At 38.6% G+C, this 71,237-nt stretch overlaps 5 protein-coding genes and 1 pseudogene across 5 annotated transcripts; 4 read left to right on the plus strand and 2 right to left on the minus strand.

Moving 5' to 3' along the window:
• The first annotated feature begins 11,671 nt into the window (after positions 1-11,671).
• On the plus strand, positions 11,672-16,018 carry LOC133721050 (squamosa promoter-binding-like protein 14). The gene is made up of 3 exons (XM_062147566.1): positions 11,672-12,497; positions 14,863-15,002; positions 15,110-16,018. The coding sequence occupies exons 1-3, from the start codon at positions 12,103-12,105 to the stop codon at positions 15,721-15,723; spliced, it is 1,149 nt and encodes a 382-aa protein (XP_062003550.1). The 5' UTR covers positions 11,672-12,102; the 3' UTR covers positions 15,724-16,018.
• A 376-nt stretch (positions 16,019-16,394) lies between these two features.
• On the minus strand, positions 16,395-18,579 carry LOC133721051 (uncharacterized). Its single transcript, XM_062147567.1, has 4 exons — positions 18,460-18,579; positions 17,846-18,376; positions 17,023-17,088; positions 16,395-16,880 (listed from the first exon to the last, which is right to left on the minus strand). The coding sequence occupies exons 1-4, from the start codon at positions 18,547-18,549 to the stop codon at positions 16,821-16,823; spliced, it is 747 nt and encodes a 248-aa protein (XP_062003551.1). The 5' UTR covers positions 18,550-18,579; the 3' UTR covers positions 16,395-16,820.
• Positions 18,580-18,821: 242 nt separating this feature from the next.
• Positions 18,822-24,530, plus strand: LOC133722155 (protein STRUBBELIG-RECEPTOR FAMILY 2). Its single transcript, XM_062148976.1, has 17 exons — positions 18,822-18,897; positions 19,174-19,293; positions 20,133-20,265; positions 20,358-20,429; positions 20,523-20,588; positions 20,676-20,747; positions 20,851-20,922; positions 21,175-21,246; positions 21,334-21,399; positions 21,485-21,550; positions 21,634-21,977; positions 22,410-22,678; positions 22,781-23,046; positions 23,148-23,295; positions 23,516-23,655; positions 23,746-23,902; positions 24,027-24,530. Exons 2-17 carry the CDS (start codon positions 19,197-19,199, stop codon positions 24,207-24,209), a joined length of 2,223 nt encoding a protein of 740 aa, XP_062004960.1. The 5' UTR covers positions 18,822-18,897; positions 19,174-19,196; the 3' UTR covers positions 24,210-24,530.
• Positions 24,531-29,142: 4,612 nt separating this feature from the next.
• On the minus strand, positions 29,143-32,753 carry LOC133720713 (CDK5RAP3-like protein). Its single transcript, XM_062147156.1, has 10 exons — positions 32,594-32,753; positions 32,349-32,483; positions 32,165-32,259; positions 31,974-32,068; positions 31,742-31,877; positions 31,495-31,644; positions 30,829-31,359; positions 30,503-30,711; positions 29,986-30,118; positions 29,143-29,675 (listed from the first exon to the last, which is right to left on the minus strand). The coding sequence occupies exons 1-10, from the start codon at positions 32,652-32,654 to the stop codon at positions 29,544-29,546; spliced, it is 1,677 nt and encodes a 558-aa protein (XP_062003140.1). The 5' UTR covers positions 32,655-32,753; the 3' UTR covers positions 29,143-29,543.
• Positions 32,754-40,728: 7,975 nt separating this feature from the next.
• On the plus strand, positions 40,729-44,012 carry LOC133721649 (outer envelope pore protein 16-3, chloroplastic/mitochondrial-like; annotated as a pseudogene).
• A 15,479-nt stretch (positions 44,013-59,491) lies between these two features.
• Positions 59,492-62,334, plus strand: LOC133722617 (outer envelope pore protein 16-3, chloroplastic/mitochondrial-like). Its single transcript, XM_062149489.1, has 3 exons — positions 59,492-59,603; positions 60,168-60,537; positions 61,919-62,334. Exons 2-3 carry the CDS (start codon positions 60,198-60,200, stop codon positions 62,065-62,067), a joined length of 489 nt encoding a protein of 162 aa, XP_062005473.1. The 5' UTR covers positions 59,492-59,603; positions 60,168-60,197; the 3' UTR covers positions 62,068-62,334.
• Positions 62,335-71,237: the final 8,903 nt, after the last annotated feature.

Below are 71,237 nucleotides of genomic sequence, written 5' to 3' on the forward strand. Positions count from 1 at the left end.
TGGAGAAACCCAACGTATAAAAAGTCAAACTTCGTATGCCCTCTAAATCTGTGAAATTCGAATAATTATTCGTCCGAAAATAAAACCACTTCACAAACAACATACTAATAAAGCATAACACTCATAATTTGTACAACTGGTCCATTATTATTTGCAAGAATTAAATGACGAAATTTCAGGTCATCACATGGTTAATCATTAATCATGACTTGGTTCTCCTCTGTTCGTTTTCAACTCCACTAATCAGGCTTGTTCTGGTGTTCTTTCTTCTTATCGCTTGGAGCACCAAACATGGATTAGATATTAGTATAGTATAAGTCAGGTTAGAGGAATACAGAACTATTATAAAAATTAAGGTGGAGTATGATAGTCATGTGAAACAAACATGCCTTCAGGGTCCAAGGGAAATCAAACAATTGGGCTGGCGAACCTTGATTTATATTTCGGAAACTTGGAAAGCTCATAGTTTTTGGGGCTCTAGGTGCCTACAGCCTACGTGACCTATGTTCAAGACTTCAAGGTCAGGCACTTGAAAGTTACTATGCACTGTGCTAGTTGGTCAGTTAATCATGATTTGACCAAGGAAGGGATCATGCTAGATGATAAGATAGAGTTAATTTTCATTTTAAGTAATCATTGGAAATATCAATTTTATTAATAGGTGTGCTCGAACATTTTGAAAGTGCACGTTTTTTTTTTTTTTTGGATGAAGGAAAAAATAACAATGAGCTAAATATTAGCTCCCCTAACACAACTTAGGAGAAATTTATACGTAGGACAGCCGTACCACCTAGTTTCTAAAATTTTGAAACTACCATTCGTTATTTCAGTTAGTAATCTAAAACACTTATATGCATGTGCACTGATTGGCCAATCCTACGGTCACGTGGTACAAGTACCTTACGTTAGAATCTCTCCACAACCTATACCAGAATTATCTAAAAAGCATGTGTAGCTGATAATGGTAATGACTTGTCCCAACTTGCATCCTGAGAGACATTGTGTCTCATATGAGCCAGTACATCCGTCAAGAAATTTGCTCCATGCCACATATGTTGGAATGAGATACTTTCAAATCTTCTACTACGGTTACATATGCCTTGAATAATAAATCGAATTCTCCAGGGAGGAGTTTACGATTATTGATTCTGTCTATTAACATGTTTGAGTCACCCTCTATTTGAAGTCGAGTAAAACCATGAATGTATTTTGTTGTTAGACCTGCATGAAGAGGTTGAGCAATGATCATTTAGAACTGAGCCATCAAATTTAATTCATTTTGATACAATTTTCAGAAGGTGGAATCCATCTAATAAGCTTTTCAAATTTTTTCTTTTTAGTAGTAGAAGGTTTGTTTTGTTGCTTATAATTTTGGAACATTGAAGCAGAAGTAAAACCAATTTTGGCAGGAAAATCTTTGATATCTCTGAAAACTAAATTATTTCTTGCAAACCAGATGTTATAATTAAGAAGCAATATCTGTTCCAAACATTTCTTTTATCTTGAGATTTTGAATCATGAATAGTGTTCAGCCAAGCAATATATGAGCCATTCCAGTTAATAGGTTGCAACTAATTGGTTGAAAATAAGTTCCAAACTTAACTACTAAAAGGGTAATGAATGAAGAGATGATCCATGGTTTCTAAATCATCTTGACAAAAAGTGCATTTTCGATCAAAAACATGGTTGGAATAAATTTGATCTTTGGTTTTTAGCCTTTTCCTAATCATTTGCCAACTAAAAGCTTTCATCTTTGGGGGAGGATTCAGTTCCACATAAAATTTAGTAACTTAGTTTTAGAGTGTTTAGAAATGTGCTGGTTTTGTAATTCAAAAGCTGATTTAATTACCATTCCGACCCCAAATGAATTCATCTTGGTAATCAAGAATAGGTATTGGGATAGAAGAATTATTTTCAACAATATGAGGATCTTCGTTTAAAAAATATTCTAAGTTTTATTAATTAAGTAATCACTAACTAGTTCTTAAATGTTTATAGAAGATCTCAAAGAATGATCAATAAGATTAATGAGTGGAAAAAAAAAAAAAAAAAGGTCTTGGAAAGGTATTTAACTTGAATCACTATAATCCACTAATTTTATTTTCCTATAAATAAGAATCTGTTGATATATAAAAGACGAACAAAGTCCATACGGCCAATCGGCCATACTTATATCGACGTACTAAACAATCCATTCACAATCTATGGGGAGCACCTACCCTGACTTGAAGGAAAATACGCCATTACATTTGCAAACCCACTGCTAGCCTAACCCCTCCCGAAATAAATGAAGACATGTGTATGTAATGTGTTTGTGCAAGGCTGTAAACATTATAGTCGAACTCATCAACCGGCGGCCACACAACACAGGAGGATTGGACAAGCTGCTTGTGTGTGAGGGAACAATAATTTTGGTAAGGAAGGCCCTTGAGAAGCCATGTCTGCCATGGATAACTTGTTGCAAGATCAACAGGCCATAGCTCCTTGAAGAAGCTAAAGTGTGTGGTTAATTATACTATGATTTTAAAGTACAAGCACACCCTCATTTTGACCAACGAAGACCAACGAATTCAATAATTCTGACATGTGAGGACTTGGAATACCATAATTCCATAATTAGAAATTTAACCAAATACAAGTACATTGCTCAAACTTCGGTTTTTGCTAGGCAAACATATATAGTATTAGTAAAGTCCTACTTTAAGTACAGCAAAGCTTTAGTCTAATCCATCTGCTGCGGCCCTTTTAAGAAAACAAGTGTGACTGTGACCCAATGAAACTAGTCGTATAAAAGTATAAAACTAATCACAAGCAGAAGATATCTATCTCATGGAAGTACAGACACACACCCATCTTCCTTTTTTAACTGACCAACTAACTTGGAACAGCCAATTAGCGATCCTCTTGTACTTGTAACTAGATTAACAATAAACAACTCTTCTTGGCCTGTGCTAGCTTAAACTTGTGCTTTATTATTATTGTTCTGACTGGGTAATAGGCGTTTTTCTGATAGAAAGAATTTGTACAAAATGTTGAGGTCGTGTGGCTAAATGTACAAAATATTAATAGAAAGAATTTGTTACTCATATTCTTTTTGTACAGTAAGTTTAAGCAGGAATAATATCGGCATATTGAATTCGTGTGTGTGAGACTTATTAACTCTTTTGCCTTTTTATTTTTATTCATTTTCTCACCAGCAAAATACAATAAAGATAAGCAATATTTTTTTGAACGGAAACGATAGTCAAGTAAAATTAAACATATTTAGTCATTTAATGTCAACTTGAAAAAAGTAGGTAAATTTACCTGTGAGTAAAAACTCCAGAGAGAGAGGGTATTCAGCTTCTTCCTCTCTCTCTCTCTCTCTAGAGTTTTCAGCTTCTTCCTCTCTTTAGAGTTTTCAGCCTTTCCCATCCCATTTAGAGAGTAGGCAAATTTACATGCGAGTAAAAACTCTAGAGAGGCAGAAGCTGCCTCTCTCTAGAGTTTTCAGCTTCTTCCTTTCTCTAGAGTTTTCAGTTTTTCCCATCCCATTTAGAGTTAACTGGCAGCATACCCTCCATCCTCACTCACCTCCATTTGCTTCACTCCTCATTTGCCTCCATCCCCAACCATAATCCTTTATACCCTTTGTGGTGATTTTACTGGCTTTGTCCATACCTAGATAAGCCTCTTTTACTCTGTTCTTCTTATATTTTCTTCTCAGTTATCTCTGTATTTCTTCAGATGTGAGATCAACCCCCATAACTCCTCCCACCCAATATCCTATACCAACTCCCCTCCCTCTACCACTGACTTCCATGGAGGTTCTCATGGCTGCTTCTATAAAGTGAAAAGCACTTACCTAGAGGAGTATAAGTGCTCATGCATGGGTGTTTCACCCCCCATTCAGCGTTATAATTTTTCTTTGCTGCTAACTTTTGTCCCCTTCTGGTGGTTGCGGCTCCTTCCCGGATCTTTGGGCTTTGGTGGAGACGAGAAGGTTAGTCTGAGGTGTTGGTTCTCCCTTCATATTAACGTGTATTTTGGGTATGATTGGATCTGCTTTTTGAGCTTCTGTTGGCATCAGTTTCACGGATTATATCCCTTGAATTTGGCTCTTCTGGCGACATCTTGGTTGATAATTGTGCGACACTTCATGGTTGTGCAATATTGTTAGGGTGGCGGCAGCAGTGGTTAAGATTTAGGATATTTTCTTTTGAGAAAAATGCACCATCAGTGCCTTAACTCTTGTGCACTGGCCAAGTTGATACCCAGACTCTCAGTGCTACCAATGTGATACCTGAACTCATATTTCGCTATCGATGAGGTACTTCCGTCAGATTTCGTTGACTGCTCCGTTAGACGTGTGACGTGGCAAGCACGTGGGCCCCAAAAATCCATGAAATAACTTAAATGACCCTAGATTTTATATATATATATATATATATATATATATTTACAATTTCCTCTTCTTCTTCTTCTTCTTCTTCTTCTTCTTCTTCTTCTTCTTCTTCCTTTGTTCTTGTTGCTGCGATCTCAATCTTCCCAGAAAGAAAATTCAGCCTACCCCCAAAATCAAGAAACAAGCAATAAACCTAGGGTTTCCAATTGCAATGTCTATGGGTATAGCGTTTCCATCTCCATCTCCTCGCGCCTCTCGCTCTCGTCCTCAGGGCACGAGCACAACGACCTGCACCGACTCTCCCTCGATTCGGACAAACCGAACCCGAATTCGAACCCGAACCCGAACCCGAACCCAATGTTCTCCTTCCACCGCAAGACGGCGCTGGCCAAAACAGCAGTCAAGATTCAGGAAATAGAGCAGAGAGCAGCGGCGGATCAGGCGGCGAGGGTGGGACGGAGCTCGAGCAGCCCTAGAATGAACTCGTTGAGGAAAATAGTGTTCCAAAGCTTAGAGCGTAGCTCGAGCAGTCCAAGCAGCTTCAATGGTGGGTATGGCGTTTCTCATGATTTCCGGAATCTCACTTCTCTCTTCATTCGTAGGCCAAACTATTGGTGAGGTTGGAATGCGGTGTTTTGATGGCAATGTTGATGATGCAGATGGTGGTGTTCATGTTGAGTTGTGCTGTGCAGAGTTGCTGGGCGAGAGAGTGAAGGATTGGAAGCCGAGAGAGAGGCCACGACGAAGAAGAGGAGTCGGCGGCTTGCTAAGCCCACGAATATGTCCAGTCCAGTTGGTGCAGTGAAAGCTTGTACCCTCAAATGTGCCTGGAAAGGGGAACTTGATTGATTCAATTTTTATCCCCAATTAATTATGTACCATTGCATTACGGTTTATTTAAAATGATTGTAATGTTTTATGTGTGCATCAGACTTTTTCCAGGCTATTCTTCCTCTAAAACCCATGTAATCAGTCTCGGGGTTGATGTAAACATTATATATACTGTAATTATGTTCTGGACTAATGAAAGTTGATTCTTGAACTAAAAAAAAAAAAGTAAAGCTTTCTGGGAAGATTGAGATCGCAGCAACAAGAACAAAGGAAGAAGAAGAATAAGAAGAAGAAGAGAGGAAATTGTAAAAAAATAAATAAATAAATCTAGGGTCATTTAAGTCATTTCATGGCATTTTTGGGGTCCATGTGCTTGCCACGTCACGCGTCTAACGGAGCCGTCAGCGAAATCTGACGGAAATATCTCATTGATAGCGAAATAGCTCTGAGAGTCTGGGTATCAACTTGGCCGGTGCACAATAGTTGAGGCACTGATGGTGCATTTTTCTCTTTTCTTTTTAATTTTTAGGGTTGCTCTATTTTGACTTGATCCATGTGGTATTAGGTTAGAGATGTAATTTTCGTGTTCTAGTTTATCTTGTATTTCTGTGCTTTTGAGCTCCCTCATTGGGTTTGTTTGGCTCCAATTTTCCTTGAGCTGGTCAACAGTATCTTTTCTTGCGCGGGCGTGCCAGCACCGTTCCGGTGCGGTCGTCGGGGGTGTCCCTTGACCTGACTTCTTTCAAGTGATTGTGGACGAGGAGAGCACCAACTCAAGGAGAACAAGGCAAATACTTGAACAAGGCGATCAAGAGGTTTTTATGATACTTGTTGTAGCCTCTATATATAGGCTACCAAGCAACACTATTTGGCCTTAAACAACTCATAATGGGTTAGGTTTTAGCACTTAAAACATTAATGGAATGTTAGGTTTGAATACTTAAACACCTAATGGAATTTGTTAGGTTTAAGTCATTTTCTGCTCCCTTATCCTTCAATTTTTATATCCACTAAGAACTCAGATTCAACCTTCAATTTCTTCATATGAAATTATACACCATGAATGTAGATTATTGTGGTAAAATTTCAAAATTTATTTTCATGTGGTTGGGCCGGAAATGCTGCTGGACCTCTTACAGGTCCAGTTTTTCAGTTTTGCTTCTGCAGAAAATTGGATTGATTGTTTGAAGGCCTTCCACTCAAAACTAGCTCTGGAACTTTTCATAAGAAATGATCCTTGGGCTGTCTAGAATGTATCTGAAGAGTTTCAGCTCATTTAGAGTTCATTTGGTCAGGCGGACGCTCCTTCTGTTTAGCTCGGTTTCTCCTAGCCGAAGTAGGAAAATGTGCTATAGTTGACTTTTCATGCTTCCATAGTAGGCTTTATTTAGCCTCTAAATATATATTTCGAACTTGTCGACAATATATAGCTTGAGCCACTGACATTGGCTCAATTTCTCCAAGACGTGCCTTGTCAGGCCAAAATGCTCATTTTGGGCCCAAACAGGGTTTATCCCTTTAGGCTGATTAATGAAGTAGTACTACTTTGACCAAAAAAAAAAAGAGTAGGCAAAATTTAAACGTGCATATTTTGTAGGTTGGTCTGGTCTATTACTCTATTGACATGCCTATTAGTGATAGAGGTTGGTTAAAGAGTACATGATAACTCACCAAACTTGGAAGTCAAATATAATTGTCGGTGAGTCGTGGCATGTTGCTTTGCTGGCCTAATTAACATTGTGGAGATCAAGAGTTCAAATCTCACTGACATGAGGGATAGAAACTATTAAAAAAAAAAAAGCAAAATAGTCAAATTTCCCCATAACTTTTCTCATGACTACCGATTTACCCCCTGACATTTTAATTTTGATTATTTACAATTTAACAGTGTTTGACAGTATTGCCCTCATACTCTCTCTCTCTCTCTCGACTCCCCTTCTCCTCCCAGACTCTATCTCTCTCTCTCTTACTGCTTCGTACTCATATCCCAAACTACAAACCCTAAATTGCCCAACCTCTCTCTACAATTCCTCTATTTCTGGTGGCCTCCAAGACCCCCGACGAGTCTTGCATCTCCAAGATCGAGGCGACTACTGCGTTCGGTTTTGGATCGCAGTGCAGAAGACGTAGAACGGCTGAGGTTAGTATATGCACAGGGCATTTCGTCGGAGCGGATCTGGACAGAGGCGACGCCGGTTTTGTTCGTCAGAGGTCCGAGAAGCTCCGAAGCTCCACGCGCCAAGTTCGGGTCTGGGCTTCGCCGGTTTTGTTTGTCAGAGGTCCGGGAATCTCCGAAGCTCCACGCTCCAAGTTCGGGTCTGGGCTACGCTGGCAGGGCTCGGACGACGTCACTCTGTTGGACGGCGTCGTTATTTTTTTTTTTTTTTTTTTTGGTAAATTTGGCAGAAGTCTTATAAGGAAAGAAGAAAGAATAATGAAAAAAAAAAGTTTTATTGAGTAGTTATACATGTCTATTGCGGGGCAAAAATATGAGTATTGGGGGCAATAATATGAGTATTGGGGGAAAATAATATGAGTATTGGGAGCAATAATATGATTACAGGGTATTATTAGGGCAATAAAATCAGATGTCGGAATCCGATCACTAGTCCGGTAGCCGGTCGCCGGATTCCGGTCACCGATCGCCGGAGTCCGATCACAGGAGTCCGCGGCCTGCTACTGGTCACCGAAGTCCGGCAAGGTCTCCGATGACTTATCTCTCTAAGTAACAAAGAAAGAGAGGGCAAAAATGTATCAAAAATAAATAAAAAAGAATAAAAAAAATACTTAATTGGGTATTAGGGAAATGATCTCTTAGAGTGTTTTGGTAAGTGGGCAATCTCTTAGAGTGTTTGAGTAAGTGAGGTTAATTAACTCTAAAATTGGGTAAATGATCATTTCCCCTTTCAATTAAGATAAGTTATGCAATTATAACGATTTGTTAAGCAATTATTTCTTCTACATGTTCGTTTTGGGAATCGAAGTACTCATTTATGTGAATAATTGCAAGCTGAAATTGGTTTAATAACTGGCAGGTTTATGATTTTCTTCAATATTGATGTCTCTTATATGTGGGGCTCAGCTTTGCGTGAATTATTGAAGACTGCATGGTCTTTAGCTCGACACCCTTTGCGCCTGGGTATTAGAACGGGACAGTTTACCTTATTGGTAAATAGCTCTATATAATTTTCTCAAGTAGAAATAAAAATAAGAATTGTCAAAAAAAAAAAAAAACCAAAGTAAGAACAAGAGAAAATTACCGATAGGTGAATCAATGACAAATTAACTCAATTTTTTTGTTTTCTGTTTTCTGTTTTTGTTTCTTCTTGCAAATTGTTTTTTGTCGAATGCCAAATTGGTTCTTGCAAATATAGTTCTTAACTTCTCACTAGTTCTTAACCACAAAAGAGGAATACAAAATAAGAAAGGAAAAACAGTGTGATTTTGGCTAATGAAAAAGTGAGAATGGACAACACATACTTGCAGGAAAGACATAAAAGATAAGAAAAAGAGTCTGGTGGGTTCCATTTCTTTGCATGTCAAAATGGAACATGATTTCTTTGCACATCAAAGTGAGATTGTCAATTTCAGCTTGTACTTCACAGTGAAGGCCAAAAAGTTAAAAATGAATTTTCTTTATGGTTTGAAGTGATAATTAATTGAAAAAAAGTAATCACTAATCATAGCTAATATTAATTTAAAAGATTTACAAATGTTCATTGAATTTTAATTTTTTTGATAGTTAACTTAATTTTTTCTTTGTTTCTAAATATCACTTTGTTTGCATTCAGTAGCATCTTGCACTTATGTATATTCATTATACTACTAATGCTTACACACCCGATGGATGTAAGAGTGGTGGAAACTAGAAAGTTGTGCTTGCGAGACTGGGGGAACTAAAGTAATTTTTTAATAATTTTTTATTTTATTTTATTGTTGACATTTTAATCCCTATATAAAATTTTATCTAATAACTAAAAAGATTTTTCTTAACCTAAAAGTATAAATCCAAAAAAGTAAGAAAAGCATTGCGAGCGCGTGTAGTAAGCTGATATAGTAGATTTTGTTTTCAAATTAAATTATATACAAAACATTAAATAGAATTAAATAATTACAACAATTCTTTCTAAAATTCATATATTTTTAGATATACTTGAGATAGACTATTGTTTTATAAAATTTCTTGATTTAACTGAGATTTTAACAATAAAATAGACTGGTGGTACCAAAGTGAACAATAGAGAGGTTGAGCGAGCAAGGAGGCTGGCGGCAAAGTCAAAGGTCATCTATTTGCAGTTTGGTGGCATGCTTAGCTAGTATTGATCGAGGCTAGAGGTCTTTGTCTTCTCCGCATTAATGGGTGCATAGTCATGTCTTCAGCGCGCGATATCCCCAACAAATCTGCTTTATGATTACTCGATCTTGTTCTCTAGCAAAGACTAGGCACCAAATCGACGAAGACATGTTTGGATCCTAGTTTCTTTTACTAAGAATCGATAGTTATTTTACTTTAGTTTTCTTACAAGTTTACGGGTAAGTTGAGATTGACATTTTTAATTATTTTCTAGCGAGTAGTATTGCGTTATATAATAATTTCATGCCTAGGAAATTTGGTCTTATATGTATTTATCTCATAAGAGATACAAGTATTTTCGTGTTGTAGACTTGTTGAAAAGCGAGTCTACTATCGACAGGTTGATGGAAGTGGTGCGATATACGGCTTGAGCTCGTTCAACATGGTCAGCCATAGCTATGCTACACATCTCTGTAATACTATCTCTATTGAAATATAGTTGTCATTTCTTTCTAAAAAAATCACAATGTTAGTTAACTTTTAAATATACAGGATCAAGGGACACAAAGTTTTACACATATTTTTACACTCTTTATTAGACATTAGATTTGACTATATCCAATGGTTCATATTGCTTCACTAAATGATGTGGCAATTTATATAAAATAAACCATATCATCTTTATTAAATATAAGAAATTTGAAAATAAATTCAACAAAAAAAGAAACAACAACCTACCCGCCACCACAATTGAGCCAGCCATACCACCATATGTGTTCCTCGACAGCGACAAACAGAGCCCCCTCCCCCTCCTCTCTCTCAAAATTCATGCAAAGCAGATAAGATGTTTGCTATTTGTCTATATATGGTGGTGCGCCATTAGTAAACCCCCAAAGGAGACCATATATAATTATCTCCCTGCACGATCCAAATATATTCATGAATGAACCAGATATCCCAAGTAGATCAAAGTGAAGAGAATTATTGAAGTGAGACAGCTTATTAAGAACCTGTCAAGCAGTATTGGAATACCATGCGATCGAATACCATGTACAGGGGCACATATCGATGGATCAATCTTAGATTGCACAAATATGAAATTACGGAATGGCAGTAGGTTTTCTCGATGTCATGAATTGAAAACTCATGTACGTTTCTAATTTTCAATGATAATCTAGTCAAAATTTCAATCCACAAATCCTCACATTAAGAATTTCTCATTACCACATCAATTATCAATTATGATGCTAGAAAGAAATTGCATAAAAATACAAGCTAGGTCTGATTCATCCATTTATGGCGACCGGCTAATCCTTGGCTAGATATTAGTGAGAGCATATTATGTACAAAGAGAGAGAAAGAAAAACAAAAGAAAGAGAGTCGCAGAAAAACTGATTTGTCATTGTTTGCCAAGAACATGGTGGCGCGATTGATTCAGTTACAAACGATGGTGGCGCTTGGTTGTTTCATTGAGCCATCTGCTTTATTTTTTCTCAATGTAGTATCCCTTTTTCCATTTTTGTATGTTTAATAAAGGAATGTATTTTATTCCTACACACTTGCCACATCATTTACTAAAGATATAAGAGCCGTTGGATGTAGTTTCATCTAAAGGCTAATAAATAGTGTAAATTTATGTGTTCCTTGAACCGGACCCATATCTTTTTGTACAAGATAAAATATTTTTAGATGTGTTGTAACTAGAAAATTCTTCAGTCCTTATTAGTTGATATGAGCTGAGCTATTGATATTTGTAGTCAATTTTATTTTTTTTTAATAACAAAAAAGTGAATTTGATAATATCCATTCCCTTTATCTATTTGTATTGTCGCATGTGATCATTGGTGTTCTCAATTCCACAAAAAATAACTCATTTTTGTTGAATGATTAAAAAGAAAAAGAAAAAGAAAAAAGAAAAAAGAAAAAAGAAAAAGAGAGGGGCAAATTAGACAATTGAAATCAGGTAATCCAAATGGTGGGTCCCATGCATGGAGATGCATGTGGGCACCATATCTCCTCCATAGGGCAGAGTAGCATAATAATATCCCCATCCCCAAGGCAAAAAAAAGAAAAGTTATAATCTTTGGGAGAATTGAGCAAGTGTAATTATCAAGCACTTAAAAGGAGCTTCTGGTAAAGCTACCCCCTTTGCCTGTGCCAGCAGTAGAGAGAGAGAGAGAGTATAGAAGCAGGAAGCTCAAAAAGTGCATACTCCTGTCCTACCCATCAATCAGTTCTCACCTTTTTTCTGTGTTTTGCTCCATTATTTTTGTACACAGTCACAGAGTGTCTCTCAGACAAGTGCATCACTCCAATTCAGAAACAAAACAAACTCTCTCTCTCTCTCTCTCTCTCTCTCTGAGACTGCGAGCGAGCTGGCATGGGCCACTGTCAGGTGGCTGCGTGCCCCTCTCCCTCCACACTGAGCCAGCAGCAACTTTATCATCCTCTGATCACTACCACTCCTTTAGACTAGACTATACTCTCTCTCTCTTTCTCTCTCTCCATTCATTTCTAATTTCTTCACACAATTATGATGATGATGAATGGGCTCTAGAGACGAGCAGAGGTCTCTTTTTCTCAATCTACTGTAATGGGCTCGACCTCTATGACCACTACTGACTCAGGAGGCAGCTCCTCCTCCCCACCCAACAACTCCTCCACCGAGGAGTCCCTCAACGGCCTCAAATTCGGCCGCAAAATCTACTTTGAGGACGCTGCTCTCGGACCCAACCCACCCAAATCCGGGTCAGGGTCTGCCGGCTCTTCCTCCTCCGGGGCCACGCCGCCCAAGAAGCAGAGGAGTGGTGGCGGTGGTGGGTTGGTCCATCAGGGCCAGCCTCCGAGGTGCCAGGTGGAGGGCTGCAACGTAGATCTGAGTGGTGTTAAAGCTTACTATTCCAGGCACAAAGTGTGTGCCATGCACTCCAAGACCCCTACTGTTATTGTTGCCGGCCTTGAACAGCGGTTTTGCCAGCAGTGTAGCAGGTCAGCAACCACTACTAACTAGCCCCCCCACCCCCTTTTTGCTCCTTTTTGGTTTAAATTTCAGTTGTGCTGTTTCACAGTTGAGCATAAACTTTTTCAAGTGTTATTTAGGTTGGACCTTGATGGGGCTTTTGGATTTGTTTGTTTTCTGATTGGGTGTGTGTTGTTTAGTCCTGTTTTTGTTGATTTACATGGAAAGCTGGTCTGGCTACTTGTATGCCTCCTGCATTGAATGTTCTAGCCTGATGGCTTGTTCTCCCAGATAGTTTTCTTAAGAGGCTATTCTCTAAGTTTGTTTGTACAAGGCTCTCTGCCTTTTTTTTTTTTTTTTTGGTTTATTGATTAAAAAAAAAAATTTATTTGGGTTCTTTCTGGCTGTGGAAGAGCATATTTTTCCCAAAACAAATTATGTATTATGATGAATTTAGACACCATGGCTTCCTCAATTAATGTTTGTCTTTTGGAGTCCTTCTACTTAAAGGTGGATTTCAATGGTTCGTATGACTGTCATGGAAATCAGCCCTCCTTTTACTAATCATGGAAATTTCTGGGGTCCTCTGAATTATAACCAATTTCTGGCATGCTATATCTGGCCAATCTTTACCTTGAGGTTTCCAAAAGCTATCAATTACTTTCTTTGTCTGTCTAACTTTGGTTTAGAAAAAAGCTCAAGTTTGGTAAATACAATTTTGACTTCATTACTACAGCACTGTTAATGTGTAGAAACATTTATCTTCTAAGATTAAACATCTAGGGTAGTTGGCATACTCCACTTGTGCTTGCTAGTGTTTGTAGGTGAACTGAACTTTTAGCTACCATTTACCAGCTCTGAGTTTGGAGAAAAATGTTAAAATTCATTTTCGTTGGACCATATTTACATAAAAATCCCCAATGTTATGTAATATTAAAAGAAACACAGAGTTCGTATTAGAATAGAAAAAGCCTATTGGAGAAGCTATGCCACAGGTAGAGCCTCTAACCTACCATCAGATGCTTAAGATAGTGGGTTAGCACAACTACCTAATCTATATTTAAATCCTGACATACTATTTGGGAGATACTATTCAGGAGACATCCTATTCTGAGGAAGAGAATGCTCAACTAACATACTATTTACGACTTCAAATCCTTAACAGACTATTTAAGACTTCAAATCCTCATGAATGAGGAAGAAAGGTATATCCTGGAAATCATAGGAAATAGAACCCGCAATGATGTCCAATACCAAATTCTGTCCCAATAATCTGATTATCAAATGTGCATTCCTTTTTGTTAAGATCCATTAGATGCTAGATTTGATTCCTGGCAAGCCTCATGTAAAGTTATGGTGGAGTTCAAATGTTGCATCGACGCCGCAGACCATCAAAAGCAGTTCTCATTCCTACTTGAGGAATGATGAGTCATCAATTGCTTGTAGCACTGTGCTGTCATACTTATTGAACTCACATTTCTATAAGTTATGGTTGTTCTTAATTGATTTGAACTCATATGTGGGAACCGTGCAATTCTTACATGCGCTAGATGGTTTTGAGGATAATCTAGGTTTATATATAACTGAATGTGTGATGGATTTAATATATGCCTTATTGTTAAATTTACTTCACAAATCACATAGAATAAACCTACAGTTATGATGTTTCTTTTTGGCATTCGAACTTTCTTATTGGATATATGTGATGGTAGGTCCACCATTAAAAATTTACTTGCCTAGTTATACTGCCGTACCAAGCATACAAGACTATCTAAATAATAAATCATAGGTGTAACTTGAGAGCTACGAGAATGAGACAACAAATTTAGATATGGCAAGTAATACTTCACTTATTCAGTGCTCTCGGTCTAGTGACAGAAAAGTGTACACATCAGTCTCGTGCATATGCCGTCAAAAAAAAAAAAGTCTTGCATAATTAAACCTAAGTCTGTCCTTTCAAACTAGCAGCATTTGATTATTAGGTTAATTAGATGCTTTTTATTTTGTAAATTCATAGCAGTGTATTGTGTTGGATTGTGGAGGATGACATCTGTTTTTGTTTCTGTTTGGCAGTTCAACTAGTGTGCTCTGAATTTATGTTTATTAGTATATTTGATTGCAAAGTAAGTCTAGCTATTTCTGCCATGGTTTGTGAAAGAACATTTCAGTGGTGTGATCTGGCGAATTCAATGTCTCATCAGTTGTGTCTTATGCCATTACAAAATAAATTCCAGACCCTCCGCGTAGCCAAACTACACAAACAATTGTCCCAAGTAGTCCAATATATATTTTGTTTAGTTTACAATGTGCTTCGTCTTTGGTCGAGAGCTAGTAAGATGAGAAATGATTTTCTTTAATTACAAATTTAACTAATAATATGATATCTCTGTCCAGATTTCATCAACTTCCTGAATTTGACCAAGGGAAACGTAGTTGCCGTAGACGTCTGGCTGGTCATAATGAGCGTAGGAGAAAGCCACAACCTGGATCCATGATGTCTACACGTTTTGGCCGTCTCTCTTCGTCTATTTATGGTTAGCCATTACCAAATCATCAGTCAAGTTGCACTCTATAACAGCTGTATATTGTGTATAATTTCATTTCTTTTTATCCTACTTGACAACTGTACGTGGAATGATAGAAAACACCAGCCGAGTTGGAAGCTTTCTGATGGACTTCACTGCATACCCAAGGGCTGGGAGAGATGAATGGCCAACTGCAAGAACTTCTGAGCGGCCACCTGGAAATCAAACTGTCACTGCCACCGGAAAGTTTCTTCAACATCCATGGCAGAGCAACCCTGAGAATACTCGATCTGATCTTTACCTGCAAGGGTCAGCCGGTGGTACCAGTTATCCTGGTCCTGGAATTCCTCCGGGAGAATGCGTCACAGGAGTCACTGACTCGAGCTGTGCTCTCTCTCTTCTGTCAAATCAACCATGGGACTCTAGAAACCGCGGTGTTGGGACAAATGCCTTCATAAACACCCAAGGGGCACCCGTGGCCCAATCAGCTAATGTTGGCACCATCAATCCATTTCCAACCACATCATGGGGTTTCAAGGGAAATGAGGCTGGTAGCAGTTCGCATCAGATGCTTCCTGATCTGGGTCTTGGTCAAATTTCGCAGCCTCATAACAGTCATTACTCTAGTGAGCTCGAGTTGTCTCAACAGGGTAGGAGGCAGCAAAATATGGAACTTGGAAACTCCAGGGGCTACGACTCCTCCAGTCAACACATGCATTGGTCTCTTTAAAAGTAGCCTTTCAGTGTCTATTTGTGATCCAAGCCTAAAACTTCGGTAACTTTTGCTGGTTAACTATGGCTTCTTGTTGGGTGAAACCCAAACTGACTCTCCTTTTATGTGTTAAGACTTGAGACTAAGAATCTGATTAAGGTTAGCCTTGGAAGGCTCGAACTGCCTAACTACCATTAAGCTACTGCTTGAATTGCAATCCTGTGATCGGTGGTATTTTAAGGGTTTACTTTGAAACACTGGTTCACTCAGGTGCTGTGCTTGCCATATGAAAGTAGCTTATTCTTAATTTTAATTCAACTGGTTTGAGGTAAAAACGAAAGTATCCAAAGGGAGCTGGTAAATAATCCATCATCTGTGCTCCAACGAACAGAGCTGAAATTGCATTATGGCCATAAACAAGTGTGAGTTCAAACCGATGACCCACACAGTCGAACCAATTCATTAATTGATGAACGACTTCACTGGGGAGACCTGATTCCTTGCAGATTGTAAAGCATCTAAGCTTTGGAACCTAAGATGAAGCACTGTATTATAAAGGGTCTCTGGAATCTATTTTCAATAATTAAAATCTTTACCAGTTGAAATCTTTTAGGGATTAATCAATGTTTCAAGAGGTTTGCAGTCCAATACTGCCAAAACAAAAAACAAAAAACAAAAAACAAGAAGAAGAAAGAAAGACAAGTATGCCATAGCCACAAACCAACATTAACTTGTAGTAGCATTCGGCTTCAGCCTTTCAATTAAGTACCCTAGTTGATAGGTGTAGTAGCATTTGGCCTCCGATGTATATGCATGACAAATTCTACATCTTATACACTATCCCCATATGGGAGAATACTCAACCAATGCTCAGAGGCGTTCCTAACGGCACCTCCCTCTGAGGTAAGGGGCTAGCTCCAGGCCTGCAGAAATTTACTTCCCTACTGGCTATTGACTCACAGAGTTGCATATCAAGGCACAGTAAGTCGGCTGCAAGCACGAAAAATCCTTCATTGCAAGCAAGTACACCCATCTCCAAATAGAGGTGTACCCCTCAGTATTCTCTGTCAAACATGGAATACATTCTGGGCATGTCCACACATCGGGAATTAAGTTCAGTGATCGTCTTCATTAGTTCCAGGGCAGCTGGATAATAGTTCCTCCATTGATTCATACTGAAATGAAAAGCAAAATTTGTAACAACACAATAAAAAAAAACTGGATTGGGGTTCTACCATTGCACACAAGCAATTACAGCTCAAATTCCTTCTTGGAAAGTAAACATCAAGTCTATGCACAGCCACGTACTATGCTTACCTGGCATCCACAGAAGAGGCAGTATCGATGTTCATCTCTCAGTTTCATCAATATCTCTTGTAAATCCTGCAACAAGAACAGAAAAATCATCAGGGCAGGTTCTTTCGACGAACAAATAATTTTTAGGTCTATTGAGTAATATCAAGCAATAATCAAAAGGTAATAAACAGAAGAGGAGTTAAGTAGGAACAGGAGGAAACACTGCACATGCTTAACAGACTTGACTGAACAAGCACACTCTTAAATCCATAAGCAAATGGAGAATGACCTAATCCTATTACACCAAGGAAAGAGAATGTGGAAAAGCCGAGCTGCAAAAACCAGGTTAAATTTCCTTGGCTTTCGCTCTTGGTTGTTACATGTACAAAGCTGAAACTTTCTTTTGACATTCTTAAAGTGATTCCCAAGCTCAATTTAAGTCATTATTCTATTCTTTTAACACCATCTCCCTATAGTTTATCCCAAGTCTAATTTAAGTCTCCACTTGATCACTAAACATACAAGGACAATGGAAATCCGAATATCAGTGGGTAGAGCAATGACATGCTGAACAAAACTTTATTTAAATTCTTCAAGCACACACAACATTACATAATAGCTATAGCTCAACCGCAAAAAGAGATCATTCTTTTCAACTTGCTAGATCAGTTCATGTAATGGAACTCAACTAAAACTTAACCCAATGTCAGTTTTCGATTTGAATGACAATGATCAGAATCATCCAACAGTCTCTGCTATTCCTACCAAACATGGTTTTAGACCCAATTTCCCTCACAATTAATCTCAAAACATGCTCAACCAGACCCATCTGAGAATACCATACCTCTTCTGTAATCTGTTCCTCTTCCTCTTCCGACTCTCCCCCCTCCTCTTCCTCATCCTCATTCGGCACAACCTCCTTATTCTCCAACTGATCCAAAACCGCCTTGGCCTTGTTAAAATTAACCACAACTCTCCGAATCCGCCACTGTGACTTCTTCCTCCACCCAAACTCCTCCATCAAGCTCTCCTCATTCCTCTTCTCCTCCTCACTCCTCACCTCCTCTCTCTTCCTCTTCTCCTTATGAGGATCCTCCCTCCCAATTCCAGCTCTCGACCGCCGGATATCAACCTTCACCGGTTCAGCCCGGCCCGACCCCTCCTTCCCAAGGGCAGACCCTGGGGTATACCCCATTTGCTTCAAAAGCTTGAACCCTATGTTGGATTGCGGAATAGGCGCCTCTATATTCGCCAACGTTTTCTCATCCTCCTCTCGTTGCTTTCTCTCCCTATCAATCTTACGCTGCTCTTGCCAATTCACTGCTTTGGGTTTTTTCTTAGCGGCTTGAACACCGGAGGCTTTGCTATTCGATACCTGACAGAGATAGACACCATTACAGTCCCCGATTTTGCTCACCAACAAATCAAAACTAGACTAGAGTTCCGGAGAAACCTTACCTTTTTCGAGAGAGGAACGGAAGCTTCTGGAGAGACAAATCGAGAGAGGTCCCCCATGTAGTCATCTTCTTCCCCTCCTCCTTCCGCCATAGCAGAGAGAGCTTCTTTGATTCACAGAGCTTGAATTTTTTTTATTTTTTTTTATTTCCCAATTTTAAACTCCAAGGAGCATGGGCCGGGTCGGGTTTTATTAAGGCCCACAGCCCGTCTGCGTTTACCCATTTCTCTTCTAACAAACTTGGAGAAGCGGCACGTGCGTATGGGGAAACGAGAAAACGGTTTCGTGCTGACGTGTCATCCAGCGATTCTCACGCTCGTTTAGACACAGTACCAGTCTCTGGCTTTCTTCAACCTTCACAGCACACAATTCCAAACCCTCTCTCGCTTCTTTACAATCTCTCTCTCTCTCTCTTCTGCGTCTATTGCTTTTCCCAAAAGGTACAATCTCAAACCCTAGAGCTTCCGCAGTCGTAAATTCGAACTGGTTTTCTTCATACTAGCTCCGATTTCTTGATTGCGATTCGGTCTGTTTTTACAGTCTTCTCCACCGATCTCCGTTCTGCAATTGGTTTCGGAGAAAATGGAGCGGTTTCGATTTTTTGATCTTTGCTTTTAGTAGTTACTACTCCAATTCTTCGGAACCAAAAGCAGAGCTTTCGTTTTTGGCTTAATTCTCTGTTTCTCTGACGATTTAATTATTTTCTTTCTCGACAGAGATTTAGCCTGATTTTCAAGAAATGGCGAAGCTGAACCGGTTCGTGTACTTCATGGCGGTTTTCTTCGCGGCGGTTCTGGTGGCTTCCCCGGCTGGGGCTTTTACTGATCCACTTGACGGTAATTTGTCGAATCTTTCGGTTTCTTCTTGATTTTCTCGGAGTTTCTTTGTTAGATTTGTTGATTTTATCTACTTCGGTGAATAGTGTTCGTTTTCCCCTATTTAATCACTGAAATTACAGAAATTAAGTAGATCGGAATCTTTAAACTTCCGGTGCCGGAGAAAAAGAGAAACAGAGTTTTCCTTATTCATGTTTTGAAGCGAAAAATTAGAATTTTTCTTTAGGTAATTTTCTGAGAAAACAAACACAGAAAGGTCACGGGGGAAAGAAAAATTTGGCGCGAAAATAACCGAGTCGGTGATCGAGTCGACCTGAGTTGACTCAGTGATCGCATATGGGTCCGCGCTTGATATTTCGTGGTCAGTTAGTTGTACACTTGTACGACAGAAGTTGTTTGTGGGAAACGACTTGTCGTTTCTAAGAAAGAGTGTTCTTGGGTTTATTTGAGAAGTAGCGTCTTAAAACCTACGAGAAAGGAAAAGTTGCTTCATCTCATCACTCTTCATTTTAGGTTCATTTATTCGTATTCGATCATATAATTTAAAGATCAAAGGGATAGACACATAATCAATCTGAAGAAATGGACAATGAAGATGCTCCTTTTCATTTTCTAGAGACATGGTTTCCATTATCAAGCCCCGGAAGTCTTTCATATATTTGTTACTTGAAAGATTCCAAATTTGATAGGCATTCTTTGAAAAGTGAGACAAATAATCTCCTTGGTGAAGTTAAAATGCTTAAGAGTATCATGTGTGCAAGTTTTTTAAACAGTTGTAGTATATACCATTGGCTACCAGATCATATATTCATTGATTTTGTATATTGCTCCCTTATCAGTCGTAGCTCTTCATGATCTTTACATGACCCTCAACCAACCGCCACAGCTGACGGGTTGGAGATTGAATGGTGGGGATCCTTGCGATGAATCGTGGAATGGAGTGTCATGCTTTGGCTCTTCTGTGATATACCTGTAATGCACATATCACCATTATTGATTATTTACCATACTTGAAGTATAGTGCTGTAATATGAAGAACTAACTTCCCCTTTAATCTTATGCAGTAAACTTAATGGTCTAAACCTCTCTGGGTATATTACTGCCGAGATCTATAATCTCTACAGTTTGAAGCAACTGTAAGTGGTTCTACTGTTTTTTTTTTTTTTTTCAACCTACTATAGTTGTGTAAGCATACCTGTTCCTGAATCTTTTCATCTTTCTTCTTCCAGGGATATTAGTTCCAATACCATTGGTGGTGAAATTCCATATGTCTTACCCCCCAATGCGACTCATATGTAAGTAATATACCTCATTCATATTTCATGCAACTGTGTAATTTATGTATTTATAGGTTTGATCACTCTGGTATCTTGTGTCTGCAGAAATATGGCATACAACTATTTGATCCAAAATATTCCCCCATCCTTACCTGGCATGAAAAGTCTCCGACATTTGTGAGTTGCTTATTCCCTCACTGCTAACTTTTCTGGTTTTCATTGATGTGTTTTCAGTCATAATCTCATTGTACTCAATACCCTTATTTTCTTTTTGATGCAGGAATCTAAGCCACAATTTGTTATCTGGACCCATTGGCAATGTTTTTACAGGCCTACAGAATTTAAGAGAAATGTAAGCTTATATCACATAGTTAATTTATGTTGTACTTAAGTGACATGAAATAAGTAGTGGCTGGGGAATGAATTTGTCATTACTCATTATACAAAAGATGCATAGTTTTTAAAATGTTGCTATATAATAGTTTTGCTGAGATTTTTTCTCTTGCCAATGGATGAAAGTGAGATCTGGTTGAGATACAAAATTACAAGTTTGGAAGATGGTCAGAAACAGCAATATGAAATGACTCTCTTGTGACTTTTTCAGGGATTTGTCATATAATAACTTTACTGGAGATCTGCCAAGTTCATTTGGATCCCTCACAAATCTCACTGGACTGTGAGTTTTTGTTTTTGTTCTAATCAACTTGCTATACTTTAGTGCGTGGCACATCAAATTTATATGTTCATTTTGGTGTATCTGCAGGTACTTGCAGAAGAACCAATTCACTGGATCAGTTGCTTACCTAGCCGAACTTCCACTAATTGATCTGTAGGTTTCTACTTGCATGCTTTTTGCAGCGTTTTGCATTTTCATTGATCTATTGTTTTGATTTCTTGGCGCTTTCTATTATCAGGAACATCCAAGATAATTATTTCAGTGGTATCATCCCCAGTCATTTTCAGTCCATACCAAATTTATGGTAAGTGATCAACTGTGGTTACCTCTCCTTTGCCCGCAATTCAAATAAAGAAGTAAGACTTCAAAATGCTGATTTCCTTTCAGGATTGGGGGAAATAGTTTTCATCGTCCAGGGGACAACTATCCACCCTGGGATTTCCCTCTGGAAACGCAGACAAGTGTCATTGAACAGAACATCCACCCCCCTCCAGCAACTCAGTCAAGTGCCATGGAGAAGAGCAAGCCCTCTACCAAATTAGGTGGACACAAGAAGAGGAGGCTTGGCCCTGGAGGAATAGCTTTTATGATTGGTGGAGGAACTCTAGTCGCCTCATGTGTGGCACTTTACATTGCAGTTCGTATCAAACAATCACGTGCACAGAAGCTTATAACTTTGGGGGGCAGTAATAGTTCAATCCACTCTTTCTCAGTCATAAATACGGCCAAAGGTGAACTTTTACTCACTTGCATACTGATAATGTATCAATTATATTAATCATTGAAAGTATATAGTATTCTGCTGATAGTGAAGTATATGTACCTGACCTCTAATTCTTAAATGAGCCAACGCTTGCAAACCCTATTCTAAGTCAGAAATCAAAATTATTATTACATCTAGTATCATCTCATGGATTAAAATGATTTTAGCTATGAAAAACATTTAGGTGATGATATCATCTGTACATGGTTATCCAGACATCGTGTTTAAACCAGCTGATCCTAGTTTGAAGTACATAGATTTCAACTAACTGTACAAATCTTGTTATGATATCTGATTGATAGCACAAATGATAGATTTTTGATGAATTTGTTTTAGTTACTCCTTCTGCTGCCTCATTACTTAATGCCTTTTTAACTTGATCCCTTTTATCTGGTTATAGATAGTCCTATGAATGCACGAGAAGAAAGCCCACCAATACTGACTTTCAGGCCACCCATTCTACTTCCAAGGCGACTACCTCCAGTTTATCATAGCAGAGTAGAGAAAACTAGAAGAAAAAGTTTCTCTGATAAATGCAGTTTCCCAGTGAGAATCAAACTATATACTGTGGCAGAGCTTCAGTCAGCTACGAACAGCTTTGCGGAAGAAAAGTTTCTGGGCCAAGGATCTCTTGGTTCTGTTTACAAAGCCGCGTTTCCTGATGGCCAAGTATATACCTGAATTTTCCTTTAAATAATTGTAGAGACTTAAATAACAGTCTATTATTTTGAATCTTATGAGAAATGTTTGACTGTGATTCCTTTGTTTTAGATTTTGGCTGTAAAGAACATCAAGATGTCTGGACTCTCTTTCCATGAAGAAGAACAATTCCTGGATGTCGTTTGGACTGTTTCGCGTTTGAAGCACCCAAACATTGTACCACTTGTTGGCTATTGTGTGGAGAATGGACAACATCTCCTTGTGTATGAATATGTTGGAAATTTATCCCTTGATGAGGCACTTCACAGCGATGCATACAAGCCTCTGTCCTGGGGCCTCCGTCTCCAAATTGCTCTTGGTGTTGCTCAAGCTTTGGAGTAAGCACTCTATATTGTTGTCAGACAAGTTCAAGTTCATATTTTGTGTACTCTTTTAGATTTTATTGACTCTCTTTGCAAATGGCATTTTCACTTTTCAGCTATCTGCACTCCACATTGTCGCCTTCAGTAGCTCATGGCAACTTGAAGAGCGAAAATATCTTACTTGATGAAGAACTTGCTCCTCATATCTGTGACTGCGGACTTGCTATTTTGAGGCCACTTACAAGCAATAGTCTTAAACTGAAGGTATATACTGTCAATAAATCCAGTTTTAATTTGCAATTGAAACTAATATTGAAGATTTTCTGCTCCCTTTGCTGATACAAAACAATTTCTATCAAATTGAGGCCCAGTAAAGAAAACATGTCTTTTCAGCTCTAAGCTTCTTTATATGAACCCCTTGATACAAAACATTTGCTATTGAATTGTTTATATCCAAAATATCATTGCGTTTTGATAAAAACAGGCTTCAGAAAATGCTGTTGGTGACACTGGCTACATTGCACCTGAGCATGGCCTACCAGGGTTTGATAAGACAAAGAGTGACATCTATGCCTTCGGAGTGCTGCTTTTGGAGCTCTTAACAGGAAGGAGACCTTCTGATAGGTATGCATTATTCATGAGCCTTTCTCCTATTTAAGAATACTCTTGTCATGTGTCTTGATTCTGAACATGTTGCCTTTGTTTATTACATAGTTCAAGACCAAGGGAAGAGCAATCACTGGTGAAATGGGCTTCATTGCGGCTTCATGACACTGAGAGTCTGGATGAGATGATCGATCCAGGCATTAAAAAGACATGTTCCTCCAAGGCTCTCTCAAATTTTGCTGATATTATCTCCCTCTGTATACAGGTAGAAGCACATTGGATTCTATAACAGAGCTTAACTTCTGTGTGGCAACATGTAAATTCTTTGATGAGTAGTTCTTACTAGTTTGACAAAACTAAATTGTTTTGGCTCTCTGAAATTTGAACAGCCAGTGAAGGAGTTCCGACCACCAATGTCTGAAGTTGTGGGATCTCTAACACAACTAATTCAGAAGCTCAAGGGGAAAGGCAATGGAGAGGATGGTACACAAGTTGACCCCTTCGAGAGATCTTTTCGTTCAACCAACACCCGCTTCATGGGCTCACCTACATTGAGCTATTTTTCCATTTGAATTTAGTAGTGATCAGTACAGGCACAACTGAATGTACTGGATTGGATGTTTGATAACAAATGTACTCCACAATCAGCTAGATTGTCAGAGGCTTGGTCTGTGTGGCATTTTAGCTACGCGGTCTGATGATGTCTTAGCCTTAAGAGGTGGTATTCAATGAAATACCAGATTTCAAATAGACTATTATCAATTACACAGATTTCTGTCATTCTCTATGTTCTACAAAGTAGTTACAGTTACAGGACAGATTTCTACAAAACTATAGATTGTATATACTAGTTTAATTGGCAATCTTTCTTAAAAGGTTGGAAGATTTTGAAACAGAAATGAGATTGGTTTGTTCACAGTCAAGCTCGATAGGGAAACAAACCTTGTTGCCTGATCTGACTCGATGAATCCCAACAAATTACATTAGTTATTGTACTATTAATACACTTCATCTATCTGAAGTATTGGCACTGGCACAATTCTCCTCTTTATCTATGTGAACAAAAAGGAGAAATGTATCGTGAAGATCTCAAATCCACAATTCCTTGGATTTTGATTGTCACTGGCACTCCCATAGAAGATTATTCTGCTCTCTTATTGACTTCTCAGGTTCATAACCAATTTCTTACTGTCTGACAAGCTTTAACTTGGAAGATATTGTACTTCCTTACTCTCTATGAGTATCTCTATTCCTTATCTGAAAACTTTGCCCCAGCCTGTTCATAGGTCTGTTTGACTACTCCACAAAAGGGTCTTGATATAACTATTTGGTCATTCAAAGTTCATCAAAAAGAAAAATTAAATAAAATTACACGGCTCATGCTAGATTTGCAGCCACCAAGATTTTCATATTATGCTTTCAACAAACGGCATGGCCTCCATGGTTTTTGAAAATGTTTACACTGTCATTTTACAATCCTCATTGTCAAATTGTAGAATATTTTACCATCATCAGAAGCAAGCCACTAGTCATAAGGGTATCGATTGTCCAATTATATTGACAGATGATGCTCTCCCACAGCTTCTTCAGCCCAGAGACAGACATTTTCCTATGCAGCAACACCACTATTCAAAAGGGCTTGCCCCATTATATACTAGGATGACTTGTTATCTGACCACTCGAGAACATGTCAAGAAAGAACTCACCTGCTTTGGCCAGGAAGAAGATAACGAATTGTGCAGCTCCATGCGTTTGGTAGCTAAGCCCTTCAAACCCTCTTTCAACTTCACACTTCATGATGCTTCTTTTCTTCCTATGAACTCACTAATCGATCTGTGTAGGAATCTGAATTAAGGTTGAAGTATTCCACTTCATCACAAGCAACAAATACAAAAATGAATATACATGAGCATGCTATACAAAAATGTAAAACATTTAGTCAGAGGATAGAACTAAGTTTACTTAAATATACATGAGCATGCTATACAGCTTGAACAGACAAATTTAACATAACCTATTCATTGAACTGCAGGAAACTAAAATTTAAGAGTATAAGTAGGATTGGAAAATTCTAAAACTTTCATTCAATTTAACCAAGTACTTCAACTCTTACATTTTTTGCAAATAAAACTAAAATTTTATTCTAAGGAACACAAAGTGTAAACATCTTTGGAGTTGATAATCAGGATCAAGTCTCGTGTTTTCCTATTTGTCAGCAATGAAATGGCCAAGGAAACATCAGATAGCATTGTCTCAATGGCATCATGACCATATTGCTGCAGCACAAGGGGAGCAACTGCCTGGACCTTATGTTGCAATGACAAAGTTACTTCATTCTTCAACTCAACCAACCGCTGATATGAAAAGCTTTGATCTGATAGTAGAATTATCAATATTCATCACAAGGAATCTCAATAGCTGACGATATCACGTGCACAAAGTAAAAAATAAAAAGCAAAAGAGATACAACCATGCAACAAACTGTCATATACCTCATTCAGATCATCCAGAATCTTGTTCCTATACTCTTATCTGTTTCCAAAAGTTGGCTCCTATCCCACGCTCTGCATGAAATCTCGAATTTGGGAGACCTACACAAATGCCATTCAAATTTCAGACATACTACCATCAAATCTCGACTTTCACTAGATCTTAAATCCCAACCTCAAATTCCAGTGATTTCATTAAACATTGAGAAGAACATAATTAGGGAACACTAAACAAAATCAATATGCATTTATGATACGGTAAGGAACATACCATATTTTCTTGGCAATATGTTTTTGAAGCCTTTGCACTTTTATTCTACAGCCCATCACAGTCATGATAGTTGATCAACTTGACTTCACACTTCTGCAGTAAAAGCAGCCAAATATGTGTTGGTTAGACTACCAAAACAGAGCTATAATTGGCCAATTAAATGTAAAGCTCGGTTTAAGAAACATTACATGCTGGAGGTTGAGACTGACCATGATTCTTGATCTGCAGGCGCCAAACTGGGAATGGTACCAATTAAGTCCGGCTAATATGAAATTTGAAAAAAGAAAATAAAAAATTAAAGAGCCAAAAACCAATACCTTTACGTTTAATATAGTAATCACCAGGATCTTGATATTACCTGATCTTGTACTCTTATATATGCACTATACAGTAATACCCTGAACTGTAAACTCATAATGTGGAAGTGTGTTCCTCCATATGTGGTTCTATGAAAATAATTTACTGCATAATAATTTATCCATTACTGTTCTAGATCAATTATGTTTGTCCCATCCAGGGTGGAAAAATCTATCCTAGTGAACTTGTGGTATTCTAATAAGGACTAGAACATCGAATTTAGTGGTATTTTAATATGAAATTTGTCTAAATATCTATATGTCGAATGACCCCAAACTCCAAATTAAAATTTCAGGGAAAAAAAAATAGAGAGAGAGAGAGAGTCAGAATAATATATATGGAATTTCCTGATGAGATCAACTAGTTGGGTGGATCCCAAGGATTAAAGACCTTTTTCTCAAGAGGAAGCCTAAGTCTATGCCTAAGAATCAACGAGTATTGAAAGAGAGAACAGTATCAAGTTACAAATATTAAGACTGCACTTTGATTATTCCCATCAACTGTGCCGAGGTCAAATGAAAGATTCTGAGTTGGGAAAATCCTTTTGCCTATGGTGGTTTCAACTACCATGTATTGTCCAATAAGGAGTGTTACTATTAGGGCTATCACTCGGTCGGTTCGAATCGGTTATAGGTATTACTAACTTCAAAACCAAAGCTTTCGGTTTCAAAATTGAGCTGCCAATTACCAACCAAAATTTTCGGTTTTTAATCATAACTACCAAATTCGGTATTTCGGTTTTCGGTATTTACCAACTTTAGAACAACTAATTCTTTGTAATTAAAATTAGAACGAACAAAACTAGGTTCTTCAATTTTATAGTCGTAAACTTTGTATTCATCTCCTAATTATAGCTTTCTTTTGTATATATGACATCAAGTTTGAGTCATTTTCAATAAAATTAGGTTATTTAACCATCTTTGACTAGGTTACTTAAAATACATGTACTATTAATGTAGTTATGTAGTAATGTTCATGCTATTATGAAAAATTTTATGTTTATTTCTTAATATATATATGTATGTGTATTGAAAACCATAGTATATAAAGCTAATATTTAGATAATTGGTAGATTCGGTATTTACCAAAACCAAATCAACTTTTTTGGTAATTTTTTATTTCAGTTTTATCGGTCTCAGTTACAAAAAAGTCGGTTTACCAAACTTAAAACATCGATTGGTATTCGGTCGGTTTGGTAATTACCAAACCAAGTGGCAGCCCTAGACTTACTACCATAGGCAAAAGGATTTTCCAAGACTAATTGGGTCAACGGTCTCTCACCTCGCAGAGTTGAGGGGAATAGACAAAGGGCCCCATAGACAAAATATGAGAACAAAGAAAAAGAATAATTCTCATCTCTTTTTTATTTTTTATTTTTTAAAGAGGATCAAAGAATTTCACTCCTACCCCTATAGTGACTTGAATCCATGACCTAATTTTCATCTCTTTGTATTTGTTGATTGAAAAAGAACAAGTATGTTGCTGGTTAGCCAGCTAATGCATTTATTTTGGCAGTTAAAAGTTTCAGACCACAGGTTGATCATGCGAGGAAGCAGGGACGGCATTGTTAGCACTCAACATATTTGGATGGGATGAGTTGAGTTGGAAAGCCTCCATGCCGAAGGCAAGGCTCACTAAATTTGGATGAAACAGGTTGATCATGCAATTCAGGAGTGAACTACACAATCATGTTATTATATAAATGCATTAGCTAGCTAACCAGCAATATACTTGTTCTTTTTCAATCTTATTTTGACTTGTTTATTCATCCCAAAAACAAATACAAAGAGATGAAAATTATTCATTTACTTGTTTTCATATTGTGTTTATTCCCTCAACTGTGCTAGCTCAAAGAAAAGATTACAATTTGAAAAAGAACAGTTGCGGGGAATAAACACAATATAAAAACAAGAAATGGACTGAAAAAATCATAACTATACTTAATAATAAAACACGCAGTAAAGCCCACAAATAATTTTGTCGGCTGATCTAACAATGTCTCGTCATTCTATATCATGAAAAATTCAGGACGTAATTTGGTGTTGTTTTGTTGATATAGGTCCTAAAGCAAGATCATATTTGCTGCTGCTTGTACGAATGAACCAATTATAGTTGTTGAGACAGTAGATGGTGTGATCATATATCCAATATAATCCAATGTAGATAAACTTCAGCAGCAAATTTCCTTGAACAGGCTCTCCAGTTTATGCAATGATTTGGCACATTAATGATCACATCATTTGTTGTAAACCTGTTTGTCTACATGTAATCTCACCTGCTTGATGGACCTCATATAAAGCATTCGTATTGGTCTTCATCCTGCATATCTTAATGTTCCCGTCAGATCAATGTCTCCTTTTGTGTTGCCCAGTTGATGGAAACTTCATGCATCTAAATTTTACTATTTTGTGGCATTCAGAAAATTCATCAAGGGAGCTCTAAGAGTATATACCACACTTGCAGGTTATACATGTTATCAGCATTTTCATAAGCAAATATAATACAAAAAGTTCTAATCTGTATTGATTGACTAAGTTTGTAACTACCAACTGAAAACTATTCACACTAGAAACATTTCAACAATTTTGGCATGGTTCAGCTTTAGCTTATCCAACTTCAATGCCTTGCCCCCAAGAAGACACCACAAAGTTACAAAGTAAAAAGAAGAGGTTCAAAGTACACGCACAAATTGCAGAGACTTGTCCAATTATATTGACACGTCTCTTCCACATAACATGGATGAGAGGATGCTCTCGCACAGCTTCTTCAGCCCAGAGACAAATATTTTCCTATGCAGCAACACCACTATTCAAAAGGGCATTGATCTCTCCAATTATATGAACAGGTCTACCATCAAACATGGAGGAAAGGGTGCTCTCACACAGCTTCTTAAGCTCGCGTGTTTTTGCAAGAGCTGCTTCCTGTAATTGAAAGAGGAGTCAGTCTTTGTGCCAAAAATGGAATCGCCCATAACAAGAGAAAGCTAGATTTTTGCCTTTCTCCGAATATTTGAATTTGAAACACAAAGAACACCAGATATAGACAGGGAGCGAGAGAGCCAAGAGGCAACAATTCAAAGTTTCTTTAAATGAAATTAAGAGTATGGTAAAGTTCTATTGCAGCAGTCAATGTTGGAGGGCCAGAGAGGGAAATACAGAAACTGCTTGTCTCATTATATACGAGGATATCTTTTTATCTGACCACTCGAGAACATGTCGAGAAAGAACTCACCTGCTTGGGCCAGGAAGAAGATAACGAGTTGTGCAGCTCCATGCGTTTGGTAGCTAAGCCCTTCAAACCCTCTTTCAACTTCACTTCGTGATGCTTCTTTTCTTCCAATGAACTCACTAGTCTGTCTAGAAATCTAAATTAAGGTTGAAGTAAGTTCAAGTTTTCCACTTCATGACAAGAAACAAAAACAAAAATGAATAGTAATGTAAATCATTTAGTTAAAGGATAGACCTAAGTTTACTTAAATATACATGAGCATGCTATACAGCTTGAACAGACACAAACTTAACATAACCTATTCATTGAACTGCAGTAAACTAAAATTTTAGAATATAAGTAGGATTGGCCATTTCTAAACATTTCATTCAATTTAACCAAGTACTTCAACTCTCACATTTCTTTTTTAAATAAAGCTAAAATTTTCTTCTAGGAAACACAAAGGGTAAAATAAAATTAAAAATTAAAAATTAAAAATAATTTGCAAGCACGCAAATCTGGTCCAAGTATTTGGTATTACCTTTTGGAGTTGAGAATCATGATCAGGTCCCGCGTTTTCCTATTTGTCAGCAAAGAAATGGCCAAGCAAACATCAGATAGCATTGTCTCAATGGCATCATGAGCATATTGCTGCAGCACAAAGGGAGCAACTGCCTGGACTTGATGTTGCAATGACAAAGTTTCTTCATTCTTCAACTCAACCAACCGCTGATTTAGAAAAGCTTTGATCTGATAGCATAATTAATAATATTCATCACAAGGAATCTCAAGAGCAGACTATCACGTGCGCAAAGTAAAATATATAAAACAAAAGGGATAGAACCATACAACAAACTGTCATTATACCTCATTCAGATCATCCAGAATCTTGTTCCTATACTCTGTTTCCAAAAGTTGGCTCCTACCTTCCTTGATTTCAGTTGTTGGAGTTGAAGTATGAAGAACAGATGTTTGATTGTGAACAACAACATTCGGCAAATTGACATCATCAATTGCATCAACTTGAGGAGTTTCAACACTAATATCCCAAGATATCTCGGACACAGAAACCTCTGGGACCTGATCAGATTTTGCCACTTCATTTGGAGAACTCTGCAAGATCTCACTGGCACTAACCATTTCGTAAGGGCCCAAACCGTTACCAGCATCTTCTGTTTCTTCCACAGTACCAATATCCCAATCAATCTGAGCACTGTCCACAGAAAAATCCCAGTCTATACTGTCAGCATTAGCATCTGCATCCACTGTCACATTGTTTGACTCATTATGGCTTGATTGAACATTCCCAGAATCAACAAACTCTAAGTCTACAGAAACATCCAATGATGGGGGATGCTCACGTAAATCTTTCAAGTTTGTTAACACAACCAAAGATTTCTGCAATCACATCAAAAGTAACAGAATGGAGTTATAATATTATTAACAATTATCTCAAATTTCCATCAGCTTCTCAAAAAAAACTAAACTATTCTTCGTTAATTATAAACAAGCAAAACATCATTGTTTGCTTACATCCTTTTCAGTGTGAGCATCTCTCACAAAGTTAGAATAATACTCCAGAGCCCTCGACACAGAATCACCATTTATCACTTCCAATATCCTGCTGAATGTGGTAGGAAGTGATTTTGCAGTCTCTAAAAGTTCCACCCTTACATTATTTCCCTACAAAATGAACAAATTATCATCAAACACCAATTATAAGACGGAAAAACTATCAAATCAGTTAGGATGGCACGAGTAGAGGAATCCGCAATCTAACCTTCAATCCAAGCTCTTGACAAGCCTCCACATACTTGGCTGCCGATAGAGCTGCAGTTCTCTTAATATCAGCTTCCTTGTGCTCTAGTTCAGCTAGTTGTTGCTGAATCTTCTGCACCTGCTTTTTCTGATACGGACTTCACAGCAGGAGAGAAAAAATTATTCATACAAACCAAAGAGAGACTCCTTAACTAATCCCATCTCAAACCAAGCACACACACACACACACTTACATCTCATAGTTCACATTTTGAACCATTATCTGCGCAGCTTCGCCAAGATAGATATAATCCTTCTCGAAAGCACGCACAATTGATTCCCAAGTACCCTGCCCACAAAATATAAACCAAAAAAGTTAACAACACTACCATTACAATTCCACCAGAGTGCGCATAGTATCGAAACAAAGAGTTCAATGTCATACAGCAGCACCGGAGAGCCGGCCGAATATATTTCGACTCTCTGGAGCAGACTTGACCAGAATATCATATATCTGTTTGGCCTCTACGTAACCAATTCCTGGAAAATAGCATTCTAATAATTAACCCATTGATTCCAAAACCACAAAAATATCAAAACACAATGAGAAATTGAGTTAGAAAACAAACCATCAGGGTCTAAGGTATGAAAATAGGGATTGATATCTTTAGGAAGGGAAGCGAACTCCTTGGAAATCCGAGCTCTCACGGCTGCTAATCGTTTCCTCCAATCTCCCGGTATTCTTTTCCGATCAACAAGCCATTCTTCAATTCAATTCAATCCCACCCAAATCACAATCATCAATCCCCAATATATATTTCACTCCAAATCAAAATTCCCAAAAAAAAAAAAAAATTGAAAGTGGTTTGCGTACCTCCGAGACGAGAAAAGGTGATGTCAATTGGGAGGTTCCCAATGTCATCGGCGGTCGGCATTTTCAGGGGAACCAAGCCTCTCTCTTCTCTTCTCTCTGTGATAAGAGTTGAAACTTGAAACTGTGAAAGACTGCAGGAGGAGGTGTCCGGTTAGAGTAAGCGGGTCGGGTAGGTGGCCCAATTTGAAAAAGGGGTAAAATGATCAATTTAGGATTAGTTTGAGATTGCTGTGACTTTAAAAAAAAAAACTGATGCTACTGTGTTGTGAGAATAATCAGCTGTGAATTGATCTACAACAGCTTCTAAAAGCAACCTCTGGGCTGCTTCTAAAATCTGATGCCAGTGACCTATAACTTCCAATTAAACCTGCTTTTTATTTATTTACTAAACACAATAAAATCTAAAATTTTGAACAAAAACTGATTTTTTTTAAAGCGAAGCAATTCCAAACGGGGCCTTAATCTGGTGCAAACGAATTTCCATTTTGTAGTATTAACTATTAAGAGATGAGGCTTTTATCTCTGGGAGCGGATCCTCTCTTGATCTTTTATTTACCTAATCTTACCTAAGCTTTGAACAAGATCAAGACACGTGTCGATATTGAATCTAATGGCCTACAACTAGTTCATGCCTTGTTTTTTCCTTTCATTCCCCATCTGTCTCTTGTCTCTCTCTCCTTCGTAGTGATGACTCCTTCAACAACCAAGAATGAAAGAAGAACACCCATCCAGATTCACCTCCAGCAATACCCATCTCTATTGTTAGGCTTCAGTTTATGGCTTCCAATGAATCCAACCAAGATTTGTCCCTATTTTCCCACTTATCAACCCATCTCATAGAAACTTGCTTTCCCTAGTAATTAACCTACCTGTACTAGCTCTCAATCAATTCATTCCAGTTTTTACCCATGAACTCAGTGAAGACGTTCCATGAAAATGAACAGCGTTCAGTTGCAAGGAGATAGACGACTACGAGCGGCAATCGACCCGGCCTCTCCATTTAAGGGCAAAAGAGATTCTCAGCTAAATCATAAACAACAGCCTTCGGCGTTGCTTTAGAAGCGCCATTTGAATGCCTGCAGCAAGCGGAAAGAAAGCCCAAGATCAAAATCACATTTTTTCGATCAATTTTGTTTGGAGATTAGAAGCACTATTTGCGACCAGATTGATTAGCAGGGGATTTGGCAGACCCATTTGGCCCCGACCCAACCCGGTTCGACGACCTCCAACCAAGACGACCTGGAATTTTGCCGTCTCTCCATCCTTTTCTTTTTTTCTTGTTTTCAGTATTAGAAACCTAACAATAGAGATGGGTATTGCTGGAGGTGAATCTGGATGGGTGTTCTTCTTTCATTTTTGGTTGTTGAAGGAGTCATCACTACGAAGGAGAGAGAAAGACAAGAGATAGATGGGGAATGAAAGGAAAAAACAAGGCATGAACTAGTTGTAGGCCATTAGATTCAATATCGACACGTGTCTTAATCTTGTTCAAAGCTTAGGTAAGATTAGGTAAATAAAAGATCAGGAGAGGATCCGCTCCCTTTATCTCTACTATTATAAAGAGAAGTTAAAATTTGGTGTCAAAAGTTTCACCAAATTTTAAAATACTTACAATAGGGCGGTGCTATTAGCACACCCATTTTCTCTATTTACACACCTCTTCTATTTTTTCATTACTTTAATACAATTTTTGTTTACAAATTACTCTAACTATCCTCTCTTGTAATTATGCTTCTTTTTCTTTTTTCTTTTTTCTATTTGGCAAGTCAATCATGAATTAAACATCATTATACAATAAACCAATTTTTCTCGTGAATGTCATTGCTGATTAGAAGGAAAAAAAAAAAAAAAAAAACCGATGGCCAGGATGGAGTGCAATCTGTCAAATGTTCTGCAATTAGCGTGGCAAAGTTTAGAGCTCAGATGAAAAATCACGATGTAACTAGGTTTGGGGATTTAGGTATGTCATCATGACTGCTATACAAAACTGAAGAAGATATAAGCATATCACCTAAACTAAAGGAGATCCAAAACCTCTCACATTTGATTAAGCAAAGTTGATTCAAGATACTATTCTCAGTGACATAAAGCATTTTGTAGAGTGATAATATGACTAAAATCAAAATGAAATCAAAGCGTCAATAATTTCAAAAGGGTGCGGCTACTATTGCCACCCTACCAAATGCTTAATTTCAAAAATTCACCAACGGTGTCTGGACACTTAGGGGACTTTCAGAATAATACCTGAACTTACAAAGTTATCAATGTGATACCTACGACCAATTTCCGTCACGGGGCCGTTAAATTTTGCACGTGAGTCACGGAAATTGGTCGTAGGTACGACGTTGATACGAAAAAATGAGTCCAGGTATCACATTGATAACTTTGTAAGTTCATGTATCATTCTGAAAGTCCCTTAAGTATCCAGACACCGTTGGTGAATTTTTCCCAATTTTACACGTGCGATGCACGTGAGTCACTTAATGAAGACAAAAGGACCGATTTACCCTCAAATTCTTTCTTTTCTTTTCTTTTTTTCTTTATTCTTCTTTCTTTCTTTCTTTCTTTCTTCTTCTTACCAGAAAAGAAGACAAAAAGACCGCTTTACCCTCAAAAGTTTGTTTTTTTTTTTTCCCTTTTTTTTTTTCTTTATTCTTCTTTCTTTCTTTCTTTCTTCTTCTTCCCCTGATTTGAATCATCAAGATTCAAATCATCTTGCTCGTCCGATTCCCACAGCCGATTGCCGATCAAACACCGGCGCTGCGTCTCAATCCACCTTCATGCACCACAGATGTTTCTGGTTCCCCCAACTTCAAATCCTATAGCAAATTGAAATTGTGCATTGAGGCTTCACCGCTCACTCCGAGTTCATCCTTGCCGCCGCCGCCAATGACTTGACCACCACCACTCTCGTTCTCTCCTCTGACCCCCTTTTATACACCATTGATCAGAAACTCGGACCCCGCCAGCCCCCCACTCTCTAATCACAGCTCCAATCCCACCCCTCCAATCGACGGCCTTGCTAGGCCAGTCGTATCCAAGCCGGTCCTGCATGTCGTAGAATTGAATGGCGGTGTGGGCGACGAGCCGGATGCTACGGTCCCTGGGGCCTTTGGTGGTGCAAACCTTGTTGTAGCGGTCCTTCCAGCCGGTGGCCCTTAGAATGTGGCCTTGAGCCTCCACGATTTCACTAGTGGTGGAGGAAGAAGCAGTCCTTATCCCCAAACCCAATCGAGAAGCAGCGGAGGACTACGTTGTTGTGCGGTGGTGGAGGTTGTTATGGCTCTCCCCCATTTTTCTTCCTGCATATTCGATGGTGGGCTCTCCAAAAGCGGTGGTGTTGGCAAGGAGAGAAGGAGAGAATAAAGAAACCAAAAAAGAAGAAGACGAAAGAAAGAAAAAAGAAGAATAAAGAAAGAAAAAAAGAAAGAAAAGAAAAGGGAAAAAAAAACTTTTGAGGGTAAAGCGGTCTTTTTGTCTTCATTAAGTGACTCACGTGCATCGCACGTGCAAAATTTAATGGCTCCGTGACAAAAATTGGTCCTAGGTACGACGTTGATACGAAAAAATGAGTTCAGGTATCACATTGATAACTTTGTAAGTTCAGGTATCATTCTGAAAGTCTCTAAGTGTCTAGACACCATTGGTGAATTTTTCCCTGCAAAATTTAACAACTCCGTGACGGAAATTGGTCTTAGGTATCACATTGATACGAAAAAATGAGTCCAGGTATCACATTGATAACTTTGTAAGTTCAGGTATCATTCTGAAAGTCCCCTAAGTGTCCAGACACCGTTGGTGAATTTTTCCCTATTTGATATGCTAATTGTTGATTGGGTTATGTAGAAGGTATGCGCATTACAATTTACGTCTTAGATTGGTCTATACACTTTTCCCTACTATGTACTAATGCTAGCTTTAATTATGTATTGGGAAGTAATTTTTTTTTTTTGAAGAGTATTGGGAAGTTTTTTTTTTTTTTTTTGAGGAAAAAAAGAACTTGTATTATTGAAACATACGATTACAATCGTAAATGAGGGCATCCAGAACAAACTCTGGAGCGTTTGAGAACCATTCAATATGGGTATTAGCATCAAAACCATAACTTGCAAACCTGTGGGCTACTCTATTGGAGGTTCGATAAGCATGTTGTATCCCAATCGAAGGCAACTGATGAAGAAGTGCCTTGATATCGTCCACTAAGTTGCCTAAAGGTGTGAAATCCTCACCCTCCTCACAAATAGCCTTTATAGCCAAGAGACAATCACTTTGAACAATAACATTCGTTACTGTCATGGCTTGCAACAATTCTAGCCCATGTTTAATTGCAAGAAGTTTCACATGCATTGCATAAGTGACATACTCTTTATGATAAGCAAATCCAGCAATGAATTCACCCTTTTTATTCCGCAAGACACCTCCGACCCCTCCATGAGTTGCTGACTGTAGAAATGCTCCATCTGTGTTCAATTTTAGCATCCCTGCTATAGGTGGGCGCCAAGGTTGATTGCCTTTAAGTCAAGGAGAAGCCTGACTTCTAGTAGCCTTGTTTATGCGGCTATACTCTTCAAACCTGGCCATAGTACTAGCAACAATAGCAGGAGCAGCAATAGCATAATCATTCCAAAACTTCTCATTTCTATTTTTCCACAAACCCCATAATATCATCAACAACTTAGCAAAGTCATCAGACAAAGAAATCGCATGTTCAAGCATCCATTCCTTAAACATAAAAGAAGGAGAAATAGGCAGTTGCATAGAAAATGGAGGGGATGTGAGGATTTCCCTTGCCACAGAACAACCACAAAAAACATGACTCACAGTTTCATACCGATGAGGACAAAGTAAGCAACGCATTTCACCAGAATATCCCCTTTTGCTCAAACAATCTCTTGTGGGAAGTATATTATGACAAGCTCTCCAAAGGCAAATTGAAACCTTACCTGGAACCTTGGCTTTCCACAAGGTTTTCCATAGCATGCTAAATGGATCCCCAAGAGAGGTAGAGGAAAGAGAGCTCCCTATCACAAAATCTCGAGCAACCCAATATGCAGACTTTACTGAAAAGAAACCCTTTCGATCAAGCTTCCATGTTAAACGATCTCGAGTATGACGAAAACTCAAAGGAATGCATAATATAGCTGACTGAACCTCCTCAGAAAATAAATCTTGAAGAAGTTCTCTCTTCCAAGTTTTTCTTTCCAAATGAATAAGATCAGAGACCGAATGAATATTGCAATGGCTAGGCTGATGAAGATTATGGCTGGGAACATTAGGGATCCAATCATCATTCCAAATATTTAGATCCCTACCCGACCCAACCTGCCAAAGTAAACCAGCCTTAAGGACCGGGCGTGCATCCATAATGCTTCTCCATGCAAAAGAGGGAGCCTCTCCCATATTAGCCTCTAAAAAAGAGCAGTCTGGATAGTAACGAGCCTTATACAATCTGGCAATAAGAGAAGTAGGGTTATGAAGTAACCTCCAACCTTGTTTAGCCAGCATCGAAAGATTATAAGCATGCAGGTTCTTAAAACCCATTCCACCTTCAGCTTTAGTTAAACACATTCGGTCCCAAGACCGCCAATGTATTTTTCTGTGCTCCTCAGAACCACCCCAAAAGAATTGAGCACAAAGTTGATGCATATCATCACACAGAGACTTAGGTAACATGTAGCAGTTCATAATATACAAAGGGATAACAGTAGCAACTGCTTTAATTAAAATCTCCTTACCAGCAGCACTAAGAATCTTGGTGCGCCAACTAATAAGTTTCTTAGTCAATCTCTCCTTAAGGTATGCAAACATAGCTGTCTTTGATCTCCCCACATGAAGAGGTAAACCCAAATATCGACCATGTTCTTCAACACATGTAACCCCCAAGATAGCTGTTAGTGAAGCTTTCAATTCCAGATGCACATTTTTACTGAATGCAACACTACTCTTCTCTAAGTTAATTCGCTGGCCCGAAGCACGCTCATAAATATTGAGAATATTTTTCACCTGAACACATTCCTCTGCAGAAGCTTCCCCAAAAAGAAAACTGTCATCAGCAAAAAGGAGATGGTGTATCACAGGTGCCCCAGGACACATCACCAAACCTTTCAATAAACCCTGAGTCACCGAATCCGAAATCACTGCAGATAATCCTTCAGCACATAGAATAAACAAATATGGGGATAAAGGATCTCCCTGCCGAATGCCTCTAGAAGGGATGATATAACCTGTAGGAGTTCCATTCATTAAAACAGAATAACGAACAGATTTAATAGAACAGAGCACAATATCAATCCATTTTCTAGCAAATCCCATTTTTGATAGCATAGCTTCAAGAAAGCCCCATTCTAATCGATCATAAGCCTTACTGATGTCAAGCTTGAGCGAAAAAAAACCTTCGCTTTGGTTGCGTAATTTATGCATGAAATGTGCTGCTTCAGAAGCTACCAGAGTGTTGTCTGATATTAGACGACTCGGAACAAATCCACTTTGCAGGGGAGATACTATAGTAGGTAGAAGAAGTTTAAGCCTGTTTGCAAGAACCTTAGAAGCGATCCTGTAAACAACATTACATAATGCTATTGGCCGAAAATTTGAAACCAATTTGGGTTCTTTTACCTTTGGGATCAGTGTAAGGTGCGTGAAATTACTTTCAGAATCCAACTGCCCAATTTGAAGAAAAGTCCTCACTGCTAGGCATACATCATGATGAACGACATTCCAATACCTCTGAAAAAAAGCTGGTGACATACCATCCGGACCAGGTGATTTGGAAGGATGCATTTGAAACAATGCTTTCTTTATCTCTTCATCAGAATAATCAGCCAAAAGGGAATTGTTCATATCATCTGAAATACACGGATTGACCTTATCAAGTACAAAATTAATTGCCTCCTGATCAGTGCCTTCAGCTTGAAATATGGTTCCATAATAATCAAGTAAAGCATTGGAAATCAACTCTGGACTCGTTTGCCATTGACTTGAAGCATTTGATATACCCTTTATCTGATTACGACTTTGTCTATTAGAAGCCTTTCGGTGGAAGAAAGCAGAGTTCCTATCACCTTCCTTCAACCACAGGACTCGGGACCTCTGTTTCCTATAAGCCTCATCCAAGGACAGTAACTCATTATACCTAACCTGCAATGCACGCTGTTGCTCAAACTGATCTGGAGCATAAGGTAACCTCAAACTGTATATGCATTTATGAAAATCAATGAGGATAATGTTTTCAATCCATAATTTTTTTTTGAATTTTCTATGTTTGTTTGCTTTTCATTATTCTCATTATGTTTATGTTAAAATGTTAGATTTTTGAATCGGCCATGGAAAGGAACCACATTCACGACCTTGTAAGTTGCCGCCCCAAATTAAAACCAAAGAAATCGCAAAAAGAAACGAGCCAAGGATCTCAATCGAGGTTCAAAAGGTTGCAGGACGAGTACATGACATACCCTTCAAGCTTGGAATGGAGAGAAACTGAGAATTTTGCATGCAAGATCGCCAACAAAAGACTGTGTGGTCACGACATCAATTTTGTTGTACTTGCATTTTTCAAATTTCTAGTGATTTTCTTTGTTTTCCATTTAATCGAAGTTTTGGAATTAATATTTCATTCATTGCTCTATTTATTATTTATTGGTGAGCCAAAAAAAAAAAATTTGTTAACATAATTTAGTTAAAAAATAAAAGTAATTATACTGCAGTAATTCCGTAGCAAAATAGAATTCCATAATTAAATCCCTTCACTTAAGAAAATACCTAAACAAATTCCACCACTTATATCCCTTCACTTCAACTCCCATGACCTCATAATCCCATCACCTTAAAATTCCATCACCTTGAAATTCTTTGAAACCTTCAAATCCCCTACCCAAACATTGCCTTACTTTTTAGTTCAGTTCAACTAACCCAAATTGCTACTGCTCCAACCAAACAACGCAGACACGCAGTAAAACTGAAAATTTGCTTCCTTTTTAGTACGTTCAACTGAGCCAAATGACGGCAAAAACAAATGCAAAATTTGAAGCATTGCTTACCGCATACAAGGCCGAGCAAGCAAACAGGTGCCAATGGGGCAAATAATACAAGGGCCCAATTTGAAAAGGGGTAAAACGGTCAATTTAATCTGGAGCAAACGACTTTCCATTTTGTAGCAGTTATTAGTCTTGGCTTCTCTTCTCCGTGTTGGAAGTGTAGATTGTCTCTCTCTCCCTCTCTCCCCGCCTCGAAGGTAAGTTGTTCTTCCCTGATGGGCTTCTGTTTCCGTTGGGCCTCGGTGATGGATATATATCGAACCTCTGTGATGGGCTTCTTCCCTGATGGGCTTCTGTGATGGATATATATATATTCCTTGATCACGATGATTTGCTTATGAAACCAATTTTATGCTTTGTTGAAACTGGATCTGCATTTTGTGTGTTACAGTTTTTGGGTTCGATGAGTTAAGAAAATTAGGGGTTTTGGGTATTTTTTTGTTTCATTGGATTCTTGCTCTTCTACTGGAATTGACTGCCAGAAAAAATGGCCTGTTCTGGGCAAAGTAGAGCTTTATTCATTCTCCTTGCGATTAGCAACTATTGCTTTCCCCTTCTTTTTTTTTTTAATGGAATTTAGATTTGTCTCCCAAATGCATTTGTTTGCTACTGTGGAAGATTTTTCATTAAGTAATGAAATTTTGGTGCTTAGAGGGAAATTATACTTCAAACGAACAGAGTCAAGATGAAAACACACTCTATGTTCTCATTTATGTATCTTTGGCTTGCAGTTTTGGTTAGGAGACAGTCATGGACGCGTTGGACCCCGCAGAGCGTAGGTATTTTGAGGATGAGGATACTCCTACTATGAAGACAATTAAGGGTGCAACAACTGGATTGGTTACCGGAACTAATTTTGGGACCATAGTTGCTACCTGGAATGATGTGCTTTGTGTTGAGAGAATTGTAGCTCTTCCAGGGCATATAGGGCCCTGAAGATGATGGGAAACTATGGGATGACATTTTCTGCAATTGGGGAGTTTACATCGGAGTAGAGCAGCTTGTGCAGCATTATGGGTTAAAGAGAGACTTTGTAAATGGAGCTGTCGGAGGTTTTGTTGCTGGATCAACTATTCTAGGTTAGAAAGGTGAAGATCCTTCTTTATGCCTAATTTTTCCAAACTTTTGATTCCTGCTGATATGAGTGGTTTTGACAGCAATGGTTACACATGTTCATAACTAAATGCTTCTTCAGATATCATCTCATTGAATATTCATATTTTTGTGTTGGTCAATTTGGGAAGTGTTCCCCAAAATAGGGTTTCTTCTTTAAATGAAAGATTTATGTTCAATTTTTATTGTCAGAGTAAGTCAAACCTTTTCTTGAGGGGTTATTGTTTTGAATTTTTTTTTTTTCACAGGTTTCAAGTAAAATCTTTACAAATGGTTTAGTTTGATTTAGTTTTAACCGGACAAGGCAGGTTCAAGGTGTTACTCTGGCACTATAGTATTGAGAGATGAATATTTCTTACATTTATGTTTGTCATACAGAAAGAAATGAAAGTGGCACATATTCTGACACTTATGCTGGTTACATATTCAAAACTTGTTTGATCCTGATACTAAATATCTATGAGATATCAGTTTCCTAAATAAAAAATGACACGTACGTTACTGCTAAAATTTGTTTGCCATTGTCTATTACAATGTCAGTCTGTCAGCTTTTCAGCTAGATGACTATAGAACATGAGAAGTGAGTACAGTATGTTTGTATGCACACACCCTTGATAATTAGATAAGTGAGGATGATGATGCTAGGTGTATTATGTGTGTTTGGTGCCTTTCCGTAACTACATGAATGATCTAGGTTATCTGTTTGTTCATGTCATACAAATGTCTGCGAGGCATAAGAACTATCTACTTTTACTGGAAGAAAAAGACTTCTGCAAGCAAACCATCTGCTGAAGCCTTTGGTTGTACTTGTTGTTTATGAATTGCGCAACTGCCACATGGCTGCTAGTGACTACTTTAGTACATAGATGCAGGATTTAATGGAACTTAGAGAATCATAGTAAGGTACTCTGATCGTAGTAAGTTCTCATCACCGTAATTAGATCGCCAAAGGTTACAGGATCTTCTGGTAAAGAAACTTATTTTATTAAGGTTTGAACTTACTAGATGCATAGTGTTTTTATTTGGTTTTAATCTTTTTTTTTTTTCCTATCCTATTATTGTTTTGTCACCAAGTCCATCACTTGAAACATTCTTTCTGGCTGCGATGACATGTAGACAGCCATTTATATTATCAAATCTTGTGTTAGCACTTGAGGATCAACAGCTCTTGTGGAAATTGTAGTTGATGGAAGCACACTGATGGCTCGACCGCCCTTTTGACTAGTTTCCACACTGCTTACCAAATCTTCTAGAGCTGATATGAGCCATTCAATGTACTTCCAACTGTCATCTCAAAAAAAAAAAGAATAGAAAAAAAAAAAACTTTTAGCTAGAGGTCCAACACTTATATTTATATGTTAAAGAGGGCTGCTGATCCTGTCCTTGTCTACTTGTTGAATTTGAAGAGCATATATTGAGTTTTTACCTGTCTGTTTCTAATTTATTAACCTAGTATCGTTGAGATAGATCAATTTCTTTTTAGTAACGATAAAGAGGATTAGTTTTTGAGACTATAAACATCCTTGTGTCTGGGAATCACACTATAAAGAATGCCTACTTACTTTCAGCCCATGTAGAAATACCCTGTAGATCTGCCATGTATGTGAAGAATTTGTACTTCATACCCAAGTATTGTTTTCCCGCAGAAATGCCATGTATATCTCCCATGCATGTGAAGAATTTGTACTTCATACCATTCCACTGAATGAGAATGTTTCATATATTAGTCGCTATTCAATTGGACTGTTGAGTATTCAGAGTTGACCGGCATATTACATGGTGATTCAAGACTTAAGATTGTAGTTTCTAAATTGACATTCAATGTGTTAAGAGGGAAGTTGTACTCATGAACCGGAAAATTTATTCAATTATACTAATGACAGTGCTGCCCATTTTATAGGAAGGAGCATTCCAACTGCAATTTCTGCTGGAGCAGCCTTGGCAGTCACTTACGCACTGATTGATGCTGGGGTCCAGACCACAAGAATTGATAATGGCAAGGAGTACTATCCTTATACCACCAAAAAAAGATCCACTGCTGATTCATAAACTCATCAATGTTTTGCTGTCGGGAAGATATTGGCGAGCTAATGAAAACAGCACTTTTTCTTGAACTGGCGGTATTTAGATGTAATTTATACTCTTTGCTTTCTTGCCCTGCTGTTTAGATTTAAGTTTTTGCTTGGATGGATGTTTTGAATAAATTTGTTATTTTATCCCACTGTTGTAATATTTTCATAGTATGTTGGTCATCAATCCCCAATATTTCTGGAGATGTAATCTTGCTCTTGGCTCTCTACCCTTGCTGTTTAGATTGAAGTTTTTGACCTTGGATGGTTGTTTTGAATAAATTTGTTAGTTTATCCGACTGTTGTAATATTTAACGTTGGTTATCAATCCCCAATATATTTCACTCCAAATCATAATTCCCAAAAAAAAAAAAAAATTTAAAATTAAAGTTGTTTACGTTCTCCAAGACGAGAAAAGATGATGTCAATTGGGAGGTTTCCATTGTCATCGGCATTTTCAGGGAAACCAGTCCTCTTTCTTTTCTTCTCCTCTCCCCTCTTCTCTCAGGCCATGTTTGGTTGGTGGAAAGGAAAGGAAATTGATTCGATTCCTTTCCTTTGGAAAAGTGTTTCCGGAGGAGGAGGAGGGGGGGGGAGGGAATCAATTTCCCTCACTTTTTCATTTCCTTTGGGAAAATGTTTCCCTTCCTTGGCTGTCCCAAACGCAGGAAAGGAAAGTGTTTCATTTCCCAATGCCCACTTTCCGGGAAACAAACATGGCCTCAGAGTGAGAGTTGAAACTGCGAAAGACCGAAATGGAGTGAAGGAGAAATTGAGTGAGCGGTCGGGTAGGTGGCCCAATTTGAAAAGGGGGTAAATTTAATATAGTGCAAACGAATTTCCATTATTTTGTAGGAGTACTAGGAGATGAGGCTTATCTATACTATTATTAAGAGAAAAGAGTTTGTCAGTCAAAACAGAATAAGTTTACTAAAATATCCCTCAAATATTAAAAAACATTTGAACTGAAATATTTGAGAAAGACAAAATAGTCAATTCACAAATAAAAGAAAAATAAAATAAATTTAACCAAAAAAATCAAAAATCAAAAACAAAATATGTGCAGCAATTTTCTCCACATTCTGTGGAATAACTTCCCACGTAATGGTTGGATTACAATAAAAAAGTTTTACATTTTCCAGACGTAGCCGCCCTCTTCTCTCTAAACTAGGGTTAGGGTTTTTGACTACGTAGCCTCTCTCTCACGTCAATGGCAATTGATGCAATGGTAGCACGCTTGGCCTCCTCCCTAGTGTTGGCTGATGGCAAGAATCCGGTGGACCTACGTCCATCCAAAGGACTAAGACAACCCGAAGCTTTCATGGTGGGAAAGTTGCTTACGGCGCGGGAATACTCCCATTGCTCTTTCCTTGGCATGTTCCGATCTGCATGGCGGATCAATGGCAGACTGAGCGTTGAAGAAGTTGGAGAAGATGACAGGGTTCTATTCACTTTCACAGATCCCTCTGATGTGGATAGGGTTTGGAAAGGTGGACCGTGGGGCTACAACAGAGCTCTTGTAGCACTAGCATCGTACGACGGTATCAGTCCGGCAAGCGAGATACCATTGAATAAATCATCTTACTGGATGACGCTGCAATGGGTACCACCGGCGTTCAGGTCTGAGCGTATTATGCGCCTGATCGGTAGCACTCTGGGAGATTTCAAGGAGATTGATCGTCCGGCTTTCCGGACCCGAGTCCTGCGCATCAGGGTCGAGATCGACTATGCAAAGCCTCTCTTGTTTCGTCGCCGCTTCTGGGTGGAAGATGAAGTTCAATTCATGGTGTAATTTCGGTACGATAAGTCGTTTGGCAGATGCGGTACCTGTGGCCTAGTTACCCACGTTGGCCTCCCTTGTTCAGGGCCAGATCTGGAAGAAGATAGTGGTACACCAGTTGGAGCGGTGGCGCAGCCCACGGCCTTGGAAATATTACGGGGACAGGAAAACCCTAATACCAGTAGGGTGGTGGTAAACAATCAAACCTTGATCTTCAAGGCCCAGATACCAAATAGCATACCGGAAGTTTTACTTCCCTAATCTGTGGTGGCCATGCGTTGTCAAAGACAGATGCAAATTAGAGAATTGAGAGAGCCAAGACTCAATGGAGATCCAATTACAGGACAAAGGCGAAGCAGGGAAAATGATGAGGTAGTTATTTCTCCAAAAAAACTACGCTTAAGTCTTGCTATTGGGAAGAAAAATTTGGATGCAGTGACTATGGGTTTATTGGAGGGACCTTCCAATAACAGGGATCGACCAAAGAGAAAAAGAGGACACCATGTTGGAAGTGTGAATAAACTGCCTTATGGAACAGCAGGAAAAGGAAAAAAGAAAGACGGTGAACATGAAAAGACAAAGAGCAAAAAGACCAACCTGATGCCGAGGTTGTTAGCTGCTGAGGAGCCTGGAACTAGTACTAGCTCTAACCCTAAGGGGAAAGAGATGGTACTTGCCTAAGGTACAAAATTTCAAGACATTCTAAACTTCAAGCCTTCTCAAGTGGGAGTGATTTCTATATACTTTCTAAGATGTTTCTATTGATATGTGTACCACAATTGAGTGCTGGCAGATTAGACTAGATGAATGATTTTGCCTTAGGAAGTGAGATTATTCTTGCTTAGTTTGTTGGCTTGCTGTTTCAGCGAGCGACCATTTAGACTTTAATGAGTTTAGGTGTGACTTAGATAGGACATCTGGTTTGTTCCGGCTCTTCTTATGTAAGTTCTGTACTTCTTTTAGACTCTGGCCTATTTGTTCATGGCTTTGGTATATAATAAAATCAAATCCTTTAAAAAAAAAAAAAAAACTTCCCACGTAATTATCCACACTCATAGGGTATGTTTGGAGTCTAGTATTATTTAACAAATTATATATAAGTTATTGACAAAATATGACTTAACAAATACATCCTTTAAAGATTGAATTAAACATACAAGGAGTAAATCTTACAAATAAAGACAATCTGCTCTCCATTTGCCACATGTCATGACTTAATTTACTTTTTTACCCTTAACTATTTATTTTGACTTCTAATCCCTTTATGTTACTTTTTTTTTTTTTCCTGAAAATAATCCTTTTATGTTACTTCTCAAAAGCGAAATATATATATATACCGTCACTTAATCGAATTCAAAAAAAAATTATACTGTCACTTAGAGCGTGAAGAATAGATCGAGTCTCATATCTCAGGCATGCATGACAAACGGTCGGCAGAGCCACCGGATGACGTCGAAGAAACGTCGAAAAACATAAAACTTGTCAGCTTCGATTCTCTCTCTACACCCAGCGACTGGACCAACTGAGGATGGAAGTGACACCATGGCGAGAAGACGAACCAATCAAAATCCCTAGCTTGGAGGGGAATTGTTAATGCAAGTCAACTTATCCTTGGTATGCGTTGGATAGTTGGTAATGGTAGAGCAATTAATCTTTGGCTATTCAATTGGGTGTTTGACTACCCTTTCCTTGAGCTAATTCCAAATAATATGCATCATACAATTAATACTGATGAAACAGTGGCAGGTTATATTTCTGATGGCACTTGGAATAGAGGTAAACTTCTTACTTCCCTTGCTCCACTTGATGTGAGTTTAGTAAACCAAATTATAGGAGTCCCAATTCCTTTTACGGACCAAGAATATGAGTTTGCCTGATGACCTTCTTCCAATGGAAATTTTACTATCAAGCATGCAACTTGGCTTTAACTTGGTAGTTTGGGAAAACATAGAAATACAAAACTGTTGAACAAACTCTGGAACTTAAACATACTGTCAAAGCCCAAAATCATTGGATGGTTGCTTGAACAAACTCTGGAACTTAAACATATTGTCAAAGTCCAAAATCATTGGATGGTTGCTCCTATGGGGTAGATTAAAGACTAGAGATCATTTGTCTCAATTTGGTTATATTGATGACAACTCCTGCCGATTATGTGACAATGACAATGAAACTGCTGACCATTTATTTGTTATTGTGAATTTTCTTCTACAATTTGGAGGCTCCCCCAAGTCCAATCTCCAATTGATTGGAAGGAAGGTCGTTTGAAGGTGTTTCAAGCAATGTTTCTTCATCAACCGTATGATAGTAAAGTCTTTGCAAAAGTTATTATAACCTGTTAGCAAATTTGGAAAGCAAGGAATATTGAAACTATATTCAAAGGAAAAGTAACTTTTCCTAATGAAGTTGTGGCAACCTCTGCTGCTAGTTTAAGTGATATGAGCATAGGCTCACAAAATCAGGAGTGAGCGCTGTCTCAAAACCTCCTTCCATGATTGTGTGGAGTCCTCCTCCTCTAAACTTTGTCAAATTAAACTTCAACAGTTCTAGAATACAAACTTCTGTTGCAGGTGGATTTGTTATTAGAGACTCTGCTGGAAAGCCACTGGTGGCAGCTGCTAAAGGCTTTGGATGTACCACTGTTCCGGTAGCTGAAGCATTAATGGCTTTGAGAAATGGTTTGATTGCAGCAAAGCAACATGGATTCACATATTTACAAGCTGAAGGAGATTCAAAACTGATTATTGATGCTGTGAAGGGCCGTATACACCCCCTTAGAGAATTTGCAAAGCTAATTCAAGACATTAGGCAGTTTTCTGCATAATTTTCGGCCATTAATTTCAATCCATGTTTTTAGTGAAGCACATTTTGTGACTGATGTTGTGGCAAGTCTAGGTAATAGATCTCTTGATATAATCTCGTGGACGAATAGTCAATCGAGAAATGTCTCCCCTGCTCTTTTGTTTGATGTTGTAAACATTGGATGCCCCAGAGGGTTCTATCTCTAACGATTGTCTTTTTGCGTAAAAAAAAAAAACTCATTTTTTAGTTCAAGTAACCTAAAATTGCTATCGCTCCAAATGCAGTAAAAAAGAATAAGTTTTTTCAGCTTAGGTAAAAAAGAGTAAGTTGCTTCCTTTTTTGTTCGACTAAGCCAAATCATGATAACAATAACAATGCAGTAAAAATTAAAATTGCCTTACTATCACTTCAAGTAGTATTCAACAAAACGATGCAGTAAAAGTTGAAATTCTCTTACTTTTTAGTTCAACTAACCCAAATTGCTATTGCCCAACCAAACAATGCAGTAAAACTGAAAATTTGCTTTCTTTTTAGTTCAACCGAGCCAAATGATAGCAAAAACAAATGCAAAATTTCCATTATTTAAATCAGGTCACGAAGTTGGTGTGGTGTGGCTTCTCAGAGTGACGATGAGAAGAAGACAAAGGAGATCTTCGTCAAAAGTTCTATCAAAAGCGCCCCCACCAAAAGGCACAAACCCCTCGCCCAAGCATCATAAACAAAGAGAGGAGATACAGTCTAGCAGAGGAGAGAGAGCTAGAGTCTAGGAGAGAGAGAGAGAGCCAGAGAGTATGGAGAAAGGAGAGGCGCCGCCCCTCATCCAAACCCCTGCACCGCTCACCCAAACCCCTTCCCCTTCCCCGCTCCCACAAAGCACTCCGCCCCTCACCCCTCCCCCAAACCCAAACCCAAATCCAAACCCAAACCCAGACCCAGCGCCTCCAAAGAATAAGACTCCCAAGAAGAAGAAGATGAGGCATTCACCTGGTTTCGTTGGTGCAAAGGTAAATTTCTGCTCTATGTATATATCTAAGAAGCACCGAAATGGGTACGAGTTTCCGGATACGATACGATCGGAAACGTGGAAACGGCAAATCTTAAATGTAATAGGAAACGGAAACGTGAAGGAAACGCCAATTAAATATATATATAATTAAAAAAAAAAATGAAACATAAACAAAGTACTAGTTTATGACAATCAAACATTATCAATCCAAAGGGTCGTTCCTGACCGAACTGGGTCTGGGTCTCCTCCGAGCAGAAGAGGAACGACCGAACTGCAATTGTCTAAGAGACGCGACCTCTCTCTCGATCTAGGTCTGTTGTTGTTGTTGTTGTTTTTTTTTTTTTTTTTTTTTTTTCATTTTTTGCAAGTAAAAAGTCAGTATTACCCCCACGTTTCCTATTTATTTACATTCTGGCGTTTCCACATTGGATACAGACGTTTCCAAACCGTTTCCAAATTCGGATACGCGTTTCCGACCCGTTTCCGGTTCCGAAACGGGAAACGCGGGCATCTTCGCGTTTCCGTGCATCATAGGTATATATTATATTCGTGAATATATATCGATCTTCTAGTGTTTTTTTTTTGTTTTTTTCATCTTCTAATTAATATCTTGGTATAATATATTTGCAGGTTGACCAAGTTTTTTGTTGTTCGATTTGTGGCTACACACTTCCACTCTACGACATGGAAGCGCACTATGAGACCTGTGCGGCGTTCTTGCAGTAGAGATCTATCGCGATCTATCGCTATATATAGTAGCTAATTTGAGTTTTAGAATAATGAAAATGAGTGAGCACTGATTTCAAGTCTGGATATATTTCTGATGATTTCTAGTTTTTGTTTTTGGTAGGCCCAGTTTCTGCTCTCCGAAATGATCGATCTGGTTTTGTTTTGGTTTTGGGGGCAGACGTAGACTGTAGTTGCCACCGGCTAATTAATTTCAGTTTTTGATTGTAAATCTCGCACTTAGAGTGATTCCCCGTAGCCTCTAGAGCGGTCTTAAATCCTCAAATTAAGGCATTGTCTAGGCCAATGGCGGATCCAGGATTGAAATCTTGGGCGGGCTTGGATTTCTTAAACAAAAAAATAATATATATTTTTTTGTTTAAGAAATCCAAGCCCGCCCAAGATTTCAATCCTGGATCCGCCATTGGCCTAGACAATGCCTTAATTTGAGGATTTAAGACCGCTCTAGAGGCTACGGGGAATCACTCTAAGTGTGACAGCGTCATTCTACCTGCGGATTGATCGAGTTATGTTGAGGGTATTTTTTTCAACTTCAAAGCGAAGTAAGACTGAAGTCTGTCGAACTTGTTACGACGTTGGTGAGAGGTGGAGATTCGGTGTTTAGTTTCACTCTATCTCTTAGAGTTTTGTGGTATGAAAATTATTGATGTGCCTTGACTGAAGAAGAAGTCTACGATGGATTCAGTACAAGTGATCATGGTATTGTTGGAGTTGATATTGATGCGACCTTGTTGATGTTAGGCTTGTATTCTAGACGGGACTACAATACAACATTGAGTGAAGGTTAAAAATTGGCAAGATCATCGTGATGAGAGCAATGTTATTTGAGAGCTAGAGGCAGGAATGAGGATGTGTTAACTGTCCCTGGACAACCTGTATTTCGTTATCAATGTCTGAGGTTAGATACTAATATAAGGAGCAGCATGCTCCTAAGACTGCTTTTGGGACTATGTACGGACATTTTGAATTGTCATCATGTCTTTTAGTCTAACCAATGCGCCTGCTACCTTCATAGAATTGATGAACCGCATGTTCAATCAATCAATCCTTAATTGAATACGTTCGTGGTAGTATTCGTGGATGATATTGATACGCTAAAAGTTAGCACGTGTCAATCCCCGGCAACGGCGCCAAAAATTGATACGCTAAAAGCAAGAGCGCAATTTAACCCTGCAAAATGTAGTTGTTAGTATAGAATAAGTAGGGATCGTTCTAGCCGGGGATTGAGGGTACACCTGTAATTGTGTAAACAAATAAAGAATTAAAATAATAAAGTAAAAAGTATTATGTACAAAAATAACACAAAGAATAGAAATATATACAAGTTAATGTAAAAAGGGAGGAATTAGGATTTTTAAAATCAAAAATTAAAATAAATAAAATAAAGAAAATACAAAAACACCTATACAAGAATGGAACGTAAGAAACAAAGATCAAAACCAATTCCATGTAATCAAATTTGATTCAAACCCTATAATTGATCATCCAAGTCATGAGAAAGAAGTTGATCATGTGAAACATTCGAAGCAAATGATTTCCCATATTTTACTTTCCTTAATTAATTAATCCAAATAAAAGCACCTAGATCAATCCTATTAAACATGCAATCAAAGTCTAGAAAGCTAGCTAATCAAAACATGTCCAACGCAAGAAGCATAGAGAAAGGTTATCAACTTAAGTGCACAACCTAGTTATGAATAAGTTCACCTATTTGCAATCCTCTTCAATTGAATTCGACCTTTGTCCAAAGCCTTTACTACTTGTGATTTAGGTTCACAAAACTATTAGGTGAATCGTTTACCAAAATCTAGCACCAATTACATGCAAATCCTATAAGTGTCGACCCAAATAAGATAAACATATAAAAGTTTTCTGTCAAGCAAATTCAATCGAACAAACTCACATAAGCAACTTAGAATCACAATTATGGAATTCGAAATCTTTATTCAAACATAGAAATTGGGCTTAAACTTTGCCCTAAACGTTATTGTTAACTACAATTCATAGTTCTACAAATCTAAACAAAGAAAACCAAAAGAAATTACAAGGAAAAAGATAGAATTACACTGTGAAGGGAGTGGATGATGAAGAGCTTGTGACGTTGATCTTGAATCTTGAAAGCAAGACTTCACTATCACGGCACAAGGTGAATGATGAATGCTAAGAGGCTTCATGGCTTCTTCTTCTCTTCTTCTCTTTGCTTGAAAATGCAGAAACTTGAAACTAGAGGATGGAGAGAAAATGGAGAGACAAAGAAGATGAAATGGATGAAGGAATGTGTTTTTCTTCTTTGTTGTAGCCTCTATTTATAGGCTACCAAGCAAAACTATTTGGCCTTAAACAAATGAGGATAGGTTAGGTTTGAGCATTTAAACATTAATGGAATTTTTTAGGTTTGAATATTTAAACACTAATGGAATTTGCTAGGTTTGAATATTTAAACACTAATGGAATTTGTTAGGTTTGAGCATTTTCTGCTCATTTTTCCTTGAATTAATTCTCTACCAAAACTTCAGATTTTGCCCATGACTTCTTCATATGAAATGATCCACCATGAGTGTAGATCATGCTGTAAAATTTTTTTCAGAATTTACTTCCATGTCTTTGGGCCGGAATTGCTGCTGGACTCCTTACAGGTCCAGTTTTCCAGTTTTGCTTCTGCAGAAAATTGGGTTGACTGTTTGAAGGCCTTCCACTTCTATTTGGCTCTTGCACTCTTCATAAGAAATGTTTCTTAGGATGTCTAGAATGGATCTGGAAGTTTTCAGCTCATTTGAAGTTCATTTGGTCAGGTGGTCGCTCCTTCTTCCTTGCTTGGCTTGGTTTCTCCTAGTCGGAGTAGGAAAATGTGTAAAGTTGACCTTTTTAGTGCATTTCCATTTTTCTCCATCATTTTATGGACCTAACACTTATTTCATCATCATCTACTCCAATGTACCTAAAAATAAAAATTGAATTAAAAATCGATTCGTTAAGGAATTAACTAAGCAAAATGTGAGGAATTAACTATTAAAATATCACATTAAAATGCTCCTATCAGATATCTGAATTTATTTCAAGTCTTTGGAGGATCTTGATAAGCATATTTAGATTGTTCTATAGGTTTTGAGAGAGGGAAAGTTTGATGATAAGTTTGAGAAGTGCGAGTTTTGACAAGAAGGGGAAGTTCGCACAAAGATTGTCAGACCTTTTTCATATTTTTGTGAAGGTTGGAGAATTGGCATATAGGCTTGCCTTATCCCCTAGTATGTCTGGTGTGCAAAATTTTTCTATGTGTTCATGCCGAGGAAGAATATCCATGATAAATCACTTGTGATTGATCATGGTGTGATCGAGGGGAAAGCGGATGTGACATTTGTTGTCGAATCTATTCGTTTCTGGATAGGTTGACAAAGCTACTTCGAAGGAAGTAAGTAACTTGGTCAAGGTTAGAGTGAGTTTGAAGAACGAGGTTTTCACATCCGTTGGTGGACTAGTGTACACAAATTTCGGGACGAAATTTCTTTAAGGAGGGTAGATTGTAATACCCCGAAACAAGGTTCTAAAAATCGCTAGGCGCTAGTCGGGCGGTGGTCAAGGGCCCAGCGCCTAGAGGCCTAGGCGGGAGTCTAGGCGGCGCCTAGGCGGTTTTTATTTTTTAAATTTTTTATTAATAATAAACACAAATGGATGAATTAGTTTACGTGTTCTTTATAATTTAATTGCTTAATTACATTACAAACACTAAAACAACTATCAAAAATATTAAATAGTATTTGTTTTGGATAATTATTCATATTGGATAACTTCTAATCACCTAATATATATGCATGACTTATCCAACACTCATCTAAAAAATTGAAAATTGAGCTAATAGTGGTCAACTTTGTCCACCTTCACGTGCTCTTCCTTTTCTGCATCTCTTTCTCTCTTGTCTTCTTCACTCATCTTCTGCATCTGCGTCTCTCTCTCTCTCTCTCTCTCTCAAGGCCTCTTCACTTTTAGATTGGCGATGACCCTTTTTCACTTTTAGTCTCCCTTCCTCTCCCCCAAAAAAGGAAAAAACTGGAAAAATCAAAGAGTACGGTCTTCGTCTTCTATGATATGAAACTATCAGAAGTACTTTAGAAGGTGAAAGTGGTCGAGCTATGGAGGAAGGAGTGAGGGAGAGAGATATAAATTAAGAACGATCCAACCGCCCAGCCCGCCCAGAGCTTCTAGGCCGCCGCCAAACCCGCAAAACGCCCGCCCAAATTCTAGAACGATTTTCTAAGCGTTTAAGCAATAATCGGGGCGGCCAAACACCTTCCAACGCCTAGGCGCCGCCTAGACCGAGTTTTAGAACATAGCCCCGAAAGTTAGTTATTAAATTCTTGGAATTTCCATAAATTAGTAAAGTGTTCAACAATTTCGTGGTTCGCGGGTGGAGCGAAAATGTTTTGGACAAATTTTTATTCGAAACACAACGTTTTAGGGGAGGGGGGGGGGGGGGTCACGAAGTTCGACTTTTTGTATGTTGGGTTTCATCAAAAACTTCCTTCATGAAATTTGTGAGGCGTCGAAACGAGTTCATGGACATGTGGAACACGAAAATCGGAGTTCGTATGAAGAAGTTACGACCATCGGAAAAAGTTTCAATTTTAGTATAAATAGAAGAAAAAAATTCTGAAAATTTCATAATTTCCAAAAAAGAAATAATTTTTCCAGAAAAATCCAGAAACTCTGTCTCCCAGCCCCCGACATGCGCTCGGACCCGGTGACCCGACCGGGCTGAATCTCCTTATTCTGGCGGCCAACAACAGCGAACCTAGCCCAGAGGGACTCACCTTGGTCTCCTCTTCCTCCCCATGGCGGCGGCTTACTCCGGCACGCACCCCAGACAGAGATCAAACACCGGAAAGGGTGGCGGCGGTGGACCCGACTTCATCTTCGTTTTCCGGCGACTTCACGGCTCGAGACCAACCATTCTAGAATCATCTCCTCCTTTAGATCACATCCATACCAACCTTGAAGTACGATTCAAAGTGTGATGGAAAAGATCGGGAATTGAAGTTCAACGGTGGAGGTTTTTCCAGCTTACAGATGTGATATTTTCCGATCTAGCCTAACCGGAGTTAGCTCCAGGTATGAAAGTTGATCCTCTCTTCAATATATACATGTTGGACGGCTTGATTTACCTGTTGTGGAGGTTGACCTGGCAGCGCATGGGACCCATGTGTAGCCACTGCAAGCGGCACATTGCAGCGCGTCCGGCCGAGATTATTGATTTTGTTATCAAGGTGATCACCTGCTCGTCGATACTAGTGTGTTGATATATCATGAGGTCATATTGTGAAAAAGTGATGCATGCTAGATTTACGTAATTTTGGTTTATCTTGATTTTCGATCCGTGAGGATCAGACCATCCGATTAACTTGCAGTTTTGATATATTGATCGTAGAAGTGTTTCGATGACTTTGTGTGGTACAGATGAACATCCAACCGTTGCATCTTTGAATAAATGTGAAAAGACGATTCAAAAGGGTGATCCGTGAGGATCCGACCGTTGAATCGTCGTATAATTTGGTGAAGATGATCCTAAATGTGATATGTAAAGATCTGATCGTCGGATCGTAGTAAAAACTTGTGAAGATGATTCTAATGGCGACCTGTGAGGATTCGACCTTGGATCGTCATATAATTTTGAAATGATGATCCTACATGCGATCTGTGAAGATCTGACCGTTGGAAAGTAGTATAATTTTGAAAGGATGATCCTACATGCAATCTGTGAAGATCCGACCATTGGATCGTCTTATAATTTTGAGAGGATGATCCTACATGTGATTCGTGAAGATTCGACCGTTGGATCATCGTATAATTTTGAGAAGATGATCCTAGAAGCGATCCATGAGGATCCGACCGTTGGATTGTTGTATATTTGTGTTTTGTGATTTGTGTGGTAAGTTGAGACCGTATCTGATTAGGTGCTTGACGGAATTGTATTGGGCGAATGTTTTGTGTTTGTGTGATCTTGGCTGTTAAAGAAGACGCAGCTGGAATCAGAGGTGAGTGAATCTCATGTGGTTCATTTACGAATTGAGTTTCATTATTTTACATTTAATCGCTAAATTGTGAAAATTGTTTTATGGAAATAAATATTTGTTTTAAATTATATGGACTTGTTCGACTACAGTTCATGGGTAAGTAGAATGAGATTTTAATTATAAAAATGAATTTCTCAGTTTTCGTGAGAGTAGACTATAGTTGGTATTAGTAGGCATTCCTGAGTGGATGACTACGTATAGATATATTTACGTGAAATATATATCTGGATAGCGTGGTATTGTGTGAAGTAATAATGGTGATTCTGTGTATTATTATTGCGAGCACTTATTTTCTGCGAGAATACAATATATTATGTAATTGTTGATTTTATTGTGAGAAAGAGTACTTGAGTTTTGGAGTAATAATTTGAGTCATGTAGGACTTTTAAATATTTTCGGTCTACAGATCTAGTGTCACAGTAGTGACGGAGGTGAATATATCAGATGCCATAACCCTGTCCAGGTGACGGGCTACGATTGAGGTGAGTATATCGAATGTCATAACTCTGTCTGGGTGGCGGGCTACGATTCAGTTATAGCTCTAGTCTGTCTGACGTCTTACATCATGAGGGTATCATGTAGATTACTTGAGGTCATGAGTACATGTTTTAAAAGAGAGTTTCAAGTGTATTATTTCTTTTGTTGTCCAAGAGGGACATGAGTTTCACATTTAACTGTGAGTTGTTTTTCTGGAGTTGAAAGGTTGTTTTCTTGATTTAGAGTGAGTTGCTTGATTTCTTTATTTATTTTTCAAAAAAATTAGAAAAAGACTGCATTTTCTCATTTGGCAAAATAGCCAAATTACCCCTTGACTTTTTCCATGACTGCCGATTTACCCCATGACATTTCAATTCTGATTATCTACACCCTCACTTTTCTAATTATTGCCGATTTACACCCTACTGTTAACTCTTAAACTTTCCATCCAATTTTCCGTTAACTTAACTAACACATGAGAGGTATTTTCGTCTTTTCAACTACTACTCAAAAAGAGAATTGCTTTTAATTATTCTCAGAATAATTATACACACATCCTATTTTTTTTAATACACACATTATCCTCTCCCATTTTTTCCCAAAACACCCTTCCCAGCAAATGGAAAACAAAAAGAAAGAAGAAAACATATACCAGATCGCAAATATTGGTTAAACGAACAAGGGAGGTGGGCAAACTACCGGCCACTTGGATGAAGGGGGTGGGGCAGCGAATTGGGAGAGGTTCCAAGGCCATATGCAGAAAACTAGTTATGTGATTGCTTCCAGGACAACAGTTGATCAATAGGAAGCTCATCATTCTTTGCTTCTACAATCTACATATGCGAATGGGTTATGTAATTAAATGCATTAACCCAAAGCATGACTCATGGATTCACCCCCACCATCCTCCATTTTCAAATTAAAGAATTCTTCATTTGCAAAATGATGAGAAGGAAACAAACAGTACTAGTGATATGGTGGGAGGAAACAGATTGTTCGATTAGTAGATTATTAAGAAATTGGAGAAAAAAAAAGAAATTTAAAAAAAATCTCCTTCTGTTTCTTACGTATGTCTTTTGTCCATTTACACCATTTTTAGAGATTTTTTTCCCACTTACTCCATTAAGTTTTTTTAATTCCCTCTTACCCAAAACACTTTAAAGAGGTCTTCCCTAATACCCCATTAAGATTTTTTTTTTGTTTTTAATTTTTTTTAATACCATTTTACCCTCACCCCTTTGTTACTTAGAGAGAGAGAGAGAGAGAAAACATGGGAGACTTCGCCGGAGCCCGGTCACCGGCCGCCGGAATCCAATCACCGGCAGCCGGATTCCGGTCAACTTTCGCCGGATTTCGGTCAATGGTCGCCTGATTCCGGTCAACTTTCGCCGGATTCCGATCGCCGGCAGCCGCCTACCGGAATTTTCTGAAACCTCTATTGCCCCCTAATAGAGGGGCAATAGACGTTATTGCCCCCCAATAGAGGGGGAATAAACCTCTATTGCCCCCCAATACACATCTATTGCACCCCAATAGAACTTTTGGTCGCCGGAATATGAACTAATATTCTTAAAATTAGATAAATAAAACTTTAATTAAAGAACAAAAATGAGAAAATTACATCAATTCAAAACGTCTATTGCCCCAATAGAACTTTTCTTTCTTTCTTTCTTGGCCTTATGCACCATTTTACCAAAAAAAAAAAAAACAGAGAAATTGATTTGGGCACCCAGAGAAAAGCTCTGGGCACCCATGTCCTCTTCTCCATTTCTGTTGCAGTCGAACTCGGACCCTCGAACCCAGCAGTCGGAGTCGACTTCTTCTTCTTTCTATTTGCTTCTTCTTCTTCGCGCTTCATTCTTTCGTCGTTAGTCGCTGTTTGAATAAAAGAAGAGCACAAGGAGGTCCATCTCCTGCCACCTCAGCAGGTCCTAGATCGGGCGGTCCATAATCACCACGGGGACGCACTCGAACCTCAGAGCCTCTTCGATCCCTGACACGTCGCCGTCGTCATACTCGAAGATACAAAATTTGCTGCTGGAGAGCCTATGTGCATAGATCTGCTGCGTTGACGGCTCCGATTTGATCAGGAACTCCAGGTTGGAGCGTAACCCGTTGACTATGGCAGAATCATTCACATAATTCGAACTGACGTAGCCCTGATTTGACTCGGGTCTGGGCTGTGATCTGATGCGGTCCGATATACTTGAGCGCCAGACGGCCTAGGACTTTGCCGGAGCCGGAAGTCAGTGGGAGAGAGAGAGAGAGAGAGAGAGAGAGAGAGAGAGAGAGAGAGAGAGAGAGAGAGAGAGAGAGAGAGAGAGAACAGGATGAGAGAGACTTAAGAGTAGTGTGGTTGTAATTTTTTAATTGAAATGAGGGTAAAATGGTCATTTGGTGTGAAATTGTGTATGTGGGAACAAAAATCTATTGCTGGGGTAAGTAGGAAAAGTTTGGCTCATTTTGGTGCTTTTGGGCAAGAGCCCTAATTTTTTTTCCCCCTTTTGGGTGACAATTAGAAAGACAAAAATATCCAACATGTGAGGTCAAGTTAATGGAAAATTGGATGGAAAGTTTAAAAGTCAAAGATAGGGTGCAAATCGGCAACAATTAGAAAAATAAGGGTGTAAATAATCAGAATTGAAATGTTAATGGATAAATCGGTAGCCATAGAAAAAGTCGGGGAGTAATTTGGCTATTTTGCCTTCTCCTTTAGATGAAAAGCGGTTAGAGTTCGCGGGTCGGGTAGGTGGCCCAATGAAATACAATGGCCCAATTTGAAAAGGGGTAAAACAGTCAATTTAACCTGGTGCAAACCAATTTCCATTTTGTAAGAGTTGAGAGTCTTGGCTTCTCTATGTTGGAAGTGTAGTACCTAGCTCTCTCTCTCTCTCTCTCTCTCTGTCTCCGCCTCGAAGGTAAGTTGTTCTTCTCTGATGGGCTTCTGTTTCCGTTTGGGCCTCTGTCATGGATTCATATATATTCCTCGATCATAATGATTTGCTTATTTAGGGTTTCATTTCATCAATCATTTTATGCTTTGTTGAAATTGGATCTGCATTTTGTGTGTTCCAATTTCTGGGTTCGAATAGTTAGGAAAATTAGGGGTTTTGGGAATTTTGTGTTTCGTTGGATTTATACATGTAGTGGTTAAAAGAAGCATGCTTTGATTCTTGCTCTTACACTGGAATTGACTACCGGAAAAATGGCCTGTTCTGGGCAAAGTAGAGCTTTATTCATTCTCCTTTCAATACATTGCGATTCACAACTTTACTTTTCCTTCTTATTTTTTTTTAATGGGATTTAGATTTGTCTCCCAAGTGCATTTGTTTGCTACTGTGGAAGAGTTTTTCGTTGAGAAATGAAATTTCGGTGCTTAGAGAGATATTGTTAATGCCGATCGAGGGATATTATAATTCAAGTGAATAGAGTCGAGAGGAGAACAGACTGTATATTCTGATGTATGTATCTTTGGCTTGCAGTTTCGGTCGGTACATATATAGGAAACAGTCATGGATGGGTTGGACCCCGCAGAGCGTAGGTATTTGGAGGATGAGGATACTCCGACTATGAAGACAATTAAGGGTGCAACAACTGGATTGGTTGCAGGAACTATTTTTGGGACCATAGTTGCTACCTGGTATGATGTGCCTCGTGTTGAGAGAAGTGTAGCTCTTCCAGGGCTGATAAGGACCCTGAAGATGATGGGAAACTATGGGATGACATTTGCTGCAATTGGGGGAGTTTACATTGGTGTGGAGCAGCTTGTGCAGCATTATAGGTCGAAGAGAGACTTTGTAAATGGAGCTGTCGGAGGTTTTGTTGCTGGATCAACTATTCTAGGTTACAAAGGTGAAGATCCTTTTTTATGCCTAATTTTTTCAAACTTTTGATTCCTGCTGGTATGAGTGGTTTTGTCAGTAATTGTTACACATGTTCATGACTAAATGCTTCTTCAGACATCATCTCATTAAATATTCATGTTAGTCTGTTAGCCAATTTGGGAAGCGCTCCCCAAGATAGGGTTTCTTCTTTAAATTAAAGATTTCTTTTCAAAGTTTACTGTCAGAGTAAGTCAAACCTTTTCTTGAGGGCTATTGTTTCGAATTTTTTTTTCTTCAAAGGTATCATGTAAAATCTTTACAAATGGTTTAGTTTTAACCTGACAAGACAGGATCAAGGCGTTACTTCGGCACTATAGTTTCTAGAGATGAAATTTTTTTTCACTTATGCTATTGGAACTTATTCTGACACTTGTGCTGATTACATATTCAAAACTTAATTGATCCTGCTACTAAAAATCTATGAGTTCCAAATTAAAACAATGGCACGTCGCTGCTAAAATTTATTTGTCGCTGACTATTACAATGTCAGTCTGTCAGCTTTTCAGTATGTTTTGTATGCACACACCCTTGATAATTAGATATGTGAGGATGATGATGTTAGATGTATTGTGTGTGTTTGGTGCCTTTCCGTAACTACATGAATGATCTAGGTTATCTGTTTGTTCATGTCATACAAATGTCTGCAAAGCATAAAAACTAACTACTTTGCTGGAAGAAAAAGACTTCTGGAAGCACTCCATTTCCTGAAGCCTTTTGCTTGTACTTTTTGTTTATGAATTGTCCAACTGCCACATGGCTGCTAGGACTACTTTAATACATGGATGCAGGATTTAATGGAACTTAGAGAATCTTAGTAGGGTCTCTATCTCAGTAATTAGATCAGCTAAAGGTCCAACACTTATATTTATAGATTAAAGAGGGCTGCTGATACTGTCCTTATCTACTTGTTGAATTTGAAGAGCATATATTGTTTCTTCAACTGTCTGTTTCTAATTTATTAGCCTAGTATCATCAAGATAGATCAATTTCTTTTTAGTAACAACCAAGAGGGGATTAGTTTTTAAGAATATAAACATCCTTGTGTCTGAGAATCACACTATAAAGAATTCCCACTTACTTTCAGCCCATGCAGAAATACCCTGTAGATCTCCCATTCATGTGAAGAATTTGTACTTCGTACCCAAATATTGTTTCCAGTCAATGAGAATTTTTCATATATTAGTTGCTATTTAATTGGATTGTAGAGTATTCAGAGTTGACCAGTATATTACATGATGATTCAAGACTTCAGACCTTAGTTTCTAAATTGACATTTAATGTGTTAGAGGGAAGATGTATTCATGAACCGGAAATGTATTCAATTATACTAAGTGCTGCCCATTTTATAGGAAGGAGCATTCCAACTGCAATTTCTGCTGGAGCAGCCTTGGCAGTCACTTCTGCACTCATTGATGCTGGGGGCCAGACCACAAGAATTGATAATGGCAAGGAGTACTATCCTTATACCACCAAAAAAAGATCTACTGCTGATTCATAAACTCACCAATGATTTGCTGTCAGAGGAAGATATTGGCGAGCTAATGAAAACAGCACTTTTTCTTGAATTGGCGGTATTTCTGGAGATGTAATCATACTCTTAGCTCTCGTCCCTGCTGTTTAGAGTTAAGTTTTTGACCTTGAATGGATGTTTTGAATAAATTTGTTATTTTACCCTACTGTTGAAATATTTTCATAGTCTGTTGGTGGAAATATATATTGTTCTGTACAAGGGGTATTGCAATAATTACAGTGGTTCTTATTTTAATTCTTGAGAGTTGGGGCTCTAGTTTTTGGTCAAAGAGAGTTGGGGCTTGCTGGTGCTATTTCAGTATTTCCGCCATAACATTTTGCAAAAAAGATAGTGGTTGAAACTGTGTTTTGTGAGCCCAACTTTGAATACAAGAGAAATAGGGTTCAGATTCAGATTTGTGCCTCTTAAGTTCCGAAGGTTCAATTTAAAGTTACTCTCAAATATTCACCTCCTTTCTATTCCCCTTCAAACCCGATCCTCCAAAGTCACCATAAACTCCACTTGTCCTGGCCTAAGGCACACTTATTCCTCATTAATAAACACATGCTTGGAGGATGTGCAAAGTTTTCAATTTTATGGATCTCTCTGGACATATGATATTGAAATATTCCCTTGCAATGGCTACCAAGGCAAGTTCACAAAGCCCTACAACTTTGATATTTCGGCCAGAGGCCACGAGAAAAAGCTTCAATCACTGTGTGTAATCGCCGAGATCATCAAGGGCTGAGTGGAAGAATGCTGGGGGGTCGACTCATTTAGCTCTAATTGTTGCTTGATTGTCAGATAACAATTTCAGATTTAGAAAATTAATTAGCAATGAAATTACGTATTATTATTATTTTTTAATTACATCAACAAACTCAAATTACAACAATGAGTTTTTCGTAAGTCGAACTCATAACCTCCAACTTATAAAAATGAGACTAATGCCACTAGACCAAATTGTCATAAACAAGTTATGTATTATTTTCAAAACAAGTTTTCACTAAATTAAAGAAAATGACGGAAATGCCAAAATCTGATGAAGGAAAATGAATGTGACCGTACTGTAATTATATGAATGTGACCGTACTGTAATTATAGGTTGAAAAGAGGAGTATTATTGTAAAACCATACAAACCATACAGCATAGCCGTACAAATTCAAAAGCGGGCTTATATTGGCGGCAACAAGATCATTCAAGGTTAGCATAGTCGGTTCTCATTTGTCTCAGAGAGTTAGAGAGCTCAAGATTTTCGGAGACGAGGACGAAGTAGTGGAGAAGATCAAGATTCAAGGCATTTCGATTTCACCTGGTGAGTACTTCTTTTGAATCTGAGATTGAAACATATATAATCCTACGGAAATCGTACAATTTACACGGTCGAAAGTGATTTTCAGGGTTCGATTGAGCATTCTTTTAGAATTTGACATAATGATTCTTCTTAAACTTTGCGTCGATGTGCTAGGGTTTGATGAACTTGCAAAAACGTGAGGTTTGAATTTATGTAGACTTTCTTGTTGCTTCGTGAATGCTACATGGAATCTGAACCTGAGGCTCAAGTGTTTGGGCGTAAATTGAAGATTTGAATTATAAAAATATGTTAAGAATTGTGATTTTACAGTCGGTATATAAAATTAGCAATTGAGGTATTCGATTTGTGATATTTGTATAGCAATGCTACGAGGCACTTCATGCTTGGAAAAGAAACAGGATTATGGTGTATGACCAGTGCCATTCAAGGTCGTTTTAGGTGTAATTTTGTCTTGTATCTCATCATTATGAAATGCTAACATGATAAATGCAAGATTGGAAGGCAGACGAAGCTTAATACGATCCGACTCGCCAGTATATACTATGTAGTAATGATGCAAGTGTGGTTGTGTTACTTTTGTATGAACTGTGTCCTAGAGCATCTGAATTTCTGCCTAGAATTTTAATGAGGAAGGAGTAGAAAACTTTTGGCAATGGCCAAAGTATTTGTAAACTATAAGATGTTATAAATGATAATGACTATTTATGCAATAGGTATTGCTTAATGTATGCGATTGACAGACTCGTAATGTGTGCGATTGACATACTTGTAATGTGCGATTGACAGACTCGTAATGTATGCTATTGACATACTTGTAATGTGCGATTGATTAGTATAGCTATTATGTATTGCATTTTGTATACATGATGTAACCCTATATAAACCTCATGGTGAGATGAATACAAGAGATATACAATTTTTCCAATTCTTTACAACACGTTATCAGCACGAGCCCTAACCACAAGAAAAAAAACCAAACCAGAAAATTCTTCAAAACCTGCCACTGCCACCTTCGAGCCTCACTGCCGCAGCTCCTAGCCCACACTAGCCTCACCTGCGCACCTGCCCCTGCAGCACCTACGCGCCCCTGCGCACGCATCCCTGCTGCCCCTGCAGCACCAACGCACACCGACTGCATCCTTCTCCTTTCCTGTGCACATCCGTCTGCTTGCAGGCTCCGAAACATCTACCTTATCGGAGTTATTTTGAGACCGGTACAACAATCAAAGTGAAAGCTGTTCAGAAGAGAATCTGCTCCGAATTTCAACACGTAAGTTTTGTAATTAAGGTTGCTGCTTTCTTGTATTTTAAATTCCTTTTATTTTTTGCACAATTTTGGAATATATGAACAGGATTTTGAGTATTTAATAAAGCGGAATTATGGAGATTCACGCTTAACGAACTAAGAGTGTTCGTATGAACTAAGAGTGTTCATAATGCTCGGACTAAGAGCGTCCGCAAGCATCAAATTGTGACCATATTAAACATCATTGTTCGGTCTAATCCAAATATTCTTGGAAATCGATTTCTTGGTAGCATTAAGGCTCGGAAATCTTATATTAGTTGTCGTGGAAATTTTTACTCCAAAACTAATCTAATCTCCTTTGTCTTTGAATGTCGAATGCAAACGTGCAAAAACTCGACTTCACTAAACCAGATTCAAATGACATTTGTTATCACCGATGGGTGAATGACGTCAAGAATCACCTCACTACTAATGAGATTCTGTGGAAAAGAGCTCACAGACTAAAGATTAATTGAGAAAAATCCTCTCAACCTTCCCCGTCTCAGTGTTAATGATTGCCAAGCAATAGGCTTGTGTGCAATGCTAGATGGATTACGAGGTTTCATCAACTTATGTCAATTACTGAGAAAACTAACAACATACTCGTGAAAAACTATAATTCAAAGGCCCGTTGGAACTAAGAGCGTTCACGAGGCGAATTATAATAGCGCACCTAAAGAAGGGCGCAAGGAGCGGAACCCTAAAAAGTTAGGGGCCAACGAAATGGACGTGTGGGTTCATACAACCTCCCTACAAAGGAAGGAAAACCGCAAGATTGATAAGTGGACTGGCAACATTGGCCAACGTGGGAGAGGCAAAACAGGCGCCGCCGGTAGTGGTGGTGTCGCCACCAACGTCCATGGAGGATGTCCAAATGCACAAGGTGCATCTCAATTAATAGGTGAGGTAATGCTATAGATGTGGATCTTTAAAACATTGGTTTAAAACACTAGAATGCGAGTGGAAAAACAAAGCTGCACAATACAAGTGTATAAAGATATGAGAGAGCATGAGGCTCATCTCGCAGCTGAAGGAGATGATGGAAATGACAATGACGTCAATCTCATCATTACATACTTCAAATCTGGCGAGGAAAACAACCATGTTGATGTCGCAGATTTTGATTAAATAGTCTTTTATTTTTCCAAGAATTATGTAATGGCAATTATGCCTTAATTAATAAATGACAATTTTGTATTAACTCTTTCTCAAGTGGCGCATCCAATGAAGTATGATGTCTAGGAAAGTAATTGAGATTAGAGGTACTTAAGAGAGCCTCGCTCCACCGACATCTCTCTCTACTTCCCTGGTCATATTTGATTGGAGTTACCAAACGGATTGAGTGACTACAATCTGTCTAAGTTTGACTTTTATTTTTGGATTAGACTTTCGTTAAGAAACTTTGATGTAATCATTGGCTATTAATAAAGTGTCGATTCTTTTACTTAATGTCTTGGACATACCTTAATTCGAACTTTATTTGAAAGATATAAGAGCCAATGGTTTTCATGTGGAAACACATTGTGAGAATGGACAAGAGTTCCTTTGCATCACCTCTAATGACTACGGGCATAAACGAGTATTAGAAACTTATGTGTCGCTCTAGTGGGTTGTATGCAACCACTATTCGAGTCATTGAATCCAGCCATGTCATGAGAAATGATTTATGGGATTCTGACACATATAGGCTTTGACATGACCGTTTGGGACACCCAGGTCGTGATATGATGATCCGTCTATTAAAGACTTCACACGGACATCCATTCTTCAAAACAAAGAGAAGTAAGAACCAAAAATCGGTTCGAGGAGAAGCACATACGCCTCACGGCGCCAAGACTGTGCATGACCGACCACTTAGGGCAAGTGTCGTCTACCCCCTACGACAACAACATGGCTTTGACGCCATGGACTCCTCTTTGACTCCTTTTTCTACTTCTAAAGTCAATTGTGACTTCGTGGCTCAACCACATTCTTATTTGGTTGCTTCTAAAGCCCATCTTTCGTTTTGCAAAGCCTGCTCTTTAGCAAAATTAGGATCGAGAGCATCATATGCAAAGGACACTAAGGAAATAATTCTATTCTTAAAAAGAATCTAAGGGAATTCTGTGGATTGGATCAACCAACTTGCGGACCATATAGATGTTTTATGGTGTTGGTTGATACGCAAACACGCTGGTCACGTGTTGTGCCATTATCCACTCGTAATGCTGCTTATACTACACTCTTAGCACATAACATATGGCTACGGGCTCACTACCCAGATCATCCCCTTCAGTCAATTTGACTTGATAATGCTAGAGAGTTTACATCGAAAATTTTCGATGACTATTGCATATCATTGGGTATTGATATCAAGTATCATATTCCCATGTACACACCCAATTGGTCTCGCAGAAAAGCCACCATTAAAAGACTACGATGGTAGCCCGGACTTGGGTAATGCGCACCAATATTTCCGCTTGGGTTATGTAATATTGCATGCAACTATGCTAATTCATCTACGACTCATAGCAGCCACTCAACTTTTATTTGCGTTACAGCTAGTGACTGGGTTCGAGTCTAATATCTCGTACTTATGCATATTTGAGTGTGCGGTTTATGTGCCAATTGCGCCGCCATAGCGCATCAACATGAGTCATTGCAACGAATGCATATATATATATATATATATATATATATATATATATATATATATATATATATATATATATTTGTGTTGGACATGAGTCTCCAACTATAAGTCCGCTATGTAGAACCCTTGACAGGCGATCTCTTTTTTTTGCTGGATTTGTGGAATGTCCCCACAAGAGGACATGGTGACACCCAGAGAAGATGGGTACGGCACCACCACCATGGATGGTGGTATGGTGACGCCACAAGGTGGCATAATGGCGTCATAGGCCATGGGTTCCGCTAGAGAGCGTAGGAGACCCATAGGTTCGATGGATTCTCGCTCTAAGAAGAGAGCGAGTTTGGCACAACTTGATCCATTGATCATTGATACTCAAAATCCGTCTCATGAGAATATTTTGGATTGTGGTTATGTCCAAGAGACATCGTTGGAGGACGCCTCAATGTTAGAACCAATTTCTGAGAATATAGAGATCTCTACGAACTACACTAGTGTACATGAGGACGTGGAATTGTTGAGACCAATGACATTGAACCTTACTCCGTTGAAGAATGCCAACGTAGAGAAAATTGGCCTAAATGGAATGATGTGATCCAGGTTGAATTGGATTCACTAACGAAGAGGAAGGATTTCGGGCCTGAGATGCCAACACCTCCTAACATAAAACCTGTTGACATTAATAGGTCTTCGTTAGATAGCGTGATGAGAAAAAGAGATGATAATCTCGCCTTATGGCGCAAGGCTTCTCACAAAACGCCCTGGAATCTACTACGAGAAGACATATTCTCTCGTAATGGATGTCATTGCAGTCCACTACCTTGTCAGTTTGGTAGTTTCCAAATAACTAAACATGCAGCTTACGAATGTGGTCACTATGTATCTTTATGGGGATCTAGATACGGAATATAATGAAGGTTCTTGTGAACTTCATTTACCCAAGTCAAGTGGCTCTAGACCACGGAGCGCGTTTGCAACGAGGTTGAAACACTCACTAAAGTGACTACTTGAATGGGAAGGGATATGATGAACTATGCCCATGCGTTTCCATGACAAGTTCCAGATTTGCAATTGTCGCTGTTTATGTTGATAAACATAATTGGAAACCTTAAGAGTTAAGGGAAACCGCTAAATGCCTGAAATCCGAGTTTGAGATGAAGGACCTTGGGAGAACACGGTTTTGTCTAGATTTAGAACTTGTATACCTTGTCAATAAATGCTTGGCATTTTGATAAAGTCAAAAATGTACTCCCATGGTCGTCCGTAGTCTTGGCCTTAAAAGGGATCCGTTTCGTCCCAGGGATGATGACGAAGACGTGTTAATAGCAGAAGTGCTTACTTATGTACAATAGGTGTACAATAGGCGCATTATTGTACCTAACACAATACAAGACCGGACACCTCAATTGTTATGAACTGTTGGCTAGATATAGCCCCGTGCCAACGCAACGCTATTGGACTGGTATAAAGGCAATCTTTCGTTACTTAAAATGTACGATAGATATGGGCTTGTTCTATCCCTACAGAGAGAAAAGAAATGACGAGAATTTGGGATCGGATCCCATAAGGAAAAACGCCAATTTCCGTAATGTAGCCGTCGACGCCACTATCCATGGTGGCTGGTGTCCTACTCCTCCTCCCCTCCATCAAAATGACAACGATGTCTTGATGGGTTTTGCTGATGCAGGGTATCTCTCTGACCCTCACAAAGGTCGCTCCCAAACGGGTTATGTCTTTACCATGGGAAGCACTGCGATATCTTGGAGGTCTACAAAACAGACCCTTGTTGCTACTTCCTCAAATCATGCAGAGATTATTGCTCTACATGAACCTCGGATTGAGAAAGTTATCCGAACTCCCATGATTGTAGCAATCAGGGGGAGATGTCGACATCAAGGGGAGGCATGATGTCTACATGTTCGATCTCGAAAAGTGAAGGACGTGTTGTGCTCTTTTTGTCCTTCGACCAGGGTTATTTTTGTCCCACTGGGTTTTTGTTACCTGGCAAGGTTTTTAACGAGGCAACAATCAAAGCGTCATCACCAAGTTTGAGCGGCACAAGGGGGAGTGTTGAAGGATGTCGACTACTCCACATTCACGCGCGTTGTGCTCTTTTTCTCCTTCGACCAAGGTTGTTTTTTCCCACAGGGTTTTTATTACTTGGCAAGATTTTTGACGAGGCAACTTAGAAGCGCATAGCAGAGGCAACACTATTGACATGGAATATCCAAGGGGGAGTGTTGTAAATGATATGACTATTCATGCAATAGGTATTGCTTAATGTATGCAATTGACAGACTCGTAATGTGTGCGATTGACATACTTGTAATGTGCGATTGACAGACTCGTAATGTATGCGATTGACATACTTGTAATGTGTGATTGATTAGTATAGCTATTATGTATTGCCTTTTGTATACATGATGTAACCCTATATAAACCTCATGGTGAGATGAATACAAGAGATATACAATTTTTCCAATTCTCTACAACATAAGAATGTTTATCAGATAGTTAACCTCCTCAGGTAATAGTAAGTAATTCTTGACACTATAGAGTGTGAAAGGTCTATGGAGTTGGTCCTGACCATTCCCCTCATTTGATGATTTCACAATGCAATTTAGTGGATGGCAAAGGAACTGGAATCATTAATTGATTGCTTTAGGTAGTTTTACTTCTCATTGACCAAATTTTATTAATATAATACCAATGTTGACCTTCTGACTGTTCTGAACAAAGATTCATTACAATGGTAGTGTTTATCACTATTATTTCTTGTTTCCCAGTATAACATAAGAAACATGATTAGCAAACAAGTATAGTAAGCATTACTCTTTCTTAACTTATTAGGTGAGATCGCTTTTGGTATAAGTATACTCACTGCCATAAATTATTATAATTGTGCTAAATTGTTTCAACACAAGATTATGAGGCATGATGATCAAGATGTTGATAGTTTAGTACTACATTTGGTGCCTATATTTTCAAATTTGCTGCTTTTGGAATGGAATTCCATGAATGCTTCGGTTGGAAATTGCTGTTCAATTTTCTTGAAAGGTCCCCTGCTTTGCAGAAAGTAATTCTGCACAAGGTTAGTATACTGTCAAATAATATTTGTTTTTGGCATAAATTATATATAATATATAGAATATTAATAAGAGGTAATGAGAATTGATATAGCTGAAAAACCCTGCTTCTCTCTTCTCTCTAGCCTCTCTAGCCGCCGTTTCTACCCTAGCGGCTTCTCTAGCTTTTCAAGAGCGCTCATCCAGCGGTGGCCCAGCGTCACTGCCAGCCTTTGGTCGTGGTGATGTTGCGGTGCTGCCAGACGGGTAGTGGTCTACAGCGTCAGTGGTGGTTCTTGGGTTTCCAAGCGGGGATGAAACTAGCTTTGGCTCACCGATGTTTCATCCCTTTTTTAACCTCTTTGGAGGCGTTGCAGGTCATGGCAGAGTTCCGGGGACGGTTGTTGGAGGCTGTGGATGCGTTGTTGGTATCCAGTAGACGGCGGGGTGTATTGGGTGTCCCATACCCGATTGGCTTGGCGTGGTGGGCATCCAAATTCGTTTACTTGGGTGGAAGCGGCAATGGGAGGTGGTTTTCCTGGAAGGGCGGCTACGGGCCGGGGGTCGTGGCTGCTGCTCGGGCATACATGCTGCAAGAGTTGGAGACGGGTTTGGGCCTAGTTGGGCTTCGACCTTGGGCTAGGTTCTCTTTTGGACCATGATTGAGCTACTAGTCCAACAAACTTTATTTTCTAGTTTCTCTAGGCCTTTTCTGGTGTTCTAGTGGGCTTTGTCCCAATCTAGTTTAGTTCTTTTTGCCTGCAATTGGATTTGGGTTTTTGTCGGCTTAATTCTTAGTTTCTCTAGTTGTACACCAATTGAGGTCTCTAGGCGACTATATTTACTATAAAGGAGAGTTAGGT

The sequence above is a fragment of the Rosa rugosa genome, chromosome 7 (genome assembly GCF_958449725.1).
Source record: "Rosa rugosa chromosome 7, drRosRugo1.1, whole genome shotgun sequence".
In the NCBI taxonomy this organism is placed as follows: Eukaryota; Viridiplantae; Streptophyta; class Magnoliopsida; order Rosales; family Rosaceae; genus Rosa; species Rosa rugosa.

Excerpts from the sequence above, each read along its gene's own strand:
- LOC133721050 (XM_062147566.1), top strand. The coding sequence starts at position 12,103 with ATGGGCTCGACCTCTATGACCACTACTGACTCAGGAGGCAGCTCCTCC. Across the intron at positions 12,498-14,862 it reads TTTTGCCAGCAGTGTAGCAG|ATTTCATCAACTTCCTGAAT; the intron begins GTCAGCAACCAC and ends ATCTCTGTCCAG. Across the intron at positions 15,003-15,109 it reads TCTCTCTTCGTCTATTTATG|AAAACACCAGCCGAGTTGGA; the intron begins GTTAGCCATTAC and ends GTGGAATGATAG.
- LOC133721051 (XM_062147567.1), bottom strand. The coding sequence starts at position 18,549 with ATGGCGGAAGGAGGAGGGGAAGAAGATGACTACATGGGGGACCTCTCT. Across the intron at positions 18,377-18,459 it reads CCGTTCCTCTCTCGAAAAAG|GTATCGAATAGCAAAGCCTC; the intron begins GTAAGGTTTCTC and ends TATCTCTGTCAG. Across the intron at positions 16,881-17,022 it reads GCCTCTTCTGTGGATGCCAG|TATGAATCAATGGAGGAACT; the intron begins GTAAGCATAGTA and ends TTTTCATTTCAG.
- LOC133722155 (XM_062148976.1), top strand. The coding sequence starts at position 19,197 with ATGGCGAAGCTGAACCGGTTCGTGTACTTCATGGCGGTTTTCTTCGCG. Across the intron at positions 19,294-20,132 it reads TTTTACTGATCCACTTGACG|TCGTAGCTCTTCATGATCTT; the intron begins GTAATTTGTCGA and ends CTCCCTTATCAG. Across the intron at positions 20,923-21,174 it reads CTACAGAATTTAAGAGAAAT|GGATTTGTCATATAATAACT; the intron begins GTAAGCTTATAT and ends TGACTTTTTCAG.
- LOC133720713 (XM_062147156.1), bottom strand. The coding sequence starts at position 32,654 with ATGCCGACCGCCGATGACATTGGGAACCTCCCAATTGACATCACCTTT. Across the intron at positions 31,645-31,741 it reads GTCAAGAGCTTGGATTGAAG|GGAAATAATGTAAGGGTGGA; the intron begins GTTAGATTGCGG and ends TTCATTTTGTAG. Across the intron at positions 31,360-31,494 it reads ATGCTCACACTGAAAAGGAT|AAATCTTTGGTTGTGTTAAC; the intron begins GTAAGCAAACAA and ends ATGTGATTGCAG.
- LOC133722617 (XM_062149489.1), top strand. The coding sequence starts at position 60,198 with ATGGATGGGTTGGACCCCGCAGAGCGTAGGTATTTGGAGGATGAGGAT. Across the intron at positions 60,538-61,918 it reads AACTATTCTAGGTTACAAAG|GAAGGAGCATTCCAACTGCA; the intron begins GTGAAGATCCTT and ends CCCATTTTATAG.